General features: G+C 42.9%; 3 protein-coding genes and 1 pseudogene across 4 annotated transcripts in view; 2 read left to right on the top strand and 2 right to left on the bottom strand.

Annotated features, from left to right (window-relative positions):
• The first annotated feature begins 27,364 nt into the window (after window positions 1-27,364).
• Window positions 27,365-28,870, top strand: LOC130198367 (E3 ubiquitin/ISG15 ligase TRIM25-like; annotated as a pseudogene).
• Window positions 28,871-30,628: 1,758 nt separating this feature from the next.
• LOC130198226 (zinc finger protein 239-like) lies at window positions 30,629-37,510 on the bottom strand. Of its 2 annotated transcripts, none has more exons than XM_056421371.1 (3): window positions 37,279-37,510; window positions 35,871-36,050; window positions 30,629-32,007 (listed from the first exon to the last, which is right to left on the bottom strand). In XM_056421371.1, the coding sequence occupies exons 1-3, from the start codon at window positions 37,487-37,489 to the stop codon at window positions 30,806-30,808; spliced, it is 1,593 nt and encodes a 530-aa protein (XP_056277346.1). In that variant the 5' UTR covers window positions 37,490-37,510; the 3' UTR covers window positions 30,629-30,805. The 2 variants fall into 2 exon arrangements, with proteins under 2 accessions (XP_056277346.1, XP_056277347.1); XM_056421372.1 differs by lacking the exon at window positions 30,629-32,007 and adding an exon at window positions 32,852-33,362.
• An 8,818-nt stretch (window positions 37,511-46,328) lies between these two features.
• Window positions 46,329-52,096, top strand: LOC130198366 (uncharacterized). The gene is made up of 5 exons (XM_056421518.1): window positions 46,329-46,377; window positions 50,837-50,971; window positions 51,071-51,227; window positions 51,368-51,526; window positions 51,841-52,096. The coding sequence occupies exons 1-5, from the start codon at window positions 46,329-46,331 to the stop codon at window positions 52,094-52,096; spliced, it is 756 nt and encodes a 251-aa protein (XP_056277493.1).
• Window positions 52,097-68,963: 16,867 nt separating this feature from the next.
• The window catches only part of LOC130198364 (zinc finger protein 502-like), a gene marked incomplete at its 5' end in the record, with an annotated part of 18,269 nt that continues 15,143 nt past the window's right edge, over window positions 68,964-72,089 (bottom strand). Inside the window, one exon of the mRNA XM_056421517.1 lies at window positions 68,964-70,869. Coding sequence (XP_056277492.1) covers window positions 69,737-70,869 — 1,133 coding nt within the window. The remainder of the gene's footprint in view (window positions 70,870-72,089) is intronic.

Here is a 72,089-nt window from a genome sequence, read left to right as displayed (position 1 = left end):
GGGACCCGGAGACAGGTCACCGAGGTGACCGAGCTCATCTAAACCAGCTAAGACAACGGTCCCCCTCTTTGAAGTGGGACAGAGAGTCTCTCCAGAACCTCTCAGGAAGAGAGGGGGGGGGGATGAACCCCCCATCAGCACCCCAAAGAGGGACGGATATCCGGTAAAAGTGGGAGGAGCCGAGGGTATAAAGGTGACGAACAGGGAAAAGGAAAACAGAGTTTTTGAGAGGTCAGAAAAAAGAGGTTTTTGTGGTTGTGTTTTAGCGTCAGGCTTCCGTGAGGGAACTGACTTGTAATTGTACTTTGTTTCTTTCTTCTTTCTTTTTTTGAATAAAATACTTGGCTGCCTTGCAGTCTTAAACTTTACATTCGGTTTGTGGACCTACTTTGTTTGTGAGACCTATTTCTTCACCTGTCGACCCACCCGAGGAGACGGAAGGCGGAGACCCGAGAGCGGACCCCGCAGCCTCCGAGGTGAGTCTGCACGGCTACCCCTACTGACCTCAGTCCCCCAGGGACCATTCTGATTCCTCACACACTGGTAACTGACATTTTGTACTAAAGAGAGATATCGCTGCAGCCGGTAGACCTCCGCCGAGCCGTGGTTGGTTCGGGGACCAAGAGAGGGACTCGTAACACCGAGTCCTCGTCGCGGAGTTTGTCCTAAGAATAAGAATATTATTAAGTGTCCCGCCAGCCGCTCTACGAGCCTTGTACCCTCAGAGCGGGCTGGGAGGAGACCAGATAATTGAATACCCAGCGTTTCTCTCCGCGGAGATCGATCTGACATCATCTAGGGGTGTCGCGCCGACCCAAACAGCAACCACTGTCGAGGTGCACGCGAGCCGCTCATCAGGGCCGAACGATCGCAGAATCATATAGAGGGAGTTACTGATCTCCGCCCTCTCCCCTTAACTCGGTCTCGCTCGCCGAGTTTCCTCTCCCCCGAGCGTGTGGCGAGGATACCGTGACCGGGCCGTTCGTCAGAAGAGAGGCGGGCATCGTGACCCGTGGACCCGTGTCCTCTCCAGTGCGACAGGTTGAGCGCGCGACGCTTTACGACAGTTTGCTACACGCCTGTCCTTAGAGCACGATTATTTCCTCAATAAAGTACCGGTGTGAGCCCTCGCACCTCAAACCTTTCCCCTCCTCTCCATCTCTCTCTCCCGTCTGCCTCCCCTCCTCGCTCCTCTCTCCCCGGTTTCTACCCGAAGACTGCGGCGTGCCTTTTCTTTCCGTCTCCCACCCGAGGCGACCGAATCGGTTCACGTACGCGTCTCTCTTAACAGTTGACTACCTAAATAGCCCTTTAAATAAATAAAAAAGTTGATATTTCTTATATGTTTGACACAGTGAAAAACAGCCCAAAGAACACCGACATTAAACATTGAATGGGGTCAAATTGACCCGAAAGGTAACAGGAGGGTTAAACATTCTGTTTAGGATGAAGATGTATTAATGTTCCATATGGAAGAAAACTGCTAAATAACTGCTGAGTTGCAGCACCATTGTATAGAAGAATGTATAAATGTATATATCCGTCTTTTGTCATAAATCTCTATGTTCTCACAAAATATACCAAAATATCGGTAATATGTGATTAATCATGATTAATCCACAAAGACCTGTGTTTAATGATTTTTTTAACCACCCCAATTTAAAAAAAAAAAACTTCAAACCATCATCCTTTTCCCCCACCCCATTGAAAAGGGGTGCCCGGTTTTTTAAATTAATCCCAGTCACTTTTGTTTCCGGGAGTTTCAATCAAAATTTTTTTGGATTTTAATTTTTTTTTGCCATTCTTTCAGCCCCCCCAAATGAATTTGTCCCCTTTTTTCCCTGTCTCAAAAAAGGGGCCCCTCTGTACTTTTGGCCCTCCCAAAGGTAACCCCCTATTTGCTTTTTTTTATTACTTGAGTGCAACGCAGTCCAAAAATAAAACCATAAATCCAATTGGTTTTGGGCTTTGTTTTGCTTTTTTTAAAAAACGGGGAGAAAAAATAGCAAGTTCAAAACGCCCACAACATTGTAAAAACAATGATTAAACAAAGGATCAGACATTTTTTCCCTAACTTTCCTCTTTAAACCCTTTGCATGACAAATGAAATCCATTGACACAATCCTTGCTCCTTTAAACCCCACTCCCCCGTTTAATTTCTAATGAAATGCAAAATTTTTTTGAAAAAAACTTGTTTGTTAGGGCTAAAAGCAGGGTGAAACGTGGTTTTTGGCTTTGGGAAATAAAAGGGAACTTCTAAGGGAATTCTGCCAAAAAAGGAATTGTTCGCCCCTCAACTCTAAAAGCAACACTGAAAATTTGGGGGGCAGAAATGCGGTTTTTTTTATTAACTTGTCCCCTTGAGGGGGGAACCTTCTGAAAGGTCTTGAATCATTAGGGGTCCTTTTTTGAGATTCATTTTTTTTCCCTTTCCCCACCATGGGGGGGTTTTACAAAACCCCTTGGCCCCTTTTTTTAATTGAGTGCTTTAAAAAAGTAAATTCCAATTTGAGATTTTTTTTCACGTTTTTGGAGCGGGGGGGCCCAAAAATTTTTGCTTGGGCCCAAAGGTTTTACAAGGCTTTTTTTTCCCATCTTGGTATAGAGATCAATCCTTTTTCCTGACGGGCAATCTCCTCGTTTTTGTGAAAGTTTGGGGCGAAAACCGTGGTCTCAGGATCAGAAGCCTAAACAGATCTCCCATTTTTGTGTTCGATTAGTGCACGTTTTTGTGAAGGACTTCCTTTCCCAAAAACTCGTTAAAATGGACGTGAAAGTTCCTTTAAAATTAAAAATGGCATTAAAACCCGGTGCAGTTTTTCTGGGGATTTTCAATCAATTTCTATTAATCTGCATTCTTTGCAATAAAGAAATTTTTTCCCCCAAACGAATAGTTCCAGGCCCTTAAAGCAGTGAATCTCCCAAAGGAAAACGGGTTTTGTCTTTCTTATTGATTGCCCGAGTACTAACGGGTGAAATACCCCCATCTTTTGGGCTTCTGGGGGCCCCTTTCCCTCTGTGTTTGTAAGGAAAAAGCAAGAAACAGGAAATGGGGTCCAAATGATCTATCCAAAAGGAGGGAATTTTTGTTCCTGTTTCCCTTTCCTTTTGCGGGAGTTTTGTTCCCAAAAACCCCCTTTTTCCCTTTAAAAGGGGAATTGCCCCTTCTGAAATGCCCCTTTGAAATTGTTGGGGGTAGGCCCAAGGGTAGAGACTGGGGCCTTGGGGAAAGTTATCCCTTTTTTCCCAGGAATGCTTTTCCCTAACCCCAAAAACCACGCAAAAAGGGGAAAAAAGGCGGCTGGCTTTAATTTTCCCCTTTGATTTTTTTACTTTTTTTGAAGAGGTCGGTTGATTTTTTTCAAAAAGATCCTTAAACTTTTTTTGGCACATTGAGGGAAGTTCAAAAGGCTCGGGTTTTTTGGAGGGCCTATTTTGCAGGATGGGATTTCCAAACTAGAATCCCCCCGTCCAGAACCACTTGTTCATTTTCATGGGAAATGAGGCGCCCTCCCCAGTCCTTTTAAAAAATCTACATCGGGACAGGGTCTTTTTCCTCTTGCGGGGGACGGAAAACCATTGGTGCCAAAGATTGAGGGCGCCAACCATGACGGGGTTATTTGGTTTTTGGGTCCACTGGGGGGGTAAAGGGGTTCCTACTTCAACCACAAGACGAGAATTTCCTGGTTCAAAAATGTACCCAATAAACTTCTGTTGAAATTTTTTTTTTTGGGACTCCAATAATTTCTCCAACAGGTCTCCATTTTTCCAATCGGCCCTTCCCAAAAGGATTTGTGAGGAGGGGGCCGCTTGGCCCCCATAAAACCCAAACATGTCTGGCCTTCTGAGGTGGGTAAGCAAGCTGATAAGCCTCTTGTCTCTAAAAAACTATTTTTTGGGGCTGGCGACCAAAAAGGAATTTCCCTCTGAATCAAATTTTTATTTTTTTCCTTCCCGGGTTTCTTTCCCAGGGTCCCCAACATAAGAGAGTTTGCTCCCTTCCCTTAATTGTGATTGGTGCCAACCCAAGGGATCATAGAGACTGTTGCCATAACCCCTCCAGGAAGGTTTTTCCCTTTCAAGGAAAAAGCCATTTCTTCCCATCCCTCTTTTGGGTGGGGGGGTCAAACTTGCCAAAAAAAATTTTGGAAATCTTCAAGGAAAAGCCCCTTGTGTCTTTGGGAGTTTTTTATGCCTGACTTGACTCCTCTTTTTTTCTTTTCAGAACACTAGGCCATCCTGGGGGGAAAGAGGTGCCCATATAAAAAAATTTCTGAAAACGTTGATCTGTTGTTTTTGTGCCCCTTTTTGGCTCTTTTAACCCCATAACCACAAGGTGGGGGTGTTGCCAACCATGTTGTCTTTTTTTGGGGGCACTTTTTGTAACGTTATTCCCAAAAAAGAAGAAGAATGGTTTACAGGGAAACAATAGCATTTTAATGTCGCTTGATGAATAGGTTCCCTTTTAAAAGGGATCCCCGAAGGTTTTAAAAATCGGGTCCCTTTAAAAAGGGTTTGGAGAGAATCCTTGTCTTGGGCCTCAATAAACCCCCCCTTTTGAGGTTTGGGGGTTGCGCCTCGGGAAGGTCCAACCTGGTTTTTTAAGGAGTAGTCGCCCCTGCTCAAGCCCGAGGTCAAAGATTTTTTTTTCACCCGGGTTTCTTTCCCATCAAAAGGAAGGAGACTTTCGCTTCCTTTTTTTTGGGAACCCTCGGGTAACGGGGGAACCAAAGGGGGCATATTTGAAACTTTTTTTGTCCATAATCCCGGAAGGACTTCGGGTCCCATTTTCATCCTTTTTGCCCTTAAAAATTTCTTCCGTTGCCCCCGGGCTTTGTCTTTAAGAGATTGCTCATTTGGTCCTTTTTTTTAACTTTCCCAGGTAATGCAATGGCTGGATTGCCCTTTGAGTATTTGGTCTTGGATTTAAATTTTGGGGGTTGGGGCCCCACAAAAATTTTTAACAATCCCCCCGGTCCTTTTAAAAGGTGCTTTTGGGCCCTTTATGTTTGTTGGACCCAGATTTCCGGGAGAAGGGGGCTTATAGGTAATGGGGAACCGTCCGGTTTGATTAAAATGTCTTCCTGGGGGGTTGGCTTGGCTCACCCTTTTGGGGGGGAAAACTTCGTTTCCGGTAACAAGATTGGTTTATGTTTTAAGAGATGTTTTTGTTGGTGAACCCCAATGTAAGGGGGGGAAAGTTTGTCTTTCCGGACCTTTCCTGTTCCAAAGGAACTTTAAACCCTTTTTAGGGGGTAGCCCTTTGAAACATTTTTGGTATTTAGGAGCCCGAGATTCCATTTTACAAATTGGGGCTTCTTCCTGTTGCTCCCGTTTGTTTTTAAGAGATTCCAGGTTTCCCATCTTCCCAGGGTAGTCAGAGGGGTCCCTAGCCCCTCAGCTTCCCCCACCCTTGGGAATCTTGGAACCCACTTGAAAAGATGTTTTTTTCGGGTAATTTTTTCTTCTTCATTTTTTGGCCCCAGACTTTTTTTGAGGTGGGGCTTATTATGTAAGGGACACCGTTGCTGGCCCTCAAACTGTTTCCAGTTTTGGTTGGTTCACCCTCTGGGGAATTCCCTTTTTTCCGGGTGAAAAGAGGTTTTATTTTTTCAAGTTTCTGCCCTCGTAAAATTAATTTCAGAAATTTCACTATTTTCCTTGCAAAAAATTTTCAAACCCAAAAAAGGGGGATTTTGGGATGAAATCTTTTTTGTTTTGAGCCAACTGGCCCTTTCTCTAAAAGGTTTATGGGGAGTTCTGGGGGGGGTTCCCAGGGGGTTTTGGGAAGAATCCGGGAAGCCCTTTTCCCTGGCCCCTCCGCTGAAAGGTTGCCCTCAGTTTCTTTTTTTTTTTTGAAATCTTGGAAAATCCTCTAATTTTTTAAAACTTTCAATTTTGGAACCGGATTTTCCAATCTTGCCAAATATTTGGGGCCTGAGAGAAAAGTTCTGGGAGTTTTGTTGTTGCGACTTGGTCCAAGATTTGGGTTGAAATAATCCTTGGGGTGGGTTTGGTATTGGAGAAAAAGATTTTGCCCAAATTTTGGGTCTTGTCTTTTCCCCAAAACCCTTTTTTTTTAAAAAGGGCGGGCTAAATCAGCTTTCTGTTAAAATGGGGTTGCTCAGGGCCCGGGTTTTTCTGCATGTAATTGGCTGGGGGGCCCAGTTCTTCTTGGGGTTGGGGCTCTTCCCTAATTTTGGGCTCATCCGGGGGTTTGTTTAAATTCGGGTTGCTCTAATCCCCCTTCTTTTAACCCCTTTGTCTGCTCTCTTGCCATACGGGCTTTGAAAAAAGGGGTTCTGTTTTTAGTTTGTTGTTGGCCAGGCCGAGTGTTGTTGAAACCTTGGTTTGAGGTTGGAGGGAGAGATTTGTCATTTTTTTGTTTTGGGTTTTCCCCCGTTTTCCTCTAAGCTGTTAAGGTTTATTCGGGAAGCTGTACCCCCCCCCTGCATTTGTGCCCTTACCATTTTCCCTTTTTGTGGCCCCCATTTTAATTTTCTTTTTCTATTCCCTGCTCTTTAACTTCTTTTTCTCCCTTATTTAACAGCTTTTTCCCCTTTAAAAGACTTTGAAACCCAGGTTTGGGTTTGGGGCGGGGTAGACTTTTTGAAAACCCTTTTTTTTTGATTTTTTAACGGGGGGATTCTTCCAAAAATGTCCCCGAATTTTTTAAACTTTTTTTCCCCATTGATTTTTAAATTATACCACCTGAAACCTGTATTTTTAAACCCATTTTTTTTGAAGAAAATTGCTAACGCTTTACTTCAAAACTTACAAAAAGCTAAACATATGCCAGACAGATTATTTTATCAGTATTAAATTTTTTGGATATTTAAAATTGCATACATAGATCTTACAACTTTAAAGCTATCAAAACAAAATTTAAACGTAGCTAAATTTTTTAAAATTGAAATGAAAAGGCCCAACAACGGGTGAAAAGAGGGTTTCTAGAAAAAAAGGAATTTTTGGCCAGATAATAAAAAGCATCGAAATTACAAGAAAGGGTGGATGAAGATTGCAGCATAGCACTTGGGGAAGGCGAGAAAAACACCAACCCCGACTATGCCCGAGGGAGGTACAGTGGAGCAGGAAAAACACCTTAGCATAAGCGCCACATTTAGACATGACTTTGCTTGGTAAGGAAGGGAGGTAGTCAACAACTGGAGCAATCTAAGCCCATCCATTGGGGCAGAAAGAGTTCAGCTGGATGGAAACCTTCTCTTGTTCCATCTGTCTGGATCTCTGAAGGATCCATTGACTATTCCCTGTGGACACAGCTACTGCAGACTGTATTAAAAGCCCACTGGGAGGATGGGAAGAAACTCTCAGCTGCCCTCAGTGTAGAAGACCTTCACGAGGCCTGTCCTGCTGAAGAACACCATGTTGGCAGTTCTAGTGGAGCAGCTGAAAGTTGGACTCAAGCTGCTCCTGCAGTCACCTACTATGCTGGAGCTGAAGATGTGGGCCCTGTGATGTGTCTGCACTGGGAGGAGACTGAAGGCTTCAAGTCCTGTCTGGTGTGTCCGGCTTCTTACTGTGAGAAACACCTTTAAGCCTCACATGATTTATGCAATTCTCCATTAAAGAAACACAAGCTGGTGGAGCCCTCCAACCAGCTCCAGGAGAACATCTGCTCTCGCCATACGCGTCATGGCCAGGGTGATGAAGATGTTCTGCCGGACTACCTAATCAGCAGTGTATCTAAGTTACCTCTGCTCTGTGGATGAACATAAAGGCCACGACACAGTCTCAGCTGCAGCAGAAAGGGACCAGAGAGGCAGAGAGAGCTGGAGGAGCTTCGACTCCAACATCCAGCAGAGAATCCCAGGACCAAGAGAAAGACCTGGGTTGCTCCATCCCAGGAGGTGGGGAGGCCCTCAACCTCTCTCTGCTGATAAAACAGTGGAGGGACAGTGAGAAGATCTTCTCACTGAGCTGATCCGGCTCATGTGGAGGAACAGAAGCTCTGACGTGAAGCAGCAGGTCAGATCCCGGCAGAGAACTGAAGTGAGTCGAGGGTCCAAGAGCTTCAGGAGAAGCTGGAGCAGGAGATCACTGAGCTGAAGAGGAACGAGGCTGAGCTGAAGCTGCTGTCACACACAGAGATCTCAAGCAGTTTCTACTCCACTACGCCTTTCTGAGTCCTACACACTCGTCCGGCATCGATATCCGTCCTCTGAGACACTTTGAGGACATGTGACGGCTGTGTCAGAAGTCAGAGATAAACTACAGGACGTTCTGGGGGACAAGTGGACCAAACGTCTCACTGGCAGTGACTGAGAGTGGACGTATTTACATGCCTCCTTCACAAGCTGGAGCCCGAGACCAGAGCTGGATTCTCTTAAGAGTATTCATGTGACATCACTCTGGATCCAAACACGTGCAACACCCATCTGTTATTATCTGATGGGAACAGAAAAGCAACATTTATGAGTGAAGGTCAGTCTTATTCTCGTCACTCAGACAGGTTCAATAGATGTGAGCAGGTCCTGAGTAGAGAGAGTCTGACTGGACGTTGTTACTGGGAGAATTGGAGTGGAGAGGAGGAGGAGTTTATGAATGGCCGTCTCATACAAGAATATCATGTCAGAACCAGGAGTTGGGATGCAGATGTCTGTTTGGACTCAATAATAAATCTTGGGTGTTAGATTGTGTCAATAACAGTTTTACATTTTATCACAACAAAGTCCAAACTCCCGTCTCTGATCCTCAGTCCTCCAGATTAGGAGTGTACCTGGATCACAGAACAGGTATTCTGTCCTTCACAAGCTGCCTCTGACACCATGCACTCTCCTCCACAGAGTCCAGACCACATTCACTCAGCCTCTCTATGCTGGACTTGGGTTGTTTTATTCTTATGGAGTCACTGCTGAGTTCAGTAAACTCAAATAGACAGAAGTGAGTTCAGGAAAATCTGGTTAAAGCCTGTGTTTTAATTATTAAACTTATTTTGTTTCCATCACAGTCGCTGAGCAGACTTTTCTTCACCTGTCAATCAAACCTTGTGGGCGGGACTTGTCCATCTTCTCATGTTGTGTAGGGGCCTGAGTTCCTGTAGGTGCCGCACCTTCCTGTGTGTGTTGAGTCATGGAGGCTCACTGCTCATGATGCTCTTTGTTGACCTGAACTCATATTTATCTGCAGGGAAATGTAAAATGCTCTGAGCTCTAAATGTTTGATGAATATTACATGTGATGTATTCTTTAATTTAAGTTTCTCTTCCTCTGCATGGGTCTTAAAGAGAGAAAGCACCAGAGCTTCTTTATCGGAGATATTTTGTTCTTAGAACTTCATGCAAATTATTCTATTAATACATTTGTGAGACTAAATGTTGTTGTTGTTGTTGTTGTTTTCCAAATCAACATACAAATGATGTACTGTGTTGAATTATAAAATAAAGTTTTATAATCAATCAGTAAATATTTTATTATTCTTTTACATAACTGAGATTCTGGTCAAACTGGTTTATCAGGTTCACGTGATGAAGAAAGTATTTCTTGATTCAAGAATGAACAAAGTACTTTCTTGTCTTATTTTCAGGGTTTCATATGAAGCTAATGTATAAAATATGAAACTAATGTGAATAACAGTCAGTTTTCCTCCTGAAACACCACAAAGTCCAGAGTTCATGTTGAGACTAGAGAACATTTGCCAGTCAGTCTCTGTGCTTTAAACTTTCCTCTCAAACATGTTTGTCACAGAGAAATGAGAGAGTTTGATATCACTTGTTGATGTTTACAACCACGAGTGTGTTTGTCTACAAAAGATTCATCAACACACTTAAACACCTTTAAAATAGTAACAATAATTCAGGTCATTTTGTTAAAATAGTTCCTGGAGGGCTCTCCCAGCATCCATTAACTCCATTGCAGTATATCTGCCTTATTTGCATATACTTGCAGGAGCATCGGGCATTCTTTTCACAGAATCACATACATGCAGCAGCATTGGCCAGCCTTTTGTCAATTTAGATTCCTGTAGATTTCTCCTTCCACTTTCAACAGTTAGCATTAGTTAACACCTCAGTTTCATATTTAAACATAACACACTTCAGAAAACTTTTGACTTTTTGAACAATTGATTAAAATCTATGGTCTTGAATGTCAATTATCCAACTGGAGAAGTTTCTAATGTTGACATATGGATAAAAAACATGTTTACCCTCTTCACCTGTAGTGTCTTCAAAATGTGTGTAAAAACAACAACAATGATCTGTAAGAGAGAAAATTATGTAACACAGTTTCGGTAACTCAAAGTGAACTTGCAAAAGTCTCTTTATGCCAGACTTTAAACAATTACAGGGAAAATGCATTTTAAATACAGACGTATTTGTGCAGTTTACAGTTTGTTTTTAGTTTCCTCCATCCAAGACACTCAGTATGTTGTTATTGTTTTTAATAAAAATTTATCAAATGATTAAAAAACACTTTGCCTTCCATCTCATTTACAAACAAATTACATGGGAAACAATGAAAAAAATGTTACCTTATTTGTATTAAACACAACAGAAAGAGAACAACTCAGTTAATTTGTCAAGCTATTGGAAGAAACACATTCTATCCTGTGGACTCTCATGTGTTTCTTCAGGACCTTGCTGTCATGATACAAACGTTTTTCCACAAACATCACAACTGAATGGTTTCTCTCCTGTGTAGGATCATGTGCATCTTCAGTATGTCCCTGGTTGCTTATACTCTTTTTCCACAAACATCACAACTGAATGGTTTCTCTCCTGTGTGGACTCTCCTGTGTGTCTTCAGATGTCCCTGTTGTGTAAATCTTTGCCCACAATCATCACAACTGAATGGTTTCTCTCCTGTGTGGATTCTCACGTGTCGCTTCAGATCTCCCTGTCGTGTAAATCTTTCCCCACAAACATCACAACTGAATGGTTTCTCTCCTGTGTGGATTCTCATGTGTGTCTTTAGATGTCCCTGTTGTGTAAATCTTTGCCCACAATCATCACAACTGAATGGTTTCTCTCCTGTGTGGACTCTCATGTGTGTCTTCAGATTTCACATTCTGTAAATCTTTTTCCACAAACATCACAATTTGAGATGGTTTTCTCTGTGCTGAATTTAATGTGTCTCTTCTGATGCTCCCTGTGTGTGTAAATGTTTCCCACAATCATCACACCTTAATGAAGTTTCTCTCATGAGCCTCTTTTTGATCCTCGATTCATTGGATTTGTTGCTGATGTTACATCCCACATGACTTACAAGAGCTTCCTTATATGTTCAGGGCATGTATTACCGCAGCAGAGCTCAGGTGCCCGGGCTCCTTCTCTGACATTGTCCCGTCTGCCTCTCACTGTCAGGTCCAGAATCTGACAATAAGCTTCTTCTGCCAATCACCATAACTGACCTCAGTCTCAGAAGGAGTCTGAAGCCTCTTCATTCATCAGCATTTTGGATGCTGAGACAGCGTTGTACGGATTTGGGTTTCCTGTCTGGTCCTGATCCCCACAGTCCTCTCCATCTGTTCGTCTGTATTGTCGTAAAGCATGAGCTGCAGGCGGAGGCTCCATACTGTTTATCCTCCGTCTGGCTTTGATGAAACCGTGAGGTCTGAGGCCCCGACATCTTCACTCTTCACAGCAACAGCAGTGGATACAAGAACAGGTGATATCGGCCTCCTCCAGCACGGCCAATGAGCTGATCTCCCTCTAGACGAGTCCAGAGAGCCTGTAGCTCCTCTTTTATGAGGAGGGGCTCAGCTCGCCTCTTTATGAGAGGAGAAGGCTCCCGGCTCCTCTTTTATGAAGAGGACTCGGCTCCTCTTTTATGAGGAGGGCTCCAACTTCCCTCTCTGGTTCTGGTCCTCAGGAGGGGAGGACATCTGGTTTTAATCCAAACCAGCTGCTGGACATCTGCAGGGAGCACATTATGAACAACGGTGTCTTCAGACTGATATCAACTTTCATTACTGACTAAATGTGTGTGTTGCTCTTCATGTACAAACACAGAAATACAAAACAATAACATTTGTAAAGAAGCGGGCCCCCTATTTCTCGTGACGTCATTGGCTTCAACAAAAGTCGATCAGATGTCCTATTTTCCCGCTTTAATTTAACGAGATGATTGACATCAGGCTCTCTGTGTCTCAAAGGCGATCCGTCAAGCCTCAAACTGTCTCGCTAATTCTAACCAGACGTCAGTCCTCAGGATGATCCGTCAGACATCAAAAGGGGAAGGCGTCGAGTCCAGAAACATTGATTTTATAGCGGCACAAAGTCAAATAAACTCAAAGGAAGAAATAATCATATCTGCTCTATACTTGTGAAATCACACAAGCGTGGAAACATCAAACTACTCAACGCTGCTTGGTGTGAACATTAGAAGTGAGATGCACCGATCGGAGTTTTTGGTGCGATCACGATCACTGAAATCCAGTATCTGCCGATCCGCACAATGTGCGATCACCGATCACGGTGTCGATTGAAGCATTCTATCATTGTGTAGCAGCATTGTGCCTCGGACTGAGGAAAATATATAAAGCAATCTCAAACATTAAAGAAATTACAGATTTCTTTTAACATTTAGGACTTTTACTTTGAAAAATGTCCTAATTGATACATTAAAATGGTTTGATTGCTATTGTAGGGGATTTCAGATATATATGGAACACATCTGCATTTTCCCTCCCTCCTCCTCCTCCACTTCCTCCTCCTCCTCCACTTCCTCCTCCGCGCAGTGCTCCTCTCGCCACCAAGCACGGTGGGCTTGACCTCCTCCTTCTCCTCTGACCCGCAGCATCAGACACACAGGTCACATCGTCCCTTTGTCCACGACGACGGTGTTTTGTGATAAATCAACCACAACATTAGCTGAAAACATGACGTCACAACTGGTCCGACGTTCCCTAAAAAAATAAACAAACAAAAACTAACGAAATCCGTGATTTCAAAGCCTTGCAGCTGTTTACTGTTTACTGACGTTAGTTATGTTTAGAGAATAGAGAGCGAAGAGAGAGAAGAGAGAGAGTTCTTATTCCGTTCTATTTAACGGGCTAGTCTAGTATTTGCGTGGCCAGACTGAAAAAAAAATCATAAGGCCTCTCTGGTATTGTTCAGAGGGTTGTCTGTTGATGTCTATCAAGTTCACTCATTTTGAAAATGACGTAAGAGGGCAATAATAGTATCAGACCAGCGAGGAGGGCGATACGTGGCCATTAGCCAATCAGAACTCTTGTACTGTTGTTGCAATATAATAATTCATCTTTATTCATTAAGAAAATGTAAGCTAGCGGTCTGATGCTGCCCAGAGGAAACGCAGGTCGAGGACAGCTTCATCAGTGTATTGCTGCTTATGCTTCAACTGTCAGAATTTTTTTTTGGCATTGGGTGCCCTTTTTTTTGGTTTGAGCACCTGCCCCCCAAAATGTCTGTGCACGTGCCTGTAACCATCTCTACTCTTCCAGAACAAGTAGATAATATAAATGTGTGCAAACATGTATGTGGAGATGATCATACAGAACAGGAGTTTGAATATGTGTGCAGATGTGTGTAGATGTGTGAATGTGTGTGTGAATGTGTGTATAGGGATGTCAATGAACACATCCAAGTTTTAGCTAAATAAACTTTATGAACAGCTCGGCATACAGCGGCTTTCCTGATGTTCTGCATCGCCGACACTAGACCACACTAGATATAGATATATACTTTATTAATCCCCAAGGGGAAATTAGTTCTCTGCATTTAACCCATCCTTAGTTATTAAGGAGCAGTGGGCTGCAGTGATGCGACCGGGAAGCAACTGGGGTTCAGTGCCTTGCTCAAGGACACTGACTTGCAACTAATGGGGAGGGAGGCGGGGATCAGACCCCAACCTGGGGTTGGGATGGCCCCCTTACACTGGGCTAGCTACAGCTACTGGAGCCACACACTAGACCAAGAGTACAAACTCAGAACAAGAATCCAGAAAGTAACATTTCTTCAAGAAAGTCGAAGTACCAAAAGTAAGAGCCACTGAAGTGCTAATCTGTGTTTTAATCCAGATATGATGTCGGAAAGATGTGTTTTTAGTTTCCAAGGGTAGGAAGGTGTAGAGACTTCCTGCTGTCCTGATGTCAGTGGGGAGCTCGTTCCACCAGTGGGGAGCCAGGCCAGCAAACAGTCTGGATGTAGAGTGATGAGCTCGAGGGGCAGGAGTCTGGGAAGTCGGTTGGCTGTTGTGCCGGGGTGTCGCAGTGTGACCACATCCAGGATGTGAGCCAGGGCCCGATCCGTTTCCCGTAGCGACGGCAGTGCATAAGAACCAATGTTGTGAAGCGGATGCTGCTCCACTGGTAACCATGAAGAGGCGGAGGAGTGGAGTGGTGTGGGAGGAGTCAGGCTGAAGACCAGCAGGAGCATTCTGGATGAGCTGCAGAGGTCGGATGGCCTTAGCAGGTAGAGCTGCCAGGAGGGAGTTGCAGTAGTCGAGGCGCGAAATGACCAGAGCCTGGACCAGAACCTGGACCAGAGCCTGGACCAGAGCCTGGACCAGAACCTGGACCAGAGCCTGGACCAGAGCCTGGACCAGAACCTGTGCTGCCTTCTGAGTAAGAAGAGGCCGTGTTCTCCTGATGTTGTGCAGCATGGACCTACAGGAACGTTGTCGCAGTGATGTTGGTCGATCAGGAGAGTTGACTGTCGAGTCACCCGAGGGTTCCTGGCAGTCAGGCGGGAGGCCACCACAGAGCTGGTGAAGGTGGTAGTCAGGTGGTGGGTGGGGACTCTTTCCCTGGAAGGAATAGGGGTAGCTCGGTCTTGTCAGGGTTGATTTTCAGGTGGTGATCAGACATCCACTGAGAGATGTCAGTCAGACAGGCAGAGATTCTGCTACCTGGTGTTTCCAGATTGGAGGAACGAGAGAATCAGTTGGGTGTCATCAACATGGCTATGGTAGGAGAAGCCAATGACAGAGCCGAGAATTAGTGTGCAGAGAGAGAAGGAGAGGGACCCAGGACGGGAGCCTTGAGGAACCCTAGTAGTGAGAGGACAAGGATCAGACAAAGATCCTCTCCAAGGTACCAGTAAGTGTGGTCGTGGTTGAGGTAGGAAGAGAAGAGGGAGAGTGCAGAGCCTGAGATACCAGGACCTGAGGGAAGAGATGATATGATCTGGTGGTTCACGGTGTCAAATGCAGAAAGGTCTAGAAGGATAAGGACAAGAGGAGAGAGAGGCTGCTCTAGCAGAGTGGGAAGGATAAGGACAGAGGAGAGAGAGGCTGCTCTAGCAGAGTGAAGGATAAGGACAGAGAGAGGAAGGCTACTCTAGCAGATTGAAGGATAAGGACAGAGGAGAGAGAGGCTGCTCTAGCAGAGTGAAGGATAAGGACAGAGAAGAGGAGGTTGCTCTCAGAGCATGAAGGATAAGGACAGAGGAGAGAGGCTGCTCTAGCAGAGTGAAGGATAAGGACAGAGGAGAGGCTGCTCGCACTGGAGGCTGATTGCTACTCAGACAGCAAGGGAGGCCAGTCTCTGCTGGTGGCCTTGAATCCAGACTATTGGTGAGGGCCAAGAGAAAGGTCGCTGCCGTGGAGACAGGAGGACACTTGGTTGAAGAAAGCTCGCCTCCAGAGTTTTTGGAAATGAAAAGGAAGAAGAAGAGACCCGTCTGTAGTTGCTGACTTCAGACTTGGTTTCCAGGAGTGGGTTTCTTCAGGAGAGGGTTGACTCTCACCCTTCATTACTACCAAAACAATGTACACATTACTATAAAACAATGAATATTACTATAAAACAATGAATTAAAAAAACTTGTTTTTTGTGAAAAGTTCAAAAGTTTTTTCTTTAATATAAGGAGCTTGTTTGGGAACGGGTTTGGCTGAAAAACAGAGTTGGAAGTCTACTGCGGGGTACGTATTTGGAACAGGGCCCTGAGGGGTTGGGTCTATTGTGGGGGACACCTGTGTGGAGGATTAAGTGGGTTTGAAAAAGGGGGTAAAGGCAGTGGGCCTTAGGAACTGGTTTGGGGAAAAACCAGGTCTCGACCGCACGGTCTGTGGAATTACACCTGGACCATCTTGATTAGGGTCTCACATCAGATTTTAATGTGCTTTTATTGGCCCAGGGATCTCTGCGTAAAAGAGATCGGGGACCTTCCGGGCTCCCTCGCTTGATCCCACAAATTTTAAAAAGAAAACCCCCGGGGGGAATTCCCACACTTCAACTAAAACCCAAAAAATTTTTTGGAGGAATGGCCCGCAACAAAGTGTATGGTAAAACAAAACCTCTACCTGTTTGAAACTTGTTGTTGAATATCAGACTCAAAAAGCTCTTCTTGGGGTTTTTTTTGGACAAACGGAAATGCTCAAGAGATTAACAGAAAAGATTCTTAAAGGAACCCCTTAATAGTAAAAGAGGGTTTTGTAAAACTCAAAGCACTTTACAATCATCCCTTTTTAATTTTAAACTCAAAAAAGGAAACTATCATTGTAACCCTTAGAAAAAAATCGCTGAATCAATTTTACACAAAATGTTTTAAAACCCCATTGAAACCCCGATTTTGAAGAAAAAGGGGTAACTGAAGAAATAAAAAAGGATATTTTACAACGTTTTAAATCATTTTTAAAAAAGATGTCTGAATTAAAACCACAAACATTTTTTGACATTAAAATACAAAAAAGAACGGAAATTCCCAGAAAAATCAAAAATAGAACAGATTTTATTAGCTTAGTAGCATTTGGTGAAAAACAATACTTCTTTTTTCATGTGAAAATGAGGTTAATCCCGGACAGAGGGTTTTAAAACTGGGGGAACTATACAAAAGAAAACAGAAATGAGGAACCCCAAAATACAAGAAAGTCACCACTGCAAATGAATTCTAAAATCAATACTGGAAAGGAACAAAATTTAACAGTTGATTCAGTTAAACATTGAAACTGAAGGGCCCCGGATTCTTCAGCTCAAAACAACAAACCACCAACAAGGTTTTCAAAAATGGGGATGATAAATTATCAGAAGATTCAGATAAACACAACTGGGAACCCTCCATAAAGAAAAATGTCAGGATTTTATGTTTAAAAATTTTATCTATTTATGATCAAAAATAAAACTCCTTCACCATGGTACTGTAAAAACTGGCTGATCACATATCCTGAAAAATAACTGTCCTAAAAAAATCTAATTTTCAAAACACTGAAAGGGGGGAAAAAAACCTGACACAAACAATTCAGAATTTAAACTGGTTAAAAAAATAGTACTGAAACAGTAAAATAAAATTGGGGAGATGATTTTCCCTTTTATTTCTAAGTGCAGAGACACCATCTGCTTGGAGCTGACATTAACTCACTGATTGGCACATACCCCCTGAGAACAATTTAACAAAAACCAAAGTCTGGGGGTTTGTTTTTCCAGGGTTTCTTTCACCAATTCATGGGGCAATCCTGACCATGTATTTTTTAAGGGGAAAACACAAGTTTCTCATAAAAGGATTATTTACTGGAAGACATGAGCTGGATGAGCAGGGAAATTCCAAAAAAAAGGAAAAACTGAGGCCCCGATGGTAAAATCATCAAAAAAACACAAAGTAACAAAGAGGATTTCCCCGTTTAAGAAGGCCCCATTCTGACAGATTTTATTTAATATTTAAAAATCAGGGTGCATTTTAAAATTAGATATCACTGAAGTAGAAAATAATTTGTACATTATAATGCAAGACTAACCCAAAATCATAACAGATGAAATCACAGAATATAACTGTAAAACATGACTCTTTCTCAAAATTATGGTTGTACAATAATATTAAAAATTTTACAAAACCCCTCATCTGATTATTAATTTCAGGAATACATTGATTATTTTTGTAAAATTTTAAAATTGAACTGTAGAATCTGGGAATTTCACATAAGACAATCAGACTATCAATATTAAATCTAATAAAAAAATCACCTGTTAAACTGGCTTTTTAATATCCTGTACATTTTGTTGACTTTTGAATGGTGTTTTTTTTATTTTTTTATCCTGTTTGATTTTATTGTAAATGACCTTTAAACAAATAGAATGTATTATTATTTAAAAAAATGAATTACTAAAAAACAATGTACATTATAAAACAATGAAAATTTCTATAAAACAATGTACAAAAAAAATGAACATTACTATAAAACAATGAACATTACTATAAACAATGAAAAACTATAAAACAATGCACCCCACTGTAACGATTTCCACAACTGGATGTCTGAAGTCATAATTCAGCCAACGACCTTCTCCTTTTTCCTTTCCAGCGGGGGGTTTATTCTCTGATCACGTGTCAAACAGAAGCTCATTTATGCATCACAGAGTCCTTCCAGCACAGGTCAGAACCCAAACCACTCTGCTCTCCCAGAACAAGTCCGGGTCTTAGCACCCACATCCCGTGAGGGGCCTGACCTCGGATCTGCTCTGTGCTCCTTCCTCACAGGAGGCCCTCCCTCTCATTTATTATTATTTACCGACATCTCCTCGCCCTTAAACCCAACAAGCACAAGACGGGAAAAAATGAAAAGCACAAACCTGATCTGTGCAGCTGAACTCGAGGGGTTTAACACGGCCTCCCGGAGTTTGTGTCCCCTCATTTCCTCAAACGAGAAACTTTTCATAATCTGCTGTAATCTGTCAATCAGCCCCAGAGTGTGTTCAAAGGCCCGGGGTCTCTGCTTCACCAACAGTCTCAGCATTTCTCCTGGAGACGGACACAGAAGGTCACAGTCCAACAGTCAGATAGTGACCTCCTAACGTTTTCCCCCTTCTCCTTGACCTCAACACGCACGGGTCAAGGAGAGAAAAGAGTTCATGAGGAGTTAGGAAAAAAGGATCAGACTCACTCTCACCAAAAACGTAGTGATGCACCCTGTTAGTGAGGTCCTGCATGGCACAACCGGAGATGGACTAAAAAAAGATCTGAGAGACTTTGTTTATAGTATTACATTAATATAAAAACCCGGATAGTATTACATTAATATAAACAACCTTTTATAGTATTACATTTAAAATAAACAACCTGGTTCATAGTATTACTTTATTAATATAAAAAACCTGGTTCATAGTATTACTTTTTTAATATAAACAACCTTTCAATATTACATTAATATAAACACCTGGTTCATATTACTTTTTTAATATAAAACAAACCCCATTGTTCAGTTTCTAAAAGCTGAATTAAAACCCCACAAACAATTTTCCCTCTCTTTTTTTTTGGTTTTTGCAGATTATAATCTGATCCCAATAGATTATGAAACACCACAACTCAGTGTGACCTAGTGACTTGATGGTGTTTTAAAGTAATGTTGATTCAAAAGATGATCATCAAAACAACTCAGACTAAAGGACCAGCTGCACTCAATGCAGTTTAACCCTTTCACCACAGCTTCTGGAGCTGAAGTCACATCAAAGACTGAGGCTAGAACACTAGAGATCAGGAAAACTCTGACCGCTTTAAAACCCGACCACTAGACAATTTTATAGAACTTTTACCACTTTATATTAAACACACACACCTTGAAAAAAATTAGATCCGTTAGATTCCTAAACACACACACACGGTTATTAACAGACTAAAACATCTCCGTGAGGTCCTGGAGGTTTGACTAGAGGACCGTCGGGTAAAGTTCCTCCCGGTGAAGCTGGTCGGAGGAGAGCTGGAGACGAACCATGTTCACCAAAAGTCTCCGACTACAACCAACGAGCTGGAAACGGACTAAATGTGACGTAAAGCCGTAAAACGAGCATGAAGACCGGGACCAGGGAAGAAGCACCGACCTGATCTGTCGCTCATGTTTCTAAAAGGAGAAACGTCCTCCTCATAATCTGAGATTAATCTGTCAATCAGCCCCAACGTGTCTCAGAAGGGGGGACTTGCTGCTTCACCAACAGTCTCAGCATTTCTCCCGGAGACCGACACCGGAGGCTCGTGGAGGAGAAGGTCCGCAGAGTCCGTCCGAACCACGCGCGCGGTTAGATTGGGCCGACTGGCCCTGACGTCATGATCACGTTGGGCACCGATAATCTCACGAGAGCGAGGCGCCAGTTGCTTCTCCACGGACTGCCTGGCCCAGTGCATGATGGGAGATCCCAACGAGGTCTGTAAACCAAGTTGCCTACAGAATGAACTAACAGGAAGTGAGTGACTTCCTGTGTTTTCTTGACAGGCAGCTGGAGACCCTCCCACGTGATGACGCTGTTTTAAAACTCATATTGGAATTATATTTAGGTTATTTGCAAATAGTTAAAAATAAAAATTTTGCATTTTGGATATTTTTCAAAATAAAGCAGTCCAAAAAAAATGATCAGATAAAAATTATATTTTAATAATAAATAATATTATACAATATATATTTATTAATAAGTTAAAATTTTTTTATTAATTTTCCCCGATTCTCTATCTTTAAAAGGGGGAAAAAAATAATCACCCCGTTTTTTTATATATATATATATATTCATAACACAATAAAACAGAAATGATGTAAACATAAGGTTTTTCTAACATTATCTATCCAACTGTTATTCTGAACCTTTGGGGTTTTTAAAAGAGGTCTTACCACCGATGGGCAACAGAGGGGGGGGTTCAGATTGAACACACAGATCCTTTTTTTCCCCCACAGACCTATTCCTTCACAATCATCTGCTCTAGCCCCTTTTGGTTGCCCTAGGCGAGATTGGGTGGTCCCCACATACACACACCCTTTTTTTATTTTAAATAAATTACACACTCAAAGGGGTTAAATTGTCCATAAACCAAAACACCTTAAGCACCAAGGACATTTTCAAAAAATTCCCTTTTCAACTATACCCTAAAAGAAAAAAATTTTTTATGGAATGGTACCCAAATACAACATTAAAACATTGAAGTTCTTTATTATTCCCCCTCTCAAATAATAAGATGAACAGTTGTTTCTGGGATTTTTTCACCTTCAAAAACACAGCATTTTGACTCCTGGGCTTCCGGGGTATTCTTGATGGTATCAAAAATATTTTTCTTGAAACCTCTTTGGGTTTATGCTCAGCCCAGTGAGGCCCTTACTCATCGTTTACCTCAGGTAGGTCTTCAGTCATTTTTAAAATAGAGCCCTTTCCCGCAGAAGCTATTGTCACAGTAGGGGACAGCAATTGAGGACACCCCCATATTTGGAAAAAATTCTTCAAGTTTCTTGTACTTTAAGTAATTCAGAAATTGTCGCATGCCGTGTTACATTGGTTTTCAAACTGTATATTTTCACCTACCCTGTAATATCAGTTTATACGAAAATGCAAAGTCAGAGCTCAAAGGTTTAAGAATCTATATGACATGCCTCGACTTTCCCACCGGCAGTAGAGAAGAACATTTAAAAAGGCCTGGGGGAGGACGAAGATTTTCAGAAAATTTTCGTATTCTGTCTTTAACTTGGAGGCCAAGTTCAGTTTGAACTCAGAGGTTCCAGTCTTTTGGTTCAAATAGATCAGTTCCTGAATTAGGTAATTTATGAAGGTGATTGGTCCCCAGGCCAAATAACCTCCTATTTTTTTAAATGATGTTAAAAAGAATAACTTTTTAATTGGGGCAAACTATTTGCAGGGGTGCGATGTGTTGTTGAGAATGAACCCAAAATTGGCGGCCCCTTAACCTTTTTTTTTCAAAAAAATTTAAGAGGCGGGGCGTAAGACACAAAATGGCTGGCGGTTGTTAAGTTAGGGGGCGGGGAAGATTCGTCCCCTTAAAACATACGCGAGACTTAACACCGCATTCCATTTTGGATTGGTGTATAAGTGAGCGTGCCAGGTGAAGTACTTTTAAAAAAAAGATCAGATGGTTCTCTTTTCCCCAAAAAAGACGCACAAAAGGGACGGTTATGGTCCGGGAAAAATTTTCCCCCAAAATGGCCAAACTAAAAACAAAAAACGCCCGTAAATTAGGAAAAAACGTAAATCAAAATTAAAAGGGAAATAAACGTGGCTGCGAGGTAAAATTAATAAAAAAGTTTTTTTGCTTTTTTCTAACCATGAATGGGGAAGTAGGGTTAGGGCCGAGTTTACATTTGTTCATCGCCCATCCCCAGGCTACCCCCGTGGGTTTAATAACTTTTGTGCCAAAAACTGTGCTTCACCGTACCAAACATCTCAGACAAAAAAGGGTGACTCAATGAGCCCAGTCATTGGTGGGAAAGCGGGACTTCCTGGTTTTTAAGGCGAATAGTAACGCTGTTTGCACCCCCCGGGAAATTAAAGCTACTTTGGTGACCCGTGGTAAAAAGGCAAAAGGGCTTGCCCGTTTTCCCCCAAAAAGGGTCAGACTCAGAAACCCGGTTGGACTTTTTTGCAACTGTTCACTTTTTGGAGGTTATAACGATCCCCGAACCCAGACACATGCAGTGAGACCCTGATCACTCCATCGGAGGAAGCCCCCAAAAAAAACCAACCTTTTTAATTTCGGGCAGTTATTCACATCACCGTTAAAAGTTTCAATGTCCCCCAGGGGTTTCCCGTGAAACAGGAGACTAAAAAATACCCAAAGCATGGAAAAAACAGCACAAAAAAATTAAAATATCCTTTAATAAAATCATATTGGAATTTTTTTGTTATTTTAAATGTTTTTAAAAAAATAATTTTTCATTTGGATATTTTTCAAAAAAAATGCGTCCAAAAAAGCCAAATAAGACGATTTCAAAAAAAATTAATGTTCAAAATTTATTTTTAATTATGAATGTTTTCTTTAAAAAAAGGAAAAAACTCCGTTTTTAAATTTGCCGTTGGATTAAAGCTAAAACTGGAAATGCAAATTGAAACTGAAATTCTTCCCAAAGGTCCATAGTCCAACAAAAGTTTGGGAGGGTTTTTCAAAACTTATCCCAAACAAAGTCCCTTCCCCAAAACCTTTTGTTTCTTTGATTGCCCCGAGTTTTCCTGTTGTACCCTTTCCTTGGCTTGTCTGTTTTAAGGGGCCCCAAAATTCAAACACCCGCGCTGGGTGAAAACAGGCGAGCTTTTTTAGGCCCTTTTTCAGGGGAATGTGGAAAATGTCCATAGGGTTGTGACCCTATCCTTGGGGGACCCTGAAAGCCTCAGGGACGGGATTTTTTTAGGCCCCGGGGTGGTGTGAACAAAAGTTAAAGGCGGGTTAAGAAATGTTACCCGTGTTTTTTTTTTTGCCATATTGAACTAATTTCACAATGAATTACAGGTGTACAGGTTTAAGCCCATTTTGGGGGGTTTTACAAGTTTTCCTCTAAAAAACCCAATCCGAAATTTTTCCCTTTTCTGGGAACCTGAGGACTGCCTGACCAAAATAATCAGGGGTAAGGGTTTTTAAAACCCAAGGCATTTCAAAGCTCTTCTCAGGGACCAGGCCCATTGTTTGGGTTTTAAGACCCATGTAGAAAGTCAATAACTGGTTAGAATAAAAAGGATCCCTGCTTCTTGGTCAATGGTTTTCCAGTCTTTATGGCACAGATTTTTCCGGGGTTTGACAAGGCCGAAGTGTACCCCAAGTAGTTTGTCTCGAAGGCAGCTTTTTTTGGGTTCTAACCTGCCTGTCAAAGATTCTGCATATGATTTTATTTGGGTTGAATAAAATCCAAAGGAAAGAAACCATTTTGAGACCTGATTCATCAACCCGGGGAACAGGCGAAACAGTAAAATCATGTGCCAAAGGCCTCGGGAAAAGGCCTTCTTTTGATTCTGCCAAAGGGAACCCCAAAACCCCTTTGTGAGATCCAGTGGTCGGGAATTAGGCCCAGGCTTTCAATCAGTGAACCCCAGGATGGGATGGCATCAAATTCAGACATCCATTTTAAATCTTTAAAAAAAACGAGTTGGGCTTGTTAGAAAAGGGGGTTGCCCCAATTTGGTTTCCCCAATCAAAATTTAACATCTTTATTTCCCAATCAGCTTTTGGGGTGAATGGCCTTTTTGAGTTTTCCGGGCCTTTTCATTTTAAAAAGGTTCAGCCTGAGGATGAAAATACATCCTGAACCAGCTCCTTTGTGGAGCTGGTGAGGGCTGAAACTGCACTTGGTCCCGGTTCTTCTGGCACCGGGGTGGAAGACAATTGAACAGAAATGATTTCAAATTAACAGGTATATTTGTCCATTTTCCCTTTTCCCGGGTTTGCTTTAAAAACAATTTTAATTTCCCCATAGGGTGGTAGAAGAATTTGTTTCCCACAGGGGGAAGAACGGGATTGTCTCCGGGGCTGAATTCTCAGTTGCGTGCTGGGGTGTTGTTCGGGGTTCCCAGGGCCCCTTTCCCGGGGAAAAACGGGATCCTGTTTTTCATCAAGGCCCAATCATGAAGGGGGGGACAGTAAGTCTCTTGGCAGCAAGGGCGGGGTAAGAATAAAACAGGTCAAATGAAAAACCCGTGAAGCCTGAGGAATTTTATAACAGAAGGTGGGACAGCTGGTCCCAGTTTCTTGTTTGTCGAGGGTTTCCTCAGCATGGCTTTGATTTTGAAAACAGCCATCTGTCTGGGGTGGTAGATTGGGGTTTCCCACCTGAAAACGAAAATTTTGGTGATTGGACATGGGTTTTGGTCAGTAAAAATTTTTGATAAGCTGCTAAAGAGGAAGAGTTTTTTTGAGTTAGCATTTCCCTTTTCTAAATCTAGGGTGTTTCACTATGCCCAAAGATGTACGGGTGTCCACCCCCCGGGGGGCCCAATATCCAGCACCCTTTAAAAGGGGAGTTTCAGATTAAGTTTTTTAAATTTTTTCGTGATCTGACACTCCCTCAGTAGTCCTTTTTTTGGGACCCCCGTTGCAACATCTTTTGGTCTTTCACAAGTGGGCTCCTAACAATTTAACTCAGAAGTGATTTCAAAGAGTTGTTCCACAATTTGCTCATTTTTGGGAACCTGATAAAGGGGCCTTTTTTAAAAATAGGAAGGAGTGAAATGTTCCTCAGCCTGGACATTGCACTTTTCTTCCTGCAATCGCTGTTCCATATTGCCTTTCATTGGGTCAGCATTTTCATCATGGCTAAACCATTTGAGCCACGATCCTGCCAAGGCTTGTCCAAACTTGAACATTGGGAACATTTAGGGGCATATGTTTTACAAAGTTTGACTTTGGGTCACAACTTTTTTCCCCCCACAAGGGAAAGTCAGAATCAGGAAGTTCCTGATTACCCCTTTACTTGAAATGTGAGTTGTGTTGTTTCCCTGGTTTACCTTTTTCTCCTAAAAATGGGGCCAAACAAAGTGCTTCCTGGTTTTACATCCCCCTAAAAAGGTTTCCTTTTATTCGTTAGGGGGTTCGCCTTCCCCTTTCCCCGAGGGCAGCAAAGTCACTCCCCCTCCCAGCTGAGGTCCATCGTTTTTACACTGCCATGGTAATGACAGTAACACTCAGTTTCAAATGGGTGGGTTATCCTCTTGTCACTGGGGGTTGGGGCCCAACCCCTTCACAAACTGCAAAACCCCCCTCCATCAGCATTTCTCACCCGGGACTGTCCCCAGTTCATTCTCTGTAGCTGTTCATTTCTTGAAAACCCTTTTTTTCATAACAGACCCAAAACCTCCAAAAAGGGGCTCATGATGTCTGTTTCTTTCCCGTTTTTCACTCTTATCAATTCAATTTTTAGCTTTGAAAAAAGTTATGGAAACCATCAAATTTTGGGTACTCAGAATCTCACTTTTAAGGGCAGTCTTATTTACATCCTGAAATTTTTCCCAAAAACCCGATCAACAGTTGATTTAACACAGTAATTTAAACATGAAAGTCCCTCATCAAAAAGAAAGTGTACTTTGTTTCACCCCGACCCGTTGGGGTCCTGCTCTTTTTCAAAACACTTTTTGTTCAAACTCTTGATTTCTTTCCCCTGGCTCCCCCAGCTCTGAATGACAGGGATGGGGCCTGGGATTTGAAGTTCTGCACCAAGTCATCAAACTTCCTAATCAACTTGAGTGGATACCTCTGTCACTCAGGGGTGTCCCCGTTCTTCAGAAGGACTCTCCAAGGTTAAAAAACTGAATTTTTCATTCCAAATGGGCCTGTCCCAAAAAATGTCCCGGGGAAAATTCTTTCCTTATCCCCAAAAAAATCCACTTCCGTCCCCCTTTTTTGCCTTGTTCGTGACCCTTCTCCCCTTTTCCAGCTCCCTTTCCTTGTGCTCTGCCCTCTTCTTTTAAGCTTAGCCCTGCCTCAAATTTTCCTAAACCCTACTGGGTTTAACTGAGTGTGTTTTTCCCACCCTTTTTTTTTTCTGCAAAAAAGTTTTCCCCTCTGGTTGTGATGCCACAATATATATATATATATATACATATATAACACAATACAAAGAGAAATGATGTGTAAACATAAGGTTATTACTAACATTATCTATCCAACTGTTATTCTGAACCTTAGGGTTTTAATAGAGGGGTCTTACCACCGATGGCCGCTAGAGGGAAGTGTAGCCTCACGGTGGGCCGGTCTCAGATTGACATTCACACATATCGTCTTTTTCTCATCTCACAGACCTATTCCTTCACAACCATCTGTTGAATAACTTTAGTGAACTTATAGAATAACGTGATGACTTCTATCGTGTGACCAAACATCTGTAATATTTACATCAAAACATCTGCTGAGACAAACAAAGGAGTGAGCCGCAATGAGCCGCAGTCATTGAGAGGAGACGCTGTGAAAGCACCCGAGGACACGAGTGATGACGTCATCGCCGAGGCGTTGTGAACGAGCAACAACCAACGTGGACACGCCCACAACTGAGTCTGGCTGGTTGCCAACTTCCTGTTCTACAAACTGGTTTCTTGGTCTGTGGCAACAATATTAATGTGTGAGATCATGGAATTATTCATGGAGTAATTGAACAACTTCTGACCTCCACATATGAATTATACTTGTAGTCTAGCTTTAGTAGTCATGCATGTTGCATGTCGACGTGAAGAGGAGTCACAAGCTTACGCCTCTGAGCCCTCGTGCTCGTGGAGAATAACAGGAGACGGTATTCATCATCACGACTGGTTGCTCGCTGCCTCGGCATTTCATGTCAGATCCTGTTGTCGTGTTCCACTTGAGACAGCTGCTTTGCATCAGAGCGTCGACTTCGACCCAGAGAGTTACATGTAGAGATGGCGTCTGCAGAGAGATTTATAACAACATGAAGGCATGCAGAGGGCGAGCCGGGGGAACTTTAGAGTCTGTGAGGGAGAGGCTCCTGACTGACTGCTTCTACCTGCTCGGCTGCTTTAATGACAGGCAGCAAACTGATTCAGGAGGACAAACAAATCACTGGGACAAACCTCATCAGGCAAACTGGATTTGAGGAAGAGTTGTAGAGAAATATGGAGCAATCATCAACATCTGAGCAGCACATAAATATGTTAAAATGAAGAAAGTGAGGTGATGTAAAACATGGAGTAGGTTGTAACAGAGTCTTTGTCTGTAAATGAGGAACAAAGTTCACATTCACAGCGCCGCTCCTCCTCCAGGAATGAAGTACAGCTTGATAAGCCCCTCCCTCTTCCTCCTGCTCTCAAACACAGACGGCTGCACTCTGTCCACACACTTCCTGGTTCCCTCCCAATAGAGCTGACACGCCCCGTTCACTGAACCGTCACATGTTGTTCACATCAGAAGTCAAAGCAGAGTCGCTTCTGAGGAAGTGAAACTCAGGCAGTCGTTGCTCCTGAGAGGTGAAATGGAGCAGAAAGGAGTTCAGCTGGATCGGGAAACCATCTCTTGTTCCATCTGTCTAGATCTCCTGAAGGATCCGGTGGCTATTCCCTGTGGACACAGCTACTGCATGAACTGTATTAAAGCCCACTGGGAGGAAGAGGAGGGGAAGAAACTCCTGCTGCACTCAGTGTAGGAAGACCTTCACACAGAGGCCTGTCCTGCTGAAGAACACCATGTTGGCAGTTCTAGTGGAGCAGCTGAAGAAGACTGGACTCCAAGCTACTCCTGCTGATCACTGCTATGCTGGAGCTGAAGATGTGGCCTGTGATGTCTGCACTGGGAGGAGACTGAAGGCCTCCAAGTCCTGTCTGGTGTGTCTGGTTTCTTACTCTGAGAAACACCTTCAGCGTCATTATCATGTTCCTCAATTCAAGAAACACAAGCTGGTGGAGCCCTCCAACAAGCTCCAGGAGAACATCTGCTCTCGTCATGACGAGGTGATGAAGATGTTCTGCCGTACTGATCAGCAGTGTATCTGCTACCTCTGCTCTGTGGATGAACATAAAGGCCACGACACAGTCTCAGCTGCAGCAGAAAGGACCGAGAGGAAGAGAGAGCTGGAGGGGAGTCGACTCAACATCCAGCAGAGAATCCAGGACCGAGAGAAAGACCTGAAGCTGCTCCATCAGGAGGTGGAGGCCCTCAACCTCTCTGCTGATAAAACAGTGGAGGACAGTGAGAAGATCTTCACTGAGCTGATCCGGCTCATGGAGAACAGAAGCTCTGGCGTGAAGCAGCAGGGCAGATCCCGCAGAGAACTGAAGTGAGTCGAGTCCAAGAGCTTCAGGAGAAGCTGGAGCAGGAGATCACTGAGCTGAAGAGGAACGAGGCTGAGCTGAAGCTGCTGTCACACACAGAGGATCTCAAGCAGTTTCTACTCCACTACCCTCACTGTCACCACGCTGAGTCTACACACTCGTCCGGCATCGATATCCGTCCTCTGAGACACTTTGAGGATGTGACGGCGGCTGTGTCAGAAGTCAGAGATAAACTACAGGACGTTCTGGGGGACAAGTGGACAAACGTCTCACTGGCAGTGACTGAAGTGGACGATTTACTGTCTCCTTCACAAGCAGAGCCCGAGACCAGAGCTGGATTCTTAAGGTATTCATGTGACATCACTCTGGATCCAAACACAGCACACACACATCTGTTATTATCTGAGGGGAACAGAAAAGCAACATTTATGAGAGAAGAACAGTCTTATTCTAGTCACTCAGACAGGTTCACTCCATGTGGTCAGGTCCTGAGTAGAGAGAGTCTGACTGGACGTTGTTACTGGGAGGTGGAGTGGAGAGGAAGAGTTGATGTAGCCGTCTCATACAAGAATATCAGCAGAACAGGGAGAGGGGATGAATGTCTGTTTGGATACAATAATAAATCTTGGGCGTTACGTTGTCTCAATAACAGTTTTACATTTCTTCACAACAAAGTCCAAACTCCCGTCTCTGGTCCTCAGTCCTCCAGATTAGGAGTGTACCTGGATCACAGAGCAGGTGTTCTGTCCTTCTACAGCGTCTCTGACACCATGACTCTCCTCCACAGAGTCCAGACCACATTCACTCAGCCTCTCTATGCTGGACTTGGGTTTTATTCTCCTGGAGACACTGTTGAGTTCAGTAAACTCAAATAGACAGAAGTGAGTTCAGGGACATCTGGTTAAAGTCTGTGTTTTAAGTCTTAAACTTATTTTGTTTCCATCATCGTCGCTGAGCAGACTTTTCTTCACTTGTCAATCAAACCTTGTGGGCGGGACTTGTCCATCTTCTCCTTATTGTTGTGTAGGTGTCTGAGTTCCTGTAGGTGGCGCTCCTTCCTGTGTGTGTTGAGTCATGGAGGCTCTCACTGCTCATGATGCTCTTTGTTTACCTGAACTCATATTTATCTGCAGGGAAATGTAAAATGCTCTGAGCTCTAAATGTTTGATGGATATTGTTATTGATGTATTCTTTAATTTAAGTTTCTCTTCCTCTGCATGGGTCTTAAAGAGAAAGCACCAGAGCTTCTTTATCGGAGGTATTTTGTTCTTAGAACTTCATGCAAATTATTCTATTAATACATTTGTGAGACTAAATGTTGTTGTTGTTTTCCAAATCAACGTACAAATGATGTACTGTGTTGTTTTATAAAATAAAGTATCATAATCAATAAGTAAATCTTTCATTATTCTTTTACATAACTGAGATTCTGGTCAAACTGGTTTAACAGGTTCACATGATGAATAAAGTATTTCTTGAATGATCAAAGTACTTTCTTCTTGTCTTATTTTCAGGGTTTCATACGAAGCTAATGTATAAAATATGAAACTAATGAGAGAATAACTGAGTCAGTTTTCCTCTTGAAACACCACAAAGTCCAGAGTTCATGTTGAGACCAGAGAACATTTGCCAGTCAGTCTCTGTGCTTTAAACTTTCCTCTAAAACATGTTTGTCACAGAGAAATGAGAGTTTGATATCACTTGTTGATGTTTACAACCACGAGTGTGTTTGTCTACAAAAGATTCATCAACACACTTAAACACCTTTAAAATAGTAACAATAATTCAGGTCATTTTGTTAAAATAGTTCCTGGTGGGCTCTCCCAGCATCCATTAACTCCATTGCAGTATATCTGCCTTATTTGCATATATTGCAGGAGCATCGGGCATTCTTTCACAGAATCACATGCATGCAGCAGCATTGGCCAGCCTTTGTCTATTTGGGTCTGTAGATTTCTCCTTTAGCACCAACAGTGAGCATTAGTTAACACCTCAGTTGCATATTTAAACATAACACTTCAGAAAACTTTTGAACAATTGATTAAAACTATGGTCTTAATGGCAGTAACCAACTGGAGAAGTTTCATGGTGACATATGGATAAAGTGTAACACAGTTTCAGTAACACAAAGTGAACTTGCAAAAGTCTCTTTATGTAGACTTTAAACAATTACAGGGAAAATGCATTTTAAATACAGACGTATTTGTGCAGTTTTTAGTTTGTTTTTAGTTACCTCCATCCAAGACACTCAGTATGTTGTTATTGTTTTTAATAAAGATTTATCAAATGATTAAAAAAACACTGTCTTCCATCTCATTTACAAACAAATTACATGGGAAACAATGAAAAAAATGTTACCTTATTTTTATGAAACACAACATAAAGAGAACAACTCACATAGTTAATTTGTCGCTATTGGAAGAAACACATTCTATCCTGTGTGGACTCTCATGTGTTTCTTCAGACCTTGCTGTGATACAAACGTTTTTACACAAACATCACAACTGAATGGTTTCTCTCCTGTGTGGACTCTAATGTGTGTCTTCAGATGTCCCCGGTGTATAAATCTTTTTCCACAAACATCACAACTGAATGGTTTCTCTCCTGTGTGGATTCTCATGTGTCGCTTCAGAGCTCCCTGTTGTGTAAATCTGTGCCCACAAACATCACAACTGAATGGTTTCTCTCCTGTGTGGACTCTCATGTGATCCTTCAGATGTCCCTGGTGTGTAAATCTTTGCCCACAAACATCACAACTGAATGGTTTCTCTCCTGTGTGGACTCTCATGTGTGTCTTCAGATTTCCCTGTTCTGTAAATCTTTTCCCACAAACATCACAACTGAAGGGTTTCTCTCCTGTGTGGACTCTCATGTGTCGCTTCAGAGCTCCCTGTTGTGTAAATCTTTGCTCACAATCATCACAACTGAATGGTTTCTCTCCTGTGTGGACTCCAATGTGATTCGTCAGATTTCCCTGTTGTGTAAATCTTTTCCCACAATCATCACACCTGAATGCTTTCTCTCTCATGAGCTCTTTTGATCGTGATTCATTGGATTTGTTGCCGGTGTTACATCCCACCTGACTTACAAGAGCTTCCTTATATTTCAGGGCATGTGCAGCAGACTCAGGTGCCCTGGGCTCCTTCCAGACATTGTCCCCGTCTTCACTGTCAGGTCCAGAATCTGACAAAGCTTCTTGCCAATCACCACAACTGACCTCAGTCTCAGAAGAGTCTGAAGCCTCTTCATCATCAGCATTTGGATGTGAATGACGATGTGGATTTAGGTTCCTGTCTGGTCCTGATCCCCCACAGTCCTCTCCATCAGTTTCCGTCTGTATTGTCGTAGCTGAGCTGCAGGCGGGAGGCTCCGCCTCTTTGTTGTCCTCCGTCTGGCTTTGATGAAGCCGTGAGGTCTGAGGTTCGTCATCTTCACTCTTCACAGTAACAGCAGTGGATAAGAACTTGGTGATATCGGCCTCCTCCAGCACAATGAGCTGATCTCCCTCTAGACGGGTCCAGAGATCCTGCAGCTCCTCTTTTATGAGGAGGGGCTCTGGGTCCTCTTTTATTTGAAGGGGCTCCGGGTCCTCAGGGGGGACATTTGGTTTAATCCAAACCAGCTGCTGGACATCTGCAGGGAGCACATTATGAACAACGGTGACTTCAGACTGATATCAACTTTCATTACTGACTAAATGTGTATTTGTTGCTCTTCATGTACAAACACAGAAATACAAAACAATAACATTTGTAAGCAGCGGGGCCCTATTTCTCGTACGTGGCTCAACAAAGTCGATCAAATGTCCTATTTTCCCGCTTAATTTAACGAGATGATTGACATCAGGCTCTCTGCGTCTCAAAGGCTGATCCGCCCTCAAACTGTCTCGTTAATTCTAACCAGACGTCAGTCCTCAGGATGATTGCCCGTCCGACATCAAAAGGGGGAAGCGTCGATCACAGAAACATTGATTTTATAACGGCACAAAGTCAAATAAACTCAAAGGAAGAAATAACCACTATTTCTGCTCTATACTTGTGAAATCACACAAACGTGGAAACATCAAACTACTCAACGCGTTTGGTGTGAACATAAGTGTTAAATATATCGGCTAATTTTAAGTGCCTCGTCACCCCATCATATAACCATCTCTACTCTTCCAGAACAAGTAGATAATATAAATGTGTGCAAACATGTATGTGGAGATGATCATACAGAACAGGAGTTTGAATATGTGTGTGAATGTGTGTGTGAATGTGTGTGTGGGCCAGGGATCGTAATGAACACATCCAGAAGTTTAAGCGCTAAATAAACTTTATGAACAGCTCGGCATACAGCGGCTTTCCTGATGTTCTGCATCGCCGACACTGGACCACACTGGACCACACAACCAAGAGGACAAACTCAGAACAAGAATCCAGAAAGTAACATTTCTTCAAGAAAGTCGAAGTACAAAAGTACCAGAAGTAAGAGCCACTGAAGTACTAATCTGTGTTTTAATCCAGATATTAGTCGGAAAAGATGTGTTTTTAGTTTCCGGCGGAAGGTGTAGAGCAGTGGTCCCCAAACTACGGCCCGCGGGCCGAATCCGGCCCACCTCCACATTTGGACCGGCCCCCTGAACAATACCAGACGCGTTCCGATTTATTATTTTTTTCACCTGGCCCGCTGCCGTTGAGATTGCAGTGAGACGCGGAGAAAATCACTCCAGCAGACAAGGGAAACGTTATGTGTGCCTCTCAGGAAAAAGTTTGGGGACCCCTGGTGTAGAGACTTCCTGCTGTCCTGATGTCAGTGGGGAGCTCGTTCCACCAATGAGGAGCCAGGACAGCAAACAGTCTGGATGTAGAGTGATGAGCTCGAGGTGCAGGAGTCACAAGTCGGTTGGCTGTTGTGCCGGGGTGTACGGTGTGACCACATCCAGGATGTAGACGGGGCCCGATCCGTTCGTAGCACGGTACGCAAGAACCAATGTTGTGAAGCGGATGCTGCTCCACTGGTAACCATGAAGAGAGCGGAGGAGTGGAGTGGTGTGGGAGGAGTCAGGCTGAAGACCAGCAGGAGCATTCTGGATGAGCTGCAGAGGTCGGATGGCCTTAGCAGGTAGAGCTGCCAGGAGGGAGTTGCAGTAGTCGAGGCGCGAAATGACCAGAGCCTGGACCAGAGCCTGGACCAGAACCTGGACCAGAGCCTGGACCAGAGCCTGGACCAGAACCTGGACCAGAGCCTGGACCAGAGCCTGGACCAGAACCTGGGCCGCCTTCTGAGTAAGAAGAGGCCGTGTTCTCCTGATGTTGTGCAGCATGGACCTACAGGAACGCGTTGTCGCAGTGATGTTGGCCGTCAGGGAGAGTTGACTGTCGAGTGTCACCCCGAGGTTCCTGGCAGTCTGGGGCGGGGCCAACACAGAGCTGGTGAAGGTGGTAGTCAGGTCGTGGGTGGGGGACTCTTTCCCTGGAAGGAATAGTAGCTCGGTCTTGTCAGGGTTGATTTTCAGGTGGTGAGCAGACATCCACTGAGAGATGTCTGTCAGAGAGATTCTGCTACCTGTGTTTCAGATCAGGGAAACGAGAGGATCAGTTGGGACTCATCAGCATAGCTATGGTAGGAGAAGCCAATGACAGAGCCCAGAGAATGAGTGCACAGAGAGAAGAGGAGGGGACCCAGGACGGAGCCTTGAGGAACCCCAGTAGTGAGAGGACAAGGATCAGACACAGATCCTCTCCAAGGTACCGTAAGTGTGGTCGTTGAGGTAGGAAGAGAAGAGGGAGAGTGCAGAGCCTGAGATACCAGGACCTGAAGGGAAGAGATAAGGATCTGGTGGTTCACGGTGTCAAATGCTGCAGAAAGGTCTAGAAGGATAAGGACAGAGAAGAGAGAGGCTGCTCTAGCAGAGTGAAGGATAAGGACAGAGGAGAGAGGCTGCTCTAGCAGTGTGAAGGATAAGGACAGAGGAGAGAGGCTGCTCTAGCAGAGTGAAGGATAAGGACAGAGGAGAGAGAGGCTGCTCTAGCAGAGTGAAGGATAAGGACAGAGGAGAGAGAGGCTGCTCTAGCAGAGTGAAGCTGCTCAGACAGCAAGGAGGCCAGTCTCTGTTGAGTGGCCTTGAATCCAGACTGGTGAGGGTCAAGAAGGTCGTTGCCGTGGAGACAGGAGGACACTTGGTTGAAGATAGCTCGCTCCAGAGTTTTGGAAAGAAAAGGAAGAAGAGAGACCGGTCTGTAGTTGCTGACTTCAGACGGGTCGAGGTGGGTTTCTTCAGGAGAGGGTTGACTCTTACCTCCTTCATTACTATAAAACAATGAACATTACTATAAAACAATGAACATTATTATAAAACAATGAACATTACTATAGAACAATATACATTACTGTAAAACAATGAACATTACTATAAAACAATGAACATTACTATAGAACAATATACATTACTATAAAACAATGAACATTACTATAAAACAATGTACATTGCTGTAAAACAATGTACATTATTATAAAACAATGTACATTATTATAAAACAATGAACATTACTATAAAACAATGAACATTACTATAAAACAATGAACATTACTATAAAACAATGAACATTACTACAAATAAATGTACATTACTATAAAACAATGAACATTACTATAAAACAATGAACATTACTACAAATAAATGTGCATTACTATAAAACAATGAACATTACTATAAAACAATGAACATTACTATAAAACAATGAACATTACTACAAATAAATGTACATTACTATAAAACAATGAACATTACTATAAAACAATGAACATTACTACAAATAAATGTACATTACTATAAAACAATGTACATTATTATAAAACAATGAACATTACTATAAAACAATGTACATTACTATAAAACAATGCACATTACTAAAAAACAATGAACATTACTGTAAAACAATGAACATTACAATAAAACAATGAACATTACGATAAAACAATGAACATTACTACAAATAAATGTACATTACTATAAAACAATGCACATTACTAAAAAACAATGAACATTACTGTAAAACAATGTACATTACTATAGAACAATGAACATTACGATAAAACAATGAACATTACTATAAAACAATGCACCACACTGTCACGTATTTCCACAACTGGATGTCTGGTGAAGTCATAATTCAGCCAACGACCTTCTCTCGTTCTCTCCTTTCCAGCGGGAGGATTTATTCTCTGATCACGTGTCAAACAGAAGCTCATGTGATGCATCACAGAGTCCTTCTCAGGCAGCACAGGTCAGAACCCAAAACCACTCTGCTCTCCCAGAACAAGTCCGGCTCTTCCAGCACCCACATCCCGTGACGTGGTCCTGACCTCGGATCTGCTCGTGTGCTCCTTCCTCACAGGAGGGGCCCTCCTCCCCCTCTCATTTATTATTATTTACTCGACACATCTCCTCGCCGTGTCGACGTAAACCCGTAACACGAGCACGAAGACGGGAATAATAATGGAAAAGCACAAACCTGATCTGTGCAGCTGAACTCGAGGGTTGAACACGGCCTCCAGGAGTTTGTGTCGTCGCTCATTTTCCCTCAAACGAGAAACTTCCTCCTCATAATCGGCTGTGAATCTGTCAATCAGCCCCAGAGTGTGTTCAGAAGCCGCCTGGAGTCTCTGCTTCACCAACAGTCTCAGCATTTCTCCTGGAGACGGACACAGAAGGTCACAGTCCAACAGTCAGATAGTGACCTCCTAACGTCGCTTCCTAACCACTTCTCCTTGACCTCTGGGGAACACGTCACGGGGTCAAGGAGAGATGGGAAGGAGAGTTCATGAGGAGTTAGGAAAAGAGGATCAGACTCAACTCTCACCAAACTACGTAGTTATGATGCGACAGCATGTTAGTGAGGTCAGTCTGCACGGTGGAACTACAACGTTCAGGAGATGGACTACAAAAAAGATCTGAGAGACTTTGTCATCATTGTATTACTTTATCAACACAAACAACCTGGTTCATAGTATTACTTTATTAATATAAACAACCTGGTTCATAGTATTACTTTATCAATACAAACAACCTGGTTCATAGTATTGCTTTATTAATATAAACAACCTGGTTCATAGTATTACTTTATTAATAGAAACAACCTGGTTCATAGTATTACTTTATTAATATAAACAACCTGGTTCATATTATTTCTTTATTAATATAAACAACCTGGTTCATAGTATTACTTTATTAATATAAACAACCTGGTTCATAGTATTACTTTATTAATATAAAGCTACTAAACCGTCTCATTGTTCAGTTTCTAACAAGCTGAATTAAATACGTTCTCACACTAACAATGACTCACATCTCTTTGTGTTGTTTTGGTTTGTATGCAGATTATAATCTGATCCCAATAGATTATGAAACACCACAACTCAGTGTGACCAAGAAGTGACTTGATGGTGTTTTAAATTGTAATGTTGATTCAAAAGATGATCATCAGAAACAACTCTGACTAAAGGACCAGCTGCACTCAATGCAGTTTAACCCTTTCACCACAGCTTCTGGAGCTGAAGTCACATCAAAGACTGAGGCTGCAGAACACCTGAGAGATCAGACACTCTGACCGCTTTACGACACTCTGACCGCTTTATATTAACACACACTATTGCAAACAATTAGATCCGTTAGATCCTCGTAACACACACACACGGTTATTAATAGACTAAAACATCTCCGTGAGGTCCTGGAGGTTTGACTAGAGGACCGTCGGGTGTGTAAAGTTCCTCCCTGGTGAAGCTGGTCGGAGGAGAGCTGGAGACGAACCATGTTCACCAAAAGTCTCGCTGACTACAACCAACGAGCTGGAAACGGACTAAATTTGACGTAAAGCCGTAAAACGAGCATGAAGACCGGGACCAGGAAGAAGAAGCACCGACCTGATCTGTGTCGCTCATGTTCTCTAAAAGGAGAAACGTCCTCCTCATAATCTGAGATTAATCTGTCAATCAGCCCCAACGTGTCTCCAGAAGCCGCGTGGACTTGCTGCTTCACCAACAGTCTCAGCATTTCTCCCGGAGACACGGAGACCGACACCGGAGGCTCGTGGGAGAGGAGAAGGTCCGCAGAGTCCGTCTCCGAACCACGCATGCGCGGTTAGATGTGCGTCCGACTGGCCCTGACGTCATGATCACGTTGGGCACCGATAATCTCACGAGAGCGAGGCGCTTGCTGTTGCTTCTCCACGGACTGCCTGGCCCAGTGCATGATGGGAGAGCCCAACGAGGTCTGTAAACTACAAGTTGCCTACAGAATGAACTAACAGGAAGTGAGTGACTTCCTGTGTTTTCTTGACAGGCAGCTGGAGACCCTCCCACGTGATGACGCTGTTTTAAAACTCATATTGGAATTATATTGAGGTTATTTGCAAATAGTTATTGAAATAAACATTTTGCATTTTGGATATGTTCTCAAAAATAAAGCAGTCCAAAAAAATGCCAAATAAGATCAGATAAAACATTATATAATAATAATAATATAATATATCATTATACAATATATATAATTTATTAATAAGTTCAAATATTTATTATATTAATTATGAAGCGCCCTGATTCTCTATCTTTAAAAGAAGGAGAAATAATAATCACTGGCCTGTTATATATATATATATATATATTTATTCATAACACAATACAAACAGAAATGATGTGTAAACATAAGGTTATTACGAACATTATCTATCCAACTGTTATTCTGAACCGTAGGGTTTTAATAGAGGGGTCTTACCACCGATGGCCGCTAGAGGGCAGTGTAGCCTCACGGTGGGCCGGTCTCAGATTGATATTCACACAGATCGTCTTTTTCTCACCTCACAGACCTATTCCTTCACAATCATCTGCTCTAGCCCTTTGGTTGCCCTAGGCGAGATTGGGTTGTGTGCCCCCCCCCCACACACACACACTTTCTTTTTTATTATTTTCATTAATTTATTAAAGTTAGGATTAAATTAACTCCATAAACCGTGCAAAACACTCTTACGCACCTGGAAGGACATTTAAGCAAATGATGACCCTCTATACCCTAACTATACCCTCTACAAACAAAAGTGCTTTTTTGGATACGGTACGTACCAATACAACATTAAAACATTGAAGTTCTTTGTACTTATGTCCCCATCTCAAATAATAGAAGATGAACAGTTGTTTCTGGTATTTCTATTCACCTTCAAAATTGACACAGCATTAAAATTTGACTCGTCTGGACTTCCTGATGGCATATTCGTTGATGGTATCAAATAATATTTTACTTGAGACCTCTTGGTTGATGCTAGTCAGCCCAGTGAGGCGTTCCTGACTCATCGTTGACCTCAGGTAGGTCTTCAGTCATTTTAATATAGAGAAGCTTCTTCCAGCAGAAGCTATTGTCACAGGTAGTGTGACAGCAATGCTGAGGGACACCCACATATTTGGAAAAACTTCTTCAAGTTTCTTGTACTTTAAGTAATTCAGAATTTCCATTGTCGTCATGCCGGTGTTACACCCTACTGGTTTTCAAACTGTAGTATATTGTCACCTACCGTGTAATATCAGTTTATACGAAACATGCAAAGTCAGAGCTCAAAGGTTTAACAATCTATATGACATGCCTCGACTTTGGAAGACCACATCTCCGGGAGTAGAGAAGAACATATGTAACAGGCCTGGGCGCAGCGACGTTAGTAGATCATTTCTAGAATATTACGTGATTCTGTCTTTAACTGGGTCACGGAGGCCACAGTTCAGTTTGAACTCAGAGGTTCCACGTGTCTTTAGGTTCAACCTATAGATCAGTTCCTGAATTAGGTAATTTTGCATGAAGGTGATTGGTCCACGAAGGCCGGGGATAATAAACTCCTCCTATTTGGTTGTGTATAAAATGTATGTTAAAATGTATGTTAGATAGACTTTCTCAATTCGGTTCCTGAAGGATCTCCAGGTGGCCTGCAGGCGCCTGTTCCTGACCTGTGCTTGTTGAGAATGAACTCAATATTCTTGTCAAGTGCTGTTGTCCCTCGAACCTCTTTTTTCATCAAACGTCTTCAAAACCGACTTCAAGATCGGCGGGAGCAGTAACGACACAAACCAACTGGTTTTCAAACCTACTGGTTTCCCTGCGCGTGCGTTGTGTAACGTCTGCAGCGGGGCTCTGTCTCGCGCACCAGATTCGTCACACATTCACAAACATATCGCTGGAGATCTTCAAGCCACCGTTCATATCCATTTCGGCGATTACGGTTGTATAAGTGAGCAGCGCATCACAGCCACGGATGAAGAAATACATTTTAGAAAAAATAAAAAGATCGCACCGACCTGGGTTCGATCTCTTTCACGCAAAATGAGACTGCACTAAAGGTCACGCGGTCTATGCGCTGCGCCACCAGATATCACTTCAAACCAAAGCAATTTAGAGCTTTCACGTAACTAACGTAACATAACGTAACGCAACTGCTCCAAATTAGGAAAATATCGACAATAACCATCAATTCAATCTGAAAATCAGGTTGACAAGTAAACGTGTGGCTGAAGGGGCGCCCCAGGATGATCATGATTAATAAACATGTTTTAATATGCTTGTTATTCTAACTATGATTAATGGGAAGTAGGTCTGAGGCCGACACTAGAAGGCACCCCAACCCATTGGTCGCCCTAGGCCAGGGGTGGGCAAACTTTTTGACTTGCGGGCCACAATCGGTTCTAAAATGTGACAGAGGGGCCGGGCCAGGAGCATTTGGACACGCAATGTAATTTATTAAACCTGGAGATTGCGTCTGATTTTTATACATTTCAATTGAAGGTGCAAAGTTAAAGAAATCGACATTCACTGGAAAAAGATCAATGGAAGCAATTTCAACATTCAAAACATATTATTACCCAACGAAATAATCAAGCTCAATAATTTCTAATTGTTTTAAACCCCGCAAAATAATGGACGGATTGTCTCAGCTCTCTATATAATGAGGCACAATTGTCCTCAGGTTCAAGTGGAAAGAGAAAATATGGCCCTAAAGCTGAAAATTGAAGTTCGATTTTTAAAAATTCTTCATATCTCTTCTGAAAACACACCTTTACTCATGTGGACGAACTGTTTTGGTGTTTGAAATTGGTTTACAAAAGGTCATAGGTTCACAAAAGCAGTGAAATATCTGAATACAATGCTAGATACCTGTATATAAATGTGGAAAACTAAATTTGTTCTTATCGTTTTTTGAGTAAAAATGATGTGGTCCGTCACACAGCAGCTTCTTCAGTCAGGCCATCAGGCTGCTGAACAAGGACTGAGACCCTCATTAACACTATACACATATATATATTGTCATGATGTATATTCTATTACATTGTTTTATATATAGAAACTTGAAACTTGAAACATTAACCAAAATGATAAAGATGAAATTGAGAAATGACTTCATATTGCAGATAAATCTTCATGGGGTGTGTGCAAATAGAAAATGACCATTACATTTTTTCTTCTTCAAATAAATATGTATTGTACATAAATAAATAAATCAAACTACATTATATACATGTTGAGAAATAGAAAATAGAACACAACTATTGGCACAGACTATTTACAAGATGGCTTCACATCGTGTCACGAGACCTCTCTGCTGGCCGGGCAGGTTGAGCTGCAGGCGCTGGTGAATCCTCTCTGTAAAATACAATACTAGTCAGCACCGCACACATGTAACGGACACCGTGACGGAACACGTAACGTTGAGTAAAGACCCTTACCCGGGCCCAAGTGGACCTCTTGTGGCTGCGTGTTCCTCCTCGTGGCTCCGCAGCTTCTCCTCCTCCAGAGGCTCCGCGCTGCTCGCCAAAATCACTGCGGCTGTTTCTAAATGAGCCTCACCTGTGTGGTGGGCGGGTGCTTTGTGATTTACTGAGTGTTCATTGGTTGTTTTTTTCGCAAAATGTTGACAGACAAACGGATTGACAAATCATGGTGAAGGGTTTCGTGTGACGAGTACTTTCCGCGCCAACACACACCGGAAGTAAACAAAGTTGCGATTTGGACAAGTTCGGCGGGCCGGATTAAAAAGCCTAACGGGCCGGATATGGCCCGCGGGGCGTAGTTTGCCCATGTCTGCCCTAGGCAGTCGCCTAGTTCGCCGAGAGCAATCGCCGGCCCTGATCTGTTGAATAACTTTCGTGAACTTATAGAATAACGTGATGACCTCTACCGTGTGACCAAACATCTGTAATATTTACATCAAAACATCTGCTGAGACAAACAAAGGAGTGAGCCGCAATGAGCCACAGTCATTGAGAGGAGACGCTGTGAAACCACCCGAGGACACGAGTGATGACGTCATCGCCGAGGCGTTGTGAACCAGCAACAACCAACGTGGACACGCCCACACTTACCAACTGAGTCTGGCTGGTTGCTGACTTCCTGTTAAGAGAGTCTGACTGGACGTTGTTACTGGGAGGTGGAGCGGAGAGGAGGAAGAGTTGATGTAGCCGTCTCATACAAGAATATCATCAGAACAGGGATCGGGGATGAATGTCTCTTTGGATTCAATAATAAATATTGGGCGTTAGATTGTGTCAATAACAGTTTTATATTTATTCACAACAAAGTCCAAACTCCCGTCTCTGGTCCTCAGTCCTCCAGATTAGGAGTGTACCTGGATCACAGAGCAGGTATTCTGTCCTTCTACAGCGTCTCTGACACCATGACTCTCCTCCACAGAGTCCAGACCACATTCACTCAGACTCTCTATGCTGGACTTGGGTTTGATTATTTTTCTTCTGGAGTCACTGCTGAGTTCAGTAAACTCAAATAGACAGAAGTGAGTTCAGGGACATCTGGTTAAAGTCTGTGTTTTAAGTCTTAAACTTATTTTGTTTCCATCATCGTCTCTGAGCAGACTTTTCTTCACCTGTCAATCAAACCTTGTGGGCGGGACTTGTCCATCTTCTCCTTGTTGTTGTGTAGCTGTCTGAGTTCCTGTAGGTGGCGCTCCTTCCTGTGTGTGTTTAGTCGTGGAGGCTCTCGCTGCTCATGATGATCTTTGTTTACCTTAACTAATATTTCTCTATAGGAAAATGTAAAATGCTCTGAGCTCTAACTGTTTATTGAATATTGTTAATGATGTATTCTTTAATTTAAGTTTCTTCCTCTGCATGGGTCTTAAAGAGAGAAAGCACCAGAGCTTCTTTATCGGAGATATTTTGTTCTTAGAACTTCATGCAAATTATTCTATTAATACATTTGTGAGACTAAATGTTGTTGTTGTTTTCCAAATCAACGTACAAATGATGTACTGTGTTGAATTATAAAATAAAGTATCATAATCAATCAGTAAATCTTTTATTATTCTTTTACATAACTGAGATTCTGGTCAAACTGGTTTAACAGGTTCACATGATGGATAAAGTATTTCTTGATTCAAGAATTAACAAAGTACTTTCTTCTTGTCTTATTTTCAGGGTTTCATACGAAGCTAATGTATAAAATATGAAACTAATGAGAGAATAACTGAGTCAGTTTTCCTCCTGAAACACCACAAAGTCCAGAGTTCATGTTGAGACCAGAGAACATTTGCCAGTCAGTCTCTGTGCTTTAAACTTTCCTCTAAAACATGTTTGTCACAGAGAAATGAGAGAGTTTGAGATCACTTGTTGATGTTTACAACCACGAGTGTGTTTGTCTACAAAAGATTCATCAACACACTTAAACACCTTTAAAATAGTAACAATAATTCAGGTCATTTTGTTAATATAGTTCCTGGTGGGCTCTCCCAGCATCCATTAACTCCATTGCAGTATATCTGCCTTATTTGCATATATTGCAGGAGCATCGGGCATTCTTTCACAGAATCACATGCATGCAGCAGCATTGGCCAGCCTTTGTCTATTTGGGTCTATAGATTTCTCCTTTAGCACCAACAGTTAGCATTAGTTAACACCTCAGTTGCATATTTAAACATAACACTTCAGAAAACTTTTGACTTTTGAACAATTGATTAAAACTATGGTCTTAATGTCAGTAACCAACTGGAGAAGTTTCATGGTGACATATGGATAAAAACATGTTTACCCTCTTCACCTGTAGTGTCTTCAAAATGTGTGTAAAACAAAACAACAATGGGATCTGTAAGAGAAAGTGGAACACAGTTTCAGTAACACAAAGCGAACTTGCAAAAGTCTCTTTATGTAGACTTTAAACAATTACAGGGAAAATGCATTTTAAATACAGACGTATTTGTGCAGTTTTTAGTTTGTTTTTAGTTTCCTCCATCCAAGACACTGTCGTATCTTCTCGCCAGCCGGAGGATGATGATGGAATTGATGATGAAGAAAGGATCGCTCGAGAGACACCGTACTTCACAAGAATGTTGAGTTTATTCTTAGAGGTACAGGTCAGGGAACAAACGCCTGCAGGCCGCTTGGAGATCTTTCAGGCATCGAATTGAGAAAGTCTAACATTCATGTCTTCAGCTTCTCATTATATACCCAACAGTCAGGAGACAGTCATGAGACACTCATTGATCCGGCCCTTGGGGTCCAATCAACAGATAGGCAGAATCGCCACTCAGGCAGGTTTTTGTTTACACACCAGGTTGTTGTTTGGACTTCGTAGGTTCGAACCCCAACTCGAGGCATGTCATATGATTCTTGAACCTTGAGCGCTGACTTGTAGGTTTCATATAAACTGATATTATACAGTAGATGAAAATATACTACAACACTCAGTATGTTGTTATTGTTTTTAATAAAGATTTATCAAATGATTAAAAAACACTTTGCCTTCCATCTCATTTACAAACAAATTACATGGGAAACAATTAAAAAAATGTTACCTTATTTTTATTAAACACAACAGAAAGAGAACAACTCACATAGTTAATTTGTCGCTATTGGAAGAAACACATTCTATCCTATGTGGACTCATGTGTTTCTTCAGACCTTGCTGTGATACAAACGTTTTTACACAAACATCACAACTGAATGGTTTCTTTCCTGTGTGGACTCTCATGTGTTTCTTCAGACCTTGCTGTGATACAAACGTTTTTACACAAACATCACAACTGAATGGTTTCTCTCCTGTGTGGACTCTCATGTGTAGCTTCAGAGCTGCCTGTCGTGTTAATCTTTTCCCACAAACATCACAACTGAATGGTTTCTCTCCTGTGTGGATTCTCATGTGTGTCTTCAGATGTCCCTGGTGTGTAAATCTTTTACCACAAACATCACAACTGAATGGTTTCTCTCCTGTGTGGATTATCATGTGTGTCTTCAGATGTCCCTGTTCTGTAAAGCTTTTCCCACAAACATCACAACTGAAGGGTTTCTCTCCTGTGTGAACTCTCATGTGTCTCTTCAGACTTCCCTGGTGTGTAAATCTTTTCCCACACTCATCACACCTTAATGATTTCTCTCTCATGAGCTCTTTTGATGGTGATTCATTGGATTTGTTGCCAGTTTTACATCCCACATGACTTACAAGAGCTTCCTTATATTTCAGGGCATGTGCAGCAGACTCAGGTGCCCTGGGCTCCTTCCAGACATTGTCCCCGTCTTCACTGTCAGGTCCAGAATCTGACAAAGCTTCTTGCCAATCACCACAAGTGACCTCAGTCTCAGAAGAGTCTGAAGCCTCTTCATCATCAGCATTTGGATGTGAATGACGATGTGGATTTAGGTTCCTGTCTGGTCCTGATCCCACACAGTCCTCTCCATCAGTTTCCGTCTGTATTTTCGTAGCTGAGCTGCAGGCGGGAGGCTCCGCCTCTTTGTTGTCCTCTGTCTGGCTTTGATGAAGCCGTGAGGTCTGAGGTTCGTCATCTTCACTCTTCACAGTAACAGCAGTGGATAAGAACTTGGTGATATCGGCCTCCTCCAGCACAATGAGCTGATCTCCCTCTAGACGGGTCCAGAGATCCTGCAGCTCCTCTTTATGAGGAGGGCTCGCTCCTCTTTATGAGGAGGGGCTCTGGCTCCTCTTTTATTTGAAGGGGCTCCGGCTCCTCTTGGTCCTGGTCCTCAGGGGGGACATCTGGTTTAATCCAAACCAGCTGCTGGACATCTGCAGGGAGCACATTATGAACAACGGTGACTTCAACTTTCATAACTGACTAAATGTGTATTTGTTGCTCTTCATGTACAAACACAGAAATACAAAACAATAACATTTGTAAGCAGCGGGGCCCTATTTCTCGTACGTGGCTCAAGAAAGTCGATCAAATGTCCTATTTTCCCGCTTAATTTAACGAGATGATTGACATCAGGCTCTCTCTGCGTCTCAAAGGCTGATCCGCCCTCAAACTGTCTCGTTAATTCTAACCAGACGTCAGTCCTCAGGATGATTGCCCGTCTGACATCAAAAGGGGAAGGCCGATCACAGAAACATTGATTTTATAACGGCACAAAGTCAAATAAACTCAAAGGAAGAAATAACCACTATTTCTGCTCTATACTTGTGAAATCACACAAACGTGGAAACATCAAACTACTCAACGCGTTTGGTGTGAACATAAGTGTTAAATATATCGGCTAATTTTAAGTGCCTCGTCACCCCATCATATAACCATCTCTACTCTTCCAGAACAAGTAGATAATATAAATGTGTGCAAACATGTATGTGGAGATGATCATACAGAACAGGAGTTTGAATATGTGTGTGAATGTGTGTGTGGGCCAGGGATCGTAATGAACACATCCAGAAGTTTTAGCGCTAAATAAACTTTATGAACAGCTCGGCATACAGCGGCTTTCCTGATGTTCTGCATCGCCGACACTAGACCACACTGGACCACACTAGGAGATTATTAGTCCCAAGAAATTGGTTCTCTACATTTAACCCATCCTTGGTTAATGGGAGCGATATTAAGAGTGATCGACCGAGAAGCTCTTCAGGGGTTCATTGCAGCCCTCCAGGGCGCCGACGACCCAACCTAATAGGGAGAGGAGATCGAACCCACAACCTTGGGGTTGCCAGGATGACCCCACCCCAACTGAGCTACAGCCGCCACAACCAAGAGACCAAGAGTACAAACTCAGAACAAGAATCCAGAAAGTAACATTTCTTCAAGAAAGTCAAAGTACCAGAAGTAAGAGCCACTGAAGTGCTAATCTGTGTTTTAATCCAGATATTATAGTCTGAAAAGATGTAGAGACTTCCTGCTGTCCTGATGTCAGTGGGGAGCTCGTTCCACCAATGAGGAGCCAGGACGGCAAACAGTCTGGATGTAGAGTGATGAGCTCGAAATGCAGGAGTCGGTTGGCTGTTGTGCGAGGTGTACGGTGTGACCACATCCAGGATGTAGACGGGCCCGATCCGTCAGAGAGCTGATGCAAGAACCAATGTTGTGAAGCGGATGCCGCTCCACTGGTAACCATGAAGAGGCGGAGGTGGTGTGGGAGGAGTCAGGCTGAAGACCAGCAGGAGCATTCTGGATGAGCTGCAGAGGTCGGATGGCCTTAGCAGGTAGAGCTGCCAGGAGGGAGTTGCAGTAGTCGAGGCGCGAAATGACCAGAACCTGGACCAGAACCTGGACCAGAGCCTGGACCAGAACCTGGACCAGAGCCTGGACCAGAACCTGTGCCGCCTTCTGAGTAAGAAGAGGCCGTGTTCTCCTGATGTTGTGCAGCATGGACCTACAGGAACGCGTTGTCGCAGTGATGTTGGCCGTCAGGGAGAGTTGACTGTCGAGTGTCACCCCGAGGTTCCTGGCAGTCGGGGGCGGGGCCAACACAGAGCTGGTGAAGGTGGTAGTCAGGTCGTGGGTGGGGACTCTTTCCCTGGAAGGAATAGTAGCTCGGTCTTGTCAGGGTTGATTTTCAGGTGGTGAGCAGACATCCACTGAGAGATGTCGGTCAGACAGGCAGAGATTCTGCTACCTGTGTTTCAGATTGGGGGAACGAGAGAATCAGTTGGGTGTCATCAGCATGGCTATGGTAGGAGAAGCCAATGACAGAGCCCAGAGAATTAGTGTACAGAGAGAAGAGGAGGACGGAGCCTTGAGGAACCCCAGTAGTGAGAGGACAAGGATCAGACACAGATCCTCTCCAAGGTACCCGTAAGTGTGGTCATGGAGGTAGGAAGAGAAGAGGGAGAGTGCAGAGCCTGAGATACCAGGACCTGAAGGAAGAGATAAGGATCTGGTGGTTCACGGTGTCAAATGCTGCAGAAAGGTCTAGAAGAATAAGGACAGAGGAGAGAGAGGCTGCTCTAGCAGAGTGAAGGATAAGGACAGAGGAGAGAGGCTGCTCTAGCAGAGTGAAGGATAAGGACAGAGAGAGGCTGCTCTAGCAGTGTGAAGGTGGATAAGGATGGAGAGAGAGGCTGCTCTAGCAGAGTGAAGGATAAGGACAGAGGAGAGAGAGGCTGCTCTAGCAGAGTGAAGGATAAGGACAGAGGAGAGAGAGGCTGCTCTAGCAGAGTGAAGCTGCTCAGACAGCAAGGAGGCCAGTCTCTGTTGAGTGGCCTTGAATCCAGACTGGTGAGGGTCAAGAAGGTCATTGCCGTGGAGACAGGAGGACACTTGGTTGAAGAAAGCTCGCTCCAGAGTTTTGAAAGAAGAAGAGAGACCGGTCTGTAGTTGCTGACTTCAGACGGGTCGAGGTGGGTTTCTTCAGGAGAGGGTTGACTCTCACCTCCTTTATTACTATAAAAAGATGTACATGACTATAAAACAATGAATATTACTATGAATATTAATATAAAACAATGTACATTACTATAAAACAATGAACATTACTATAAAACAATGTACATTACTATAAAACAATGTACATTACTATAAAACAATGAACATTACTGTAAAACAATGAACATTACTATAAAACAATGTACATTACTATAAAACAATGAACATTAAAAACAATGAATATTACTATAAAACAATGTACATTACTATAAAACAATGAACATTAATATAAACAATGAATATTACTATAAAACAATGAAACAATGAACATTACTGTAAAACAATGAATATTATAAAACAATGTACATTACTATAAAACAATGAACATTATTAAAACAATGTACATTACTATAAAACAATGAATATTACTATAAACAAACATTACTATAAAACAATGAACATTACTATAAAACAATGTACATTTGTAAAACAATGAATATTATTATAAACAATGTATATTACTATAAAACAATGAAACAATGAACATATTACTATAAAACAACTATAAAACAATGTACATTACTAAACAATGTATAAAAACAATGTACATTACTATAAAACAATTACTATAAAATAAAACAATGTACATTACTATAAAACAATGAACATTAAAAACAATGAATATTACTATAAAACAATGTACATTACTATAAAACAATGAACATTACTAAAACAATGAACATTACTATAAAACAATGAACATTACTATAAAACAATGAACAATACATTATAAAACAATGTACATTACTATAAAACAATTACTATAAAACAATGCACCACACTGATTTCCACAACTGGATGTCTGAATTCATAATTCAGCAACGACCTTCGTTCTTCCTTTCCAGCGGGAGGATTTATTCTCTGATCACGTGTCAAACAGAAGCTCATGTGATGCATCACAGAGTCCTTCTCAGGCAGCACAGGTCAGAACCCAAAACCACTCTGCTCTCCCAGAACAAGTCCGGCTCTTCCAGCACCCACATCCCGTGACGTGGTCCTGACCTCGGATCTGCTGTGTGCTCTTTCCTCACAGGAGGCCCTCCTCCCCTCTCATTTATTATTATTTACTCGACACATCTCCTCGCCGTGTCGTAAAACCCGTAACACGCGCACGAACTCGGGGATAATATTGAATAAGCCCAAACCTGTTCTGTGCAGCTGAACTCGAGGTTGAACACGGCCTCCAGGAGTTTGTGTCGTCGCTCATTTTCCTCAAATGAGAAACTTCCTCCTCATAATCTGCTGTGAATCTGTCAATCAGCCCCAGAGTGTGTTCAGAAGCCGCCTGGAGTCTCTGCTTCACCAACAGTCTCAGCATTTCTCCTGGAGACGGACACAGAAGGTCACAGTCCAACAGTCAGATAGTGACCTCCTAACGTCGGCTCCTAACTTCTCCTTGACCTCTGGGGAACACGTCACGGGTCAAGGGAGAGATGAAGGAGAGTTCATGAGGAGTTAGGAAAAGAGGATCAGACTCCACTCTCACCAAACTACGTAGTTATGATGCGACGGCATGTTAGTGAGGTCAGTCTGCACGGTGGAACTACAACGTTCAGGAGATGGACTTCAAAAAAGATCTGAGAGACTTTGTCATCAAGATGACATGAAACACCTGGTTCATAGAATTACTTTATTAATATAAACAACCTGGTTCATAGTATTACTTTATTAATATAAATAACCTGGTTCATAGTATTAGTTTATTAATATAAACACCTGGTTCATAGTATTACTTTATTAATATAAACAACCTGGTTCATAGTATTACTTTAATATAAACAACCTGGTTCATATTACTTTATTAATATAAAGCTACTAAACCGTCTCATTGTTCAGTTTCTAACAAGCTGAATTAAATACGTTCTCACACTAACAATGTCTCACATCTCTTTGTGTTGTTTTGGTTTGTATGCAGATTATAATCTGATCCCAATAGATCATGAAACACCACAACTCAGTGTGACCTAGAATTGACTTGATGGTGTTTTAAGTTGTAATGTTGATTCAAAAGATGATCATCAGAAACAACTCAGACTAAAGGACCAGCTGCACTCAATGCAGTTTAACCCTTTCACCACAGCTTCTGGAGCTGAAGTCACATCAAAGACTGATAGGCCGCAAGGTGAACATCGAAAAGTCCTTTAGAAAATGAATCCCGCTCCACAGTCGCGCATCTACACAATCGTTTGCTCATAAAAAAGAACGAGTTGTGCTAACCTACCAAAAAAAAGTTCGTCGCTGAATTTGCCGTCGATTCTCGATGCGACTATGTTTTATGCCGAACTAGTTTCTTCAGAGCGTAATAGGATCTTGGTCGCCAGTGGTGGCACGGTTCGACACGTGATCGGTCTACACCAATGAGGTAGCTGCTTTTTGTCAACAGAATGCCAAGATGGCGTCCTCGAGCAGCACGAAGAATAAGAAAATACACCGGAATATATTAATAAATCCACACAAAAAACATTGTTTTATGCATATTACTTCAGTCAAGCACGAGGAGGTACATTATTTCACCACTACACGATGGAATACATACAGGACAAGCCTACAAACGTGGCTCGGGTTGGACGGTGAGTCTCGGGACGTGGCTGAGAACTTCAAACACTGTGTTGATGTGGAGTTTGACAATATTCCCGAGGATGCTGGCTTTCATCACACGTGCTACCGTAGATTTACGGACAAAAAGTCCATGGCAAAGGTGGAAAGTCTACGCGTGAGAGGCAAGAAGCGACGGTAGCCAACGAGGCCATTCCATCGACTTCTAGCGGCACGAGTCCAACAAAGAAACTGCGATGCAGGTCAGGGCTGCCGAGCGCAGCTCTGGCCTGTTCTTCCGGCCCTGGGCATCATTTACCAAAAAAAGGAGAAGTTCGTCAACCGAGCAGGCAAACGACAAAGGGATCCTCTGTCAAAGGCTGAAACATTAACAGCAGGTAAACACACACACACACACTGGTTGAGTGACTGAAAGGTACAATTATGTGTGAGATATGTCAACAAACTCATTGAGCTCTCCTTTTTGTTTTGTTAAGGCCAATTGCAGAAAGCTGCCGAGTTGAAGGAGGACCAAAGTATTCTTTTGCATATAAAAGACAAAGACTGTGTGGCTCTGGAGGTGCAGAACCACAAAGGCTGTTATAATCAGTACACCAGGTTTTTGACGAGGCCTGAAAAACCAGAGAAAGACCAGTAAGTTATTTATTATATTGCATTTCAAGGAGCTACTAACTTAACATTGCATAAGTAAACATTCAATCTGCATTCTGTTGTATGTGCACACAATCACAACACATATTCGTTTATTTCCTTCTCATTCATATGTGTTCTAGGAATGAGCCCACGTTTGATGTCAGCTATAAGATATTCTGTGAAAGGATCATTCGCCAAAGGCTGCTTGTCAACCAAGAGGTGCTGAGAATGGGCCAGCTGAGGAAGGCCTTCATTGAACTGGGGAAAGCAAATGAAGGTCTTGATGCTTCAAACTACAGGTAACTGCAATGCATTTTTCTCTCACGTCTTATTATTTGTCATGTGCAAGTCCAACTTTACACAACATGTGTGTGACAGGCCTGAAAAACTGTTTTTAATTCTTGCTGTTTGCACAAACATGTACCAGTTGGCAACAAGGAGAAGTGTGTGTGTGCGTGCGTGATGTTGTGTGCCTTTCTTGGGCATCTTTGGTGTTAAATGTGCTGTATGGCAGATAGGTTCTAGCCTGTAATGTCTTGTACCACCTGCACCACTCTCTGCTTTTCATGATACTCCTGTGACTCTTAATTGTCACTGTTTTGTTCTGTTGCAGACAGGATATGTTGAGGAAGAGGCTGGCTCGTGATTTCCCCCAGCTGGTGTTTCACATCCCCACCAAGCGCAACATCTGCGAGCTGGTTTTTGCAGAGACCCTGTCAACCGGTACACTCGTGGACATGCTACCTTACCCATCAGGTGCAGAAACCACACAGTCTAGTGAGTTGAGCCAGACAGACAGCGAGACTGAGAAAGGGACAACAAAAATGCAGACCTTACAACAGTGGGCAAAAACCTCTGCTTGTACATAGCACATACAAATCAATGTCACTGTGTGACTGTTAAGGAGGGTGTACAGTCTGTTCATGTTGTTGAAGACCTGCAGTGTGATCATGAAGAATGTGACACAAGGGTGTTCTTACATGCACAACATGCTGCACGGGAGCATAAAGCTGTCATCAAGAGCTCTGACACTGATGTGGCAGTCATTGCTGTAAGTGTGCAGACAGATTTCCCATGCAGTTTATATGTTTTCACAGGGACTGGCAACAGGACACGTATCATTGACATTACCAAGGTGTCATCAGCTCTCGGAACCAGTGTGTGTTCAGCCTTGATCGGAATTCACACATTCTCTGGGTGTGACTCCACAAGTGCCTTTTATTGCAAAGGGAAAAGAAAGACATTTTCTGTTACATGTGAGAAAGGTGAGTACCTAAAGGCTTTTAAAAGTGTAGGTACTCACTTTAACTTGGAGCAGTCAACATTTGCACTTCTTTGCCAGTATGTGTGCCACTTATATGATCAGCCAGCTGCCGATAATGTAAATGAAGCTAGGTACAAGGCTTTCTGTATGGCATCATCAGCCTACAGAAATATGCATTCCCCAACGACTGATGCCCTCCAACAGCACTGCAAAAGGCAAACTACCAGGCTGCAATAATGAGGTCCTGTCGCAAACAAAAAATAAGTGCTCCATCACCTGCTGGATATGGTTGGCAAACAGAGGATGGGACCTTGCACATCACCTGGATGACCAGAAATCCGGCCCCTGACAGTGTTTTGCATGTCATACACGGCGGCTGCAAAGGTGCCTGTGAGACAGGAAGATGTTCCTGTTTTTCTGCAGGATTGTGTTGCACAGACTTATGTCGTTGCTGTAATTGTGCCAACACCAAAGACACCGAGCAACTGGAAGACAACTGTCCTGACACTGACAGTGAGGACTGAGCGTCCTTAATATGTTATTTCTTTTGTAGTTTTGTACAGTTTTATATATCAGTCATATTTTTCATAAAGATTGTTTCTATTGTTCATCAGTGTTGTTTTCATTTGTGGAAGAATGAATGAACGAATCAACAAACGGTCATTGGTATAAGTACAATTACTGCCTTTACTGCCAAAAGACTGTACGTCCTATTTTTATTGTTGAAGACTGTACTTCCTACTGAGGTAGGAAGTACAGTCTTCTCTTGATTTCTTCAGTGTGCTGCTGGTGTTCACAGTTCATGTTAGATCGTCAGTAAGGTGTATTCCCAGGTATATAAAACTTGATCTAAATGACTTAACATAAGCATAACATGATCGTATATTTGCCTCATTGTTATGCTATGTATACAGCACTATTTAGAATCCATTTAGCCCACTTTTAAGGGTGTTTTCCTCTATCGGTAACGTTGAATCCAACCACGGGAGCCGCCATCTTGGCATTCTGTTGACAAAAAGCAGCTATCTCATTGGTGTAGACCGATCACGTGTCGAACCGTGCCACCACTGGCGACCAAGATCCTATTACGCTCTGAAGAAACTAGTTCGGCATAAAACATAGTCGCATCGAGAATCGACGGCAAATTCAGCGACAAACTTTTTTTTGGTAGGTTAGCACAACTCGTTATTTTTTATGAGCTAACGATTGTGTAGATGCGCGACTGTGGAGCGGGTTGAAACGAAAACAGTGTTCACCTTACGGCCTATGAGGCTGCAGAACACCTGAGAGATCAGACACTCTGACCGCTTACGACACTCTGGCGCTTTACAATGATCGCTTTATAGAACTTTCACCACTTTATTTTAAACAGTGTTGGGAGTAACGCGTTACTGTAATTCCACTACTTTTAGCGGTAACGAGCGTGTAACGAAGTATTTTTTAAAATCAACTAACGCAGTTACAGTTACTGAAATTTAAATGAGTTCGTTACTCGCTACTCTTTGTGAAAAATGAACACTTGCAGACAAGAAGACAAGCTAGGCTACTTTAGCTGCTTCTGATCTGACATCGCAGGACCTTGGTGGCGCAATGATATTGTAACGTCTCGGACGTTATGGACTGATGACACGGAGACGGGGCGACGTTATTATTCCTCCCTTTATTGGGCATTCACCAACACAGACAGCTGCTCCTCTCGGCTCAGCAGCTCGAACATCAACAACAACGGTACCCGTCAACCACCCGTAACTTCCGTTTTCCGGGAGGTTAACCACGCCTCCCCTCTACTCCGCCAATCACAGGCACGCCCCCTCGACCAGCATCACGGTGCCACACTGTGATTGACAGCCACTTCCAGTGTTGCCAGGTCCGCGGTTTTCCGTGAATTGGGCTACTTTTGAAGTATTGCGGTTGAATTTTTGTCTGCTGGTTCGGGTAGACCTATTTTGCATGCAAATTACATGAATATCTTTAAATAAAAATCCATATTTTAAATGAAATAATTTATTTATACCCAAATCCTACCAAACTGACTCCAGATCAGCACGTACACGCCGACACATCCACACACACAGGTGAGCACTCCCCCCCCCCTCCCTCAATTATATGCAGCACCTCAAGGCACCTTTGTTTTCTCTTTTAATTAGTGTTAATACTGTAGGCCAATCACTTTTATTTCATTGGGCCTAATGTGGTATAAAAACAAACTGTTAAATGACAGAGTTATTTTGTATTAAGTTAAGTATTAAAAGGGACTTTTGTACGACTGCTTGATTTGAAGGCCTGTTGCCCTGTTGATTGCAATAAATAGGTCAACAACATATGTATATTGTGTTTGACTGTTCAGTACTGTTCATTACATTAAAAAAGCAGACATAAAAGTAACTTAAAAGTTACTTTCCCGAGTAACTAATTACTTTTGATATACAGTAACTAGTAAAGTAATTAAATTACTTTTAAAAGAAGTAACTCGTAACTATAACTAATTACTAATTCTCAGTAACTTGCCCAACACTGATATTAACACACACACACACACACACACACAATTGCAAACAATTAGATCCGTTAGATCCTCGTAACACACACACGGTTATTAACAGACTAAAACATCTCCGTGAGGTCCTGGAGGTTTGACTAGAGGACCGTCGGGTGTGTAAAGTTCCTCCCTGGTGAAGCTGGTCGGAGGAGAGCTGGAGACGAACCATGTTCACCAAAAGTCTCGCTGACTACAACCAACGAGCTGGAAACGGACTAAATGTGACGTAAAGCCGTAAAACGAGCATAAAGACCGGGACCAGGAAGAAGAAGCACCAACCTGCTCTGTGTCGCTCATGTTCTCTAAAACGAGAAACGTCCTCCTCATAATCTGAGATTAATCTGTCAATCAACCCCAACGTGTCTACAGAAGCCGCGTGGACTTGCTGCTTCACCAACAGTCTCAGCATTTCTCCCGGAGACACGGAGACCGACACCGGAGGCTCGTGGGAGAGGAGAAGGTCCGCAGAGTCCGTCTCCGAACCACGCATGCGCGGTTAGATGAGCGTCCGACTGGCCCTGACGTCATGATCACGTTGGGCACCGATAATCTCACGAGAGCGAGGCGCTTGCAGTTGCTTCTCCAGGGACTGCCTGGCCCAGTGCATGATGGGAGATCCCAAAGAGGTCTGTAAACTACAAGTTGCCTACAGAATGAACTAACAGGAAGTGAGTGACTTCCTGTGTTTTCTTGACAGGCAGCTGGAGACCCTCCCACGTGATGACTCTGTTTTAAAACTCATTTTGGAATTATATTTAGGTTATTTGCAAATAGTTATTAAAATAAACATTTTGCATTTTGGATATTTTCTCAAAAATAAAGCAGTCCAAAAAAAAGCCAAATAAGATCAGATAAAACATTATATAATAATAATAATATAATATATCATTATACAATATATATATAATTTATTAATAAGTTCAAATATTTATTATATTAATTATGAAGCGCCCTGATTCTCTATCTTTAAAAGAAGGAGAAATAATAATCACTGGCCTTTTATATATATATATATATTCATAACACAATACAAAGAGAAATGATATGTAAACATAAGGTTATTACTAACATTATCCATCAAACTGTTATTCTGAACCTTAGGGTTTTAATAGAGGGGTCTTACCACCGATGGCCGCTAGAGGGCAGTGTAGCCTCACGGTGGGCCGGTCTCAGATTGATATTCACACAGATCGTCTTTTTCTCACCTCACAGACCTACTCCTTCACAATCATCTGCTCTAGCCCTTTGGTTGCCCTTGGCGAGATTGGGTTGTGTGCCCCCCCCCCTCCCCCCCACACACACACACACACACTTTCTTTTTTATTATTTTAAATAATTTATTACACACTCAAAGTTAGGATTAAATTAACTCCATAAACTGTGCAAAACACTCTTAAGCACCTGTAAGGACATTTAAGTAAATGATGACCCTCTATACCCTAACTATACCCTCTACAAACAAAAGTGCTTTTATGGATACGGTACGTACTACCAATACAACATTAAAACATTGAAGTTCTTAGTACTTATATCCCCATCTCAAATAATAGAAGATGAACAGTTGTTTCTGGTATTTCTATTCACCTTCAAAATTGACACAGCATTACAATTTGACTCGTCTGGACTTCCTGATGGCATATTCGTTGATGGTATCAAATAATATTTTACTTGAAACCTCTTGGTTGATGCTCGTCAGCCCAGTGAGGCTCCTGACTCATCGCTGACCTCAGGTAGGTCTTCAGTCATTTTAATATAGAGAAGCTTCTTCCAGCAGAAGCTACTGTCACAGGTAGTGGACAGCAATGCTGAGGACACCCACATATTTGGAAAAACTTCTTCAAGTTTCTTGTACTTTAAGTAATTCAGAATTTCCATTGTCGTCATGCCGGTGTTACACCCTACTGGTTTTCAAACTGTAGCATATTTTCACCTACCCTGTAATATCAGTTGATACGAAACATGCAAAGTCAGAGCTCAAAGGTTTAAGAATCTATATGACATGCCTCGACTTTGGAAGACCACGTCTCCGGGAGTAGAGAAGAACATATGTAACAGGCCTGGGCGCAGCGACGTTAGTAGATCATTTCTAGAATATTACGTGATTCTGTCTTTAACTGGGTCACGGAGGCCACAGTTCAGTTTGAACTCAGAGGTTCCACGTGTCTTTAGGTTCAACCTATAGATCAGTTCCTGAATTAGGTAATTTTGCATGAAGGTGATTGGTCCACGAAGGCCGGGGATAATAAACTTGGTTGTGTATAAAATGTATGTTAAAATGTATGTTAGATAGACGACGTGACCGCAGTCGGCCAATAGAGCGTTCACTGAAATTCGAGCGTCTAAAGCGGCAACCTTCATTCAGTGGCCTTCCGGGGAGGCTGTCCGGGGAAGGGAGGGACTTCAGTTTTTTCCAGAGTGGTGCGAAGCTTGTAAGCGTGACTAACGACAGAAAGTTTGGAGGATTAGTTTCAGCCGAGTGTACATACACTGACCTGTAACTGGACTAAGGATGGGAGGCGATAGCGATGGAGAGGGTGGGAGTGAGGATATGGATTATAAGAGCTGGACTGAAGTGGGGAATAAGAAACGAGCCAGGAGTCGTAGCAGTAGATCTGGTAGTCGTGGGGACGGGAGAGAGAAAAGCAGGGGGATGAGGGAAAAGATTGCAGAGAAGGAGGGGTTCAAAATAATTGTGAGATTCAAGGACGGAAATGACATTCGTAAAATAAGACCGGTGGCGCTGACTCGCGGGTTGAAGGAGAAAGTTGGCGAGATTGTGATGGCGAAGGTGCTGGCTGATGGCGGATTGTTGATCCAGTGTAAGGACGAGGGGCAGAGAGGGAAAGCAATGAAGCTGAAAAAAGTGTGCAATATAGTGGTTGAGAGTGTGAAGAAGTTAAATGATGGGCCCTTTGTTAGAAGCGTGATATACGGTATCCCAGTGGAAGAGAACGTGGAGGAACTGAGAGCAAGTATTAAAGGGGGTAAAGTTCTAGGGATTAAACGTCTGCAGGCAAGACGAGGTGGAGAAAGGGTGGACAGTTTGTCAGTGCTGCTAGATTTTGAAGAAAGGGTGTTGCCTGACTCAGTTACTGTGGGGTATTTAAGGTATAGAGTAAGAGCATATGTCCCACCACCTTTGAGGTGTTTCAAATGCCAAAAGTATGGCCATATTGGCAGCTTGTAAAGGGAAGCAAAGATGTGGAGAATGTGGAGGGGAACATGACTATGGGAAATGTGAGGCTGGGACAGAGCTCAAATGTGCAAATTGCGGAGGTGCACACAGTGTGGCCTATGGTGGGTGTGAAGTGAGAAAGAAGGCAGTGGTAGTGCAGCAGCTGAAAGTGAAAATGAATATATCGTATGCAGAAGCAGCAAAGAGGGCTCAGAGGGAAAGTGGGGGGGAGAGGGGAGATGTCAGGAAGGAAGCGGCTCAACAGCCAAGTGAGCAACTATCGACTAAGAGGGGAGATGAGAATATAATGGCAGTAAATAAGGAGAACTTTGTGTTTTTCATGGCAGAAGTGGTTAACTGCACATTCCAGGCAAAAGGGAGATCTGAGAAAATTGAAATAATAGTAAAAAGTGCAGCAAGATACTTAAATATTCACGGAATAACTGGGATGGCGGTACAGGAAGAGCTTAGGAAACAGGGCAGTTAACCAAAGAATCATGCTCACAGGATTAATCATCATGTTAATTCTACAATGGAATGCTCGGAGTTTGTTGGCAAATGGACAAGAATTCAAAAAATATGTGGGGATATGCCTAGTAAGCCAGATGTCATATGCATACAGGAAACATGGTTAAAACCGAATTTGGACTTCAGACTAGCTGGATATGCGTGTGTTCGGTGTGATAGGGAGGGTGGTCAGGGAGGAGGATGTGCCACATTTATTAGTGAAGACGTCACATTTAGAGAGGTGAAGATAGGGACCGAGCTCCAATATGTAACTGTGGAGATCTGGGCAAGGGAAGGAGAGGTCATAGTTGTACATTTTTATAATCCCTGTAAAAAATTAGAGGTGAATAGATTGGCACAAATTGAAAGGATAGGTGGCAACAAGGTGGTGGTATGTGGAGATTTTAATGCACATAGTACATTATGGGGTGGAGCAAGAACAGATCTCAATGGGGAGGTAATGGAAGAGTTACTAGAGGAACACAATTTGGTTTGTTTAAACGATGGCAGAGAGACTAGATTAGATGTGCACACAGGGAACATGTCGGCGCTAGACTTGACCATTGTATCTAGGAGTTTAGCAGGGATATGCGAGTGGGAGGGAGAAGAGGAAACATCAGTGGGCAGTGATCATTTTCCAATAAAGTGTAAAATAGCATTACAAAGGAGTAAGGAACAGGGAGAGTTGATAGATAAGTGGGTGTTTAATAGGGCAAAATGGGAACTTTTCAAATATATATGCGAGCAAGAAATGGATAAAATAGACTTAAATGAAGATGTCGACGAGGTTGATATAGAAATGACATTTACAATACTGGAAGCAGCAAAACAATCAATAGCTAAAAGTAAAGGAAGGATGAAAAGAAAGGGGGTCCCCTGGTGGACAGAGGAATGTGGGAGAGTAGTGAAAGAAAGAAACAAAGCTCTTAAGCTTTTAAAAAGAACACATAACTTCCAGAATCTGATCCAGTACAAGCAAGCGCAGGCAAGAGTACGGGGAACCATTCGGAAAGCAAAAAGGGAAAGCTGGAGGAATTACTGTAGTAGAATTGGGAGATCAACACCTGTGGGAGAGATTTGGGGGATGATCAGAAGCATGAGAGGAATCAGAAAAGTATGGCAGTATCCAGTGCTGAAGAAAGGGGAGGAAACGGCAGCGACAGATGGGGAGAGGGCAGAGATGATGGCAAAAGCGTTAACAGAAATCCACAGCTCTGCCAACCTTACAGGAGAGGGTAAATTAGGGAGGGAAAGGACACGGTCGGCTCATCCTGGTGCTCTGGAAAGAAGAGACAATACTAATAGTTCAATGGATGCCCCATTTACTTTGGAAGAGGTTAAAATGGTGATAGAAAGAGCCGGATTGACATCACCAGGGAAGGATGAAATATATTATATAATGCTGAAGCATTTAGGTAGGTTAGCAATGACGAAATTGGTATTATTTTATTATAACATTTGGGAAATGGGGAGACTTCCTAGATCATCGAAAGAAGCTGTGATTATTCCAATCAGGAAACCGGGCAAAGATTCATCAAATCCAACAAATTATAGACCCATAGCACTAACCTCTCATGTCGGTAAAATTATGGAGAGAATGATAACCGAGAGATTAAGCTATTATATGGAGACCAGGGGAATGATAACACCTCATCAAAGTGGATTTCGGAAAGGTAGAGGAACTATGGACCCAATTATTTGTTTAGAGACAGAAATCAAAAAAGCCCAGGTAAATAAGGAGTCAGTGATGGCGGTGTTTTTTGATGTGGAAAAGGCATATGACATGGTTTGGAAGGAAGGGTTGATGATTGTTGAATATTATGGGAATAGGGGCAGAGTATACAATTGGATTAAAGACTTTTTACTTGACAGAGTTATCCAAGTCAGAATTGGGACAGCACTATCGAGAAGATACCCGGTGGAGAATGGTACACCTCAGGGTCGTGTAATCAGTCCAATACTGTTCTCCATCATGATAAATGATGTGTTCCTTCGAGTTCAGAGTGATATTGGACGATCCCTATTCGCAGATGATGGAGCGTTGTGGAAGAGGGGGAAGAACATAAACCATATTAAAGGGAAGGTACGAGAGGCCGTGAATGAAGTAGAAAGATGGTCTTATGCATGGGGATTCAAGTTTTCTGTGGGGAAAACTAAAACAATCATGTTTACTAGGAAGAGAGGAGTGGTTACTCAGCTAAAGCTATATGGGCAAATGATTGAACTAGTGAATGTTTTTAGGTTTCTAGGGGTGTGGTTCGATGATAAGCTAACATGGAATGAGCAGATTCAGATGATAGTTAGGAAATGTAAAAATATTTTAAATGTGAGGAGGTGTCTAACCGGATCGGAATGGGGAGCCAGCAGGCCTGCAATGAAGAATATTTATATTGCGCTGATGAGATCAGTTTTTGATTATGGGTGTATAGCGTTTGGAACTGCGGCAAAAGCGTCATGAAAAAAGTTGGATGTGGTGCAATCTCAGGCTATGAGACTTTGTTGTGGGGCTTTGAGAACAAGTCCTGTGTCTGCTCTCCAGGTGGAGGTGGGTGAGATGCCGCTGCATTTGAGACGTAAACAATTAATGTTGAGCTATTGGGCCAATCTGAAGGGCATTCCGTGGACAAGCAGCCAACCACAAAGGGGCTCATGCCGTGTTGGGAAAGCCAAAGGGACAAACGGGGCTGCTTTGCGTGGAGTAGTGGACAATTTGCAAGGGAGATGGGGTTGAATCAGATAAAATGCACTGCTACCGTGTCGCTATCGGTAACACCTCCTTGGTTATTTTCCTCAGTATTAGTTGATCAATTTTTTCTCACTCTGAACAAAACCCAAGCACTTAAAAACATTGATAATATTGCAGGAATGGTGGAGGATAGGCTAAAGACGACATATAAATCATTTACTCCGGCATTCACGGATGGATCGAAAGATCCTAGTCCAGGTAGAACCGGTTTTGCGGTCACCAGCCCATCTTTTCGTGATGAAGTAAAACGGAGATCGTCAGACCATCTGTCGGTGTATACAGTCGAGACATTGGCCATTCTAGCAGCACTACAGTGGGTGGAGGAGGTTCAGATAAGCAAGGTCATCATTTGTTTGGATTCCAGTTCTACATTATTGTCATTACAATCACTCACATCTAACAGCAGGCAGGACTTAATCAATGAAATACACAAAGCACTTTCTTTCTTTCTTTCGCGGGTGAACATGTCCTGAACTCTCGGCGTTTCTCAATATGCCGACTTGTGCGTACTTTTCTCTACTTGTGTTCTCGTGACTCGTGAAACGTCATCAGTCTCAGCCCGGTGTGCGGGATTAACTGGTTTTTGAATTAACTGGTTTTGGTACGCGTGCATGAGGCAGATGTGCCGTAGGAGTGGCCTCGAGTTGCCTCTCAGGACCCGTCTCGACTAACTAGGAAATGCACATTTCCATCGCTTAGCCTCTGTCACGTTCTTTTGATGTAACGCTAATGTTTTAAAGACTAAACACGGATGACTTTGCTGTAAAATGTGATACCTGTTCGGGAGGCTGTAGTTGAGACGCCGAGGACACGGAGCGAGGACAAAGTAGGTGACTCTGCTGATGCCTGTTCAATATACTACTAACTTCAATAAATACTTGACAAAATGCTCTTGTTGCCAGTCTGATATTTATGTTATACGTCGTTATCTGACGTCAAGTCGATGTGAGACCAGTTTACTCTTCATACAGTGTGTCATGAAGCATGTAGCCCGTTGTTTACACCCAGCTCGCCCACCGCTGTCCGCCCCTTTCACACTTAGGATAATAAAGGAAAATAAAATTAAAATATCACTGTATTTTAAAGGATAAAACATTATTTGTTATAATCTGCATCCAGTGACAGAACAGGTGCCTCACTTGACACAACACCAACATGTCCGTGTGGAAGCAGCTGCTGAACATCGCCAGTCGGTGTTCATTTAGGACAGCAACTTCATCTTCAAACCCGGTACTTTTGGAGACAGCTTAATCCCATCCAGTTCAAGAATAAGTTTTTTTTAAACTTCAAAAGTGTAGCGCAATGCTGGTGGGTAAGCGAGGTTCATGGCGTAAATAAGCCCCATCAGCAACATGCAAGCTTTGGCATGCTGCCTCATCCCGCCAACATCTCCTCGCCTTCAAGGAGGATCGATGCCTCAACGGGATCTTCTCCATCGTTGCCATGGACAACCAGGATCTTCACCAGGCACGTGCACAGACATTTTGGGGGGCAGGTGCTCAAACCAAAAAAAAGGGCACCCAATGCCAAAAAAAAAAGAATGAATTATTATATAGCAACAACAGTACAAGCGTTCTGATTGGTTAATGGGCGTCATGCCAGCCACGTATTGCCCTCCTCTCTGGTCTGATACGGATCCGTATTGCCCTCTTATGTCATTTTCAAAATGAGCGATATTGATAGACATCAACAGCCAAGAGCCGTGGTCCTCAAACTAAGACCCGCGGGTCGGACACGGCCCGCCTCCACATTTGGCCCGGCCCTCTGAACAAGAGAGGCTTTATGATTTTTTTTCAGTCTGGCTACGCAAATCCTAGACTAGCCCCTGTTAAATAGAATGGAATAAGAATTCTCTCTTTCTCTCTCTCTCTTTTCTTCTCTCTCTCTCTCCCTCTCTCTATTCTCTAAACATAACTAACGTCAGTAAATAGCTGGGCGAGGCTTTGAAATCACGGAGTTTTTGTTTGTTTATTTTTTTAGGAACTGTCGGACCAGTTGTGACGTCATGTTTTCAGCAGCGCTAATGTTGTGGTTGATTTATCACAAAACAACGTTAGGGGACAAACACCGTCAGGATCTGTGTGTCTGGTGCTGCGGGTCAGAGGAGAAGGAGGTGCAGCCGTTCGGTGGCGCGAGGAGCACTGCGCGGAGGAGGAAGTGGAGGAGAAGGAGGGAGGGGCGCGGCGGGTGGGGGGGGGGCTCGTGAGCGACGTGGAGCTGGTCTAGGCGAAATTCTCACAAGAACTCAAATAAATGCCCCGTCGGATATTAAAACACATTTGGGGGGACTCGATGACAGAAAGAGTAACTTTTATTCTGAAATACGGATGAATAAAAAAAAAGTGTCTCCAGCAAAAAGGGCACTTTACTCATCCAGGGCAAAGGGGCTGGTGCTTGAGCACCACGAGGGCTCTATCTGTGCACGTGCCTGATTTCTTCACGATGTGTTGAGTTGCATCACTGCGGCTGTCCACCTGGATATAACATACAACTAGAATGGGCACTCGGTAGAGCGCATACCTTCGCATATCACAAGATTGGGCATTGAATTATGAACATTTTGGCATTAGTTGCATGCCAATTGGACAAAATGTATGCTATGGTAAAAAGAGTTTGACCTTTCCATGACCTTGACCTTTGACCCGATTGATCCCAAAATCTAATCAAATGGTCCCCGGATAATAACCAATCATCCCACCAAATTTCATGCGATTCAAGAACATTTTGACCTGTTCATGACCTTTGACCTTGACCTTTGACCCGATCGATCCCAAAATCTAGTCAACTGGTCCCTGGATAATAAACAATCATCCCACCAAATTTCATGCGATTCGGTTCAATACTTTTTGAGTTCTGAAAGATTTTGACCTGTTCATGACCTTTGACCTTTGACCCGATCGATCCCAAAATCTAATCAACTGGTCCCGGATAATAAACAATCATCCCACCAAATTTCATGCGATTCGGTTCAATACTTTTTGAGTTCTGGAAGATTTTGACCTGTTCATGACCTTTGACCCGATCGATCCCAAAATCTAATCAACTGGTCCTCGGATAATAAACAATCATCCCACCAAATTTCATGCGATTGGTTCAATACTTTTGAGTTCTGAAAGATTTTGACCTGTTCATGATCTTTGACCTTTGACCCGATCGATCCCAAAATCTAATCAACTGGTCCCCGGATAATAAACAATCATCCCACCAAATTTCATGCGATTCGGTTCAATACTTTTTTAGTTCTGCGAAAGATTTTGACCTGTTCATGACCTTTGACCTTTGACCCGATCGATCCCAAAATCTAATCAACTGGTCCCCGGATAATAAACAATCATCCCACCAAATTTCATGTGATTCGGTTAAATACTTTTTGAATTCTGTGAAAGAGTTTGACCTGTTCATGACCTTTGACCTTTGACCTTTGACCCGATCGATCCCAAAATCTAATCAACTGGTCCCCGGATAATAAACAATCATCCCACCAAATTTCATGCGATTCGGTTCAATACTTTTTGAGATTTGCGAATAACACGCATACAAATAAATAAATAAATACACAGCGATCAAAACATAACCTTCCGGCATTTTCAATGCGAAGGTAATAAGAATTTAGACAATAAACAAATAAATAAACTTACCAGGCAGTCTTCTGTTGTGGCTGGATTTCTTCCTTTATGGTCCATTCTGACTAATCTCTTAACCTGATGCATATAAACTTGTATCTCTCTCCTGTCTGACTGCTGGTGAGACGCCACATGATACTCACCCTCTGGACCTCAGTCATCAAACACCCACAGGACACAGAGAGTTTGGATCAGAGTTCAATTCACGTAGATTTATTTGTAACCAACAGTTTCACAAATAAACCTGGTCTGGGTATTAAAGACAACGACCTCCCTCCACATCTGTCTTTCCCAAGCCCCGAACAAACACATTGACATATTATTTATACATCAGCCTCAATGCAGGTGCTGCCTCCGTCCACTCCCTCATTACATATCAGTTCTCGTCACTCAGAGTGACCTAAGGTGTGACCCCTGTCCCAGTCCAAGCCGGTTACTTTAAGGAATGTGGAGGTTTCTTGCTGACGTCTCCCCCCTCGTCTCTCTTATCGTTATTGTGTCTGAGCCTCCTGGTCCTCGCTCTGCAGTCTCCTCTACCGGTTAAGACTGGAGCAGCACAAGGCCACTGGGTCTGTCTATGTCTGGCGTTGTTGACCCTTGTCTGAGGGAGAGAGCTGTGTGTGTGTGTGCCCTCTCAATCATCTTTGTAGATGTCATTTAAGCCTAATATAACACAATGTAAAAGTTTAATACACCCTATGTATATATGTTGTGGAAGCACATCATTTGAAACATTTTTCCCACCACACTTCTCACCAAGGTACAGGATAAGGCTGTGATAATAGTTTCACGTTTCATCTCAATGCTTTGGTTCTGTGAATAGATAAATATGTTGTCAATACTGAACCCCTTGTTCATGCTAAATGACATGCATACATCTGCAGAAACAGTGAAAGCAAGACTCATTTGTGGAAGCATGGAGTGTGGAGGAACAAAGAAGCAACAGAGGAGGAGTTGGTGTCTCTGCATAGAGCAGGTACAGTGTGAACAAGCATCACTTTGAACAAACACACCTGACTCAGTCCAACATGGCCTCAGCTTGGTCCCAAGGACACCACCCTTGGCTTTCATCAAGCTGATAAGTTTGGGTGTGTAATAGTCAAGCTTGTTCATGAACGTCCGCTCGAGGGGAATTGTCGTAATTCTTCTGAATCCTGCCTCTGAATGGACAAAAGTCAACAACAGGAACTGAGCCCAATGCTACAATACACAATACAAGTTAGCACTGCAATAACGATGAACACAAATAAAGCATCGGTTTGGCTTGTCATTTAGAACAGGGGTCCCCAACCCTCGGGCCGCGGAAAAAAAGTGAATAAAAAAAGTTTTAATAAAATAAAAAAAAATCAGTCGGAAAAATATCTTATTTTGAAAAAGGACCGGATCCACCCGTGTGTACGTCTGAGCCGCGTTCAGGAGTCTTAAAGTTCGGGTTTATCGCTGCAGGCGAGTCTCACGCGCCGAACCCTCTGGTGCTGGCGGCACAGTGACAAAGAATCTCAAAACATATTCAACCTGCTCAATGAATTCTGTCACTTCAGGGAAATGACAACTGTTTTCAAGTTGGCCGATAAATTCGCTGCTGTGTGGGCGAGTGAACAGCGGAACATTCTACATGTTTCAGACGTTGACTGGGTGGAAGAGGCTTTTAAAAGAGTTTGAGCGGTACGCCAACCACAAAAGACCCGACTGCAAAAGAATAGACCTGCAACCCATTTGTAAACAAACCCACCCGGTGAATCGAGCCCGTCCAAGCTAGAAGAAAATGTGTTGGAGATGCAAATGACGGCCTTAGGGACATTTCACACAACAACTCTGCCTGTTCTAATGACAGCGACCAGCACTCGGTTAGGAGCAGCGGACCAAACACGCCTGTGTCGTCGCCCCCATGAGCGGCACGTCGCAGGTCAGCATGCGCACGGCTCGCACGAATCCGGCGTAATGATGAGCTGTGGTTTTGGCACTTTATGCCCTTCAGATAATTGTATGACGCCATATTTATTACGTCATTTATATTGCCGGTCCGAAAATAATTTCTGACACGGAACCGGTCCGTGGCTCCCAAAAGGTTGGGGACCGCTGATTTAGAACACATATACATGAATAAACTTCTGTTGGGAGCAGCAGTCCTACATGGGGATGTTGTTGGGTGTTGTTTTAACAGTTATTCCCTTACCTCAGCTTCAGAGAACAAAGCAGGCCATCTCTGTTCCAAGTCATCCGCCGAGGACTTCCGTCATGGGTCTCCAGCCTCCGCATGGTGAATGTCATGGCCATTTTGTCTTGAGTCACCTTGGTGTTGTTCTTCTTCTGTACCTCATGAATAAGCTCCTGTCTCACCCCCTCCAGACTGTGTGTGGTACTTGTGCATGAACCCATGTGAATGAATGCTCCGGAGTTAGTGGAAGACAAAGGGACAGTCCTGACACCAACGAGGACTCTTTCCATCCTGGAGAAGGACGTCAACAGGCTGTTCAAGAGAAACCTGTAGAAGACCTGCTCAGCAGCAAACAGCAGACGCTCATCAAGAAGCTCACGAGTGAACCAGATCAGATGATTCTGCAGTTTGTTGGTGATTTATAGGAAAAAATAAATCTGAAGTATTGATCAACTTGACATTGTTCTCATTTAATTGGGTTAAAGTTTCTCTGACTTCTTGAATTGTCGTTAAAGAACTTTGTAATAATTTTGAAGAATTTTAAATGTTATTCTTGATTTTACAGGGAGCCAGTGGAGAGCAGCTAGTGCAGGAGTCATGTGATCTCTTTTCTTAGTTTCAGTGAGAACACGAGCTGCAGCATTCTGGATCAACTGGAGGGACCTAAGAGACTTATTAGAGCAGCCTGATAATAAGGAGTTGACCTAAGAGACTTATTAGAGCAGCCTGATAATAAGGAGTTGCAGTAATCCAGTCGAGAAGTAAGAAACGCATGAACCAGTTTTTCAGCATCTTTTTGGCATGTGTCTGATTTTAAAAATATAGCGTAGATGAAAGAATGCAGTCCTTGAGATTTGCTTGACGTGGAGTTAAAGGACAAGTCCCGATCGAAGATAACGCCGAGATTCTTTACAGTGGTGTTGGATGCCAGGGCAATGCCGTCTACAGAAACCACATCACCAGATAATTGATCTCTGAGGTGCTCAGGGCCGATTAAAATTACTTCGGTTTTGTCTGAGTTTAACATCAAGAAGTTGCAGGTCATCCATGGTTTTATGTCTTTAAGACATGGTTGAATTTTACTGAGTTGGTTGGTCTCCTCTGGTTGGATCGATAGATATAATTGAGTATCATCTGCATAACAATGAAAGTTTATGGAGTGTTTCCTGAAAATATTGCCCAAAGGAAGCATGTATAATGTAAATAAAATTGGTCCAAGCACAGAACCTTGTGGAACTCCGTGATTAACGTTGGTGGTTATCGAGGCGTCATCGTTTACAAATACAAACTGAGATCGATCTGATAAATAGGATTTAAAGCAATTTAGTGCCGTGCCTGAAGTGCCAATCGACTGCTCCAGTCTCTGTAACAGGATGTCATGGTCAATGGTGTCGAATGCAGCACCAAGGTCTAACAAGACCAGTACAGAGATGAGTCCTCTATCAGCACTAAGGTCTAACAAGACCAGTACAGAGATGAGTCCTTTATCTGATGCTATTGGGAGGTCAATAGGTGTCCATATTATTGTATGTATGGAATAAGTGTGTCCATATCAGTGTGTGTGTATGAAATAAGTTTGTCCATATTCGTGTGTATGGAATAAGTGTGTGTCGCCGTGGGAATGGCGCTCACCTCAGGGGCTGGATGATGACGTTGCCGTGGAGACCTCTCAGTCAGGTGACGTCCCGATCCAGGAACTGATTAATTGAAGACTCAGAAACAAGTGATGTAGTCAAACTGCAATGCAGTCGATGTTTATTTAACACAAGATAAAAAAAATAAAAAGGTTAACAGCTAAATAAGTAAAACTCGAGCTGATGAGCAACGTGTTTTTCCAAAGAGTGAAGGATCAATATCTGAACGTCCGTATCCGTCTAGAAGGATCTATTCGAAGACCTCTATTCCTTCTTTTTATGGACATTTTGCTCAAATAGTTTAAAATAGATTTTTACGGACACTCTGGACTCGCACACCTCTCACACATGATTACAAGACTTTGTGATACCGCATGTACCAAGGAATGACATCGTAGTACAGATTACATCAGTTACATACATCACACACAGATTATATTGCAGAGTGTGTCACTACATAGGGACTCCACCACAAGTTAGCCGCTCCCGGTATGCGGTCTGCAGCGTAAAGACACCTTAATCCTAGAGTGCTTCAATATAAGAAATAAAATATCCGTTTCATAGAAACGGAATCGATGCTGCAGAGACCAGTGGAAATACTAACAGTATCGATCGATATGGCAGTAGCAATATTTACAATGAGATGAAACGTAGGACAACAGCACCCTGTGGACCACACGTAACAGCACCGGCACACAGCTTGAGCTCTTCTATGAGGCCCACTGGGTCGTCTGGCTGGCAGCTCTCAGCCAAATGTCCTCAGATGTAGGTTCATCTGCAGTCAGGGTCACGGGCGTCACCTGCATGGATCCTGGGGATGGGGAGAGAGAGAGGGGGAGGGAAAGAGACGTACGAAACACATTCTATCCTGTGTGGACTCTCTTGTGTTTGGTCAGAGTTACTTTTCTTGCAAAACTTTCCCCACAAACATCACAACTGAATGGTTTCTCTCCTGTGTGTACTCTCATGTGATGCTTCAGATTTTCCTGTTGTGTAAATCTTTTCCCACAAACATCACAACTGAATGGTTTCTCTCCTGTGTGTACTCTCATGTGCTTCTTCAGATCTCCCTGTCGTGTAAATCTTTTCCCACAATCATCACAACTGAATGGTTTCTCTCCTGTGTGGACTCTCATGTGTTTCTTCAGGTCTCCCTGTTGTTTACATCTTTTCCCACAATCATCACAACTGAATGGTTTCTCTCCTGTGTGGACTCTCATGTGTGTCGTCAGATTTCCCTGTTGTGTAAATCTTTTCCCACAAACATCACAACTGAATGGCTTCTCTCCTGTGTGGACTCTCAGGTGTTTCTTCAGATTTCCCTGTTGTGTAAATCTTTTCCCACAAACATCACACCAGAATGCTTTCTCTCTCATGAGCTCTTTTGATTGTGATTCATTGGATTTGTTGCCAGTGTTACATCCCACATGACTTACAAGAGCTTCCTTATATTTCAGGGCATGTGCAGCAGACTCAGGTGCCCTGGGCTCCTTCCAGACATTGTCCCCATCTTCACTGTCAGGTCCAGAATCTGACAAAGCTTCTTGCCAATCACCACAACTGACCTCAGCCTCAGAAGAGTCTGAAGCCTCTTCATCATCAGCATTTGGATGTGAATGACGATGTGGATTTAGGTTCCTGTCTGGTCCTGATCCCCCACAGTCCTCTCCATCAGTTTCCGTCTGTATTGTCGTAGCTGAGCTGCAGGCAGGAGGCTCCGCCTCTTTGTTGTCCTCTGTCTGGCTTTGATGAAGCCGTGAGGTCTGAGGTTCGTCATCTTCACTCTTCACAGTAACAGCAGTGGATAAGAACTTGGTGATATCGGCCTCCTCCAGCACAATGAGCTTATCTCCCTCTAGACGGGTCCAGAGATCCTGCAGCTCCTCTTTTATGAGGAGGGGCTCCGGCTCGTCTTTTATGAGGAGGGGCTTCGGCTCCTCTTGGTCCTGGTCCTCAGGGGGGACATTTGGTTTAATCCAAACCAGCTGCTGGACATCTGCAGGGAGCACATTATGAACAACGGTGACTTCAGACTGATAACTTTAATTACTGACTAAATGTGTATTTGTTGCTCTTCATGTACAAACACACAAATACAAAACAATAACATTAGTAAGCAGCGGGGCCCTATTTCTCGTACGTGGCTCAACAAAGTCGATCAGATGTCCTATTTTCCCGCTTAATTTCACGAGATGATTGACATCAGGCTCTCTCTGCGTCTCAAAGGCTGATCAGCCCTCAAACTGTCTCGTTAATTCTAACCAGACGTCAGTCCTCAGGATGATTGCCCGTCCGACATCAAAAGGGGGAAGCGTCGATCACAGAAACATTGATTTTATAACGGCACAAAGTCAAATAAACTCAAAGGAAGAAATAACCACTATTTCTGCTCTATACTTGTGAAATCACACAAACGTGGAAACATCAAACTACTCAACGCGTTTGGTGTGAACATAAGTGTTAAATATATCGGCTAATTTTAAGTGCCTCGTCACCCCATCATATAACCATCTCTACTCTTCCAGAACAAGTAGATAATATAAATGTGTGCAAACATGAATGTGGAGATGATCATACAGAACAGGAGTTTGAATATGTGTGTGAGAATGTGTGTGTGAATGTGTGTGTGTGTGTGAATGTGTGTGTGGGCCAGGGATCATAATGAACACATCCAGAAGTTTAAGTGCAAAATAAACTTTATGAACAGCTCGGCATACAGCGGCTTTCCTGATGTTCTGGATCGCCGACACTAGACCACACTGGACCACACTATATTACTTCACATGTCATTGAGCAGACCCTTTTATCCAAAGCAACTTACAATGAGTGCATCAACCAAGAGTACAAACTCAGAACAACAAGAACCCAGAAAGTAACATTTCTTCAAGAAAGTCGAAGTACAAAAGTACCAGAAGTAAGAGCCACTGAAGTGCTAATCTGTGTTTTAATCCAGATATAATCGGAAAAGATGTGTTTTTAGTTTCTGGCAGAAGCTGGAGAGACTTCCTGCTGTCCTGATGTCAGTGGGGAGCTCGTTCCACCAATCAGGAGCCAGGACAGCAAACAGTCTGGATGTAGAGTGATGAGCTCGAAGGGAAGGAGTCACAAGTCGGTTGGCTGTTGCCGAGCGGAGCGAACGTGATGAGGTGTACGGTGTGACCACATCCAGGATGAAGACGGGGCCCGATCCGTTCAGAGCACGCACGCCAGAACCAA

This window comes from Pseudoliparis swirei, chromosome 8, assembly GCF_029220125.1.
Source record: "Pseudoliparis swirei isolate HS2019 ecotype Mariana Trench chromosome 8, NWPU_hadal_v1, whole genome shotgun sequence".
Taxonomy (NCBI): Eukaryota; Metazoa; Chordata; class Actinopteri; order Perciformes; family Liparidae; genus Pseudoliparis; species Pseudoliparis swirei.
The sequence above is the reverse complement of the archived record's forward strand: the minus strand, read 5'-3'. Positions and strand labels throughout refer to the sequence as shown.

Coding starts and splice junctions, on each gene's coding strand:
- LOC130198226 (XM_056421371.1), bottom strand. CDS start 37,489: ATGCGTGGTTCGGAGACGGACTCTGCGGACCTTCTCCTCTCCCACGAG. Junction 36,051..37,278: donor ACATGAGCGACACAGATCAG/GTCGGTGCTTCT, acceptor GTCCGTCTCCAG/GAGAAATGCTGAGACTGTTG. Junction 32,008..35,870: donor AGTTCAGCTGCACAGATCAG/GTTTGTGCTTTT, acceptor TGCTCCCTGCAG/ATGTCCAGCAGCTGGTTTGG.
- LOC130198366 (XM_056421518.1), top strand. CDS start 46,329: ATGACCCCACCCCAACTGAGCTACAGCCGCCACAACCAAGAGACCAAG. Junction 50,972..51,070: donor GGCTGAAACATTAACAGCAG/GTAAACACACAC, acceptor TGTTTTGTTAAG/GCCAATTGCAGAAAGCTGCC. Junction 51,527..51,840: donor CTTGATGCTTCAAACTACAG/GTAACTGCAATG, acceptor GTTCTGTTGCAG/ACAGGATATGTTGAGGAAGA.